Source organism: Heterocephalus glaber, unplaced genomic scaffold (genome assembly GCF_053883595.1).
Source record: "Heterocephalus glaber isolate CG9 unplaced genomic scaffold, H.glaber_assembly_v1.0 deba00001472, whole genome shotgun sequence".
In the NCBI taxonomy this organism is placed as follows: Eukaryota; Metazoa; Chordata; class Mammalia; order Rodentia; family Bathyergidae; genus Heterocephalus; species Heterocephalus glaber.
Window position 1 is genome coordinate 1,627,767 of NW_028258315.1, and position 69,965 is coordinate 1,697,731.

General features: G+C 53.2%; 1 protein-coding gene across 8 annotated transcripts; it reads left to right on the top strand.

The window, feature by feature from the left end:
• The first annotated feature begins 9,137 nt into the window (after positions 1-9,137).
• Dusp22 (dual specificity phosphatase 22) lies at positions 9,138-58,276 on the top strand. 8 transcript variants are annotated; one of them, XM_087181704.1, is made up of 9 exons: positions 9,154-9,280; positions 17,777-17,810; positions 21,422-21,598; positions 24,626-24,708; positions 43,735-43,784; positions 52,671-52,745; positions 54,905-55,076; positions 55,811-55,883; positions 57,751-58,276. In XM_087181704.1, the coding sequence occupies exons 1-9, from the start codon at positions 9,260-9,262 to the stop codon at positions 57,795-57,797; spliced, it is 732 nt and encodes a 243-aa protein (XP_087037830.1). In that variant the 5' UTR covers positions 9,154-9,259; the 3' UTR covers positions 57,798-58,276. The 8 variants fall into 8 exon arrangements, with proteins under 8 accessions (XP_087037831.1, XP_087037832.1, XP_004847858.1 ...); XM_087181703.1 differs by lacking the exon at positions 57,751-58,276 and having other exon boundaries at positions 9,141-9,280; positions 55,811-57,046; XM_004847802.3 differs by lacking the exon at positions 21,422-21,598 and having other exon boundaries at positions 9,146-9,280.
• The last annotated feature ends 11,689 nt before the right edge of the window (positions 58,277-69,965 follow it).

The window sequence follows — 69,965 nt, forward strand, 5'->3', positions numbered from 1 at the left end:
AAGCCCAAGATTGAGGGGTCGTTAGGGCTGACTTCTCATGAGGCCACTTCCTGGCTTGCAAGTGGCATCTTCTGCCTGTGTCTTACGGTCCTTCCTCCATGTGTTTGTTCTGATCTCTTCTTCTAATAAGAACACCCTCAGATTGGATTGGGGCCCAACTTAATGACCTTGTTTTACATAAATTACCCTTTTAAAGACTATCTTCCAAATTCCATCACACTCTGAGGCACTGGCTATTAGGGCTTCCGCCCAGGAATTTGAGGGAGACATGGTTCACCCTGTGACACTCCCCACCTACGGTTCCTGTGGGGGCCCCTCTGCCATGGCCTCCGCACCCACTGGGCTTCCAACTATTTTCTCATCCTTCCCCTCTGAAGCGTGGAGATCAGTAAAAGCTTCCCCTTCCCACCAGCCTCCAGAACCTTTGTCTCTGGGCTTCCGTCCACACTGGCACAGCATCCATGCGTGAAGCCCCCGCAGAGCCTCCACCTCCCTGGCTGGACTCTGCTTCTGGCCTGGAGGCTGCAGAGAGCCTTTCCTGTGATTCCCTCGGCCTCTCTCCTGTTCCTGCCCTCAACACTCGGCCAGACCACGGATTCCTTCCCCGCATTCCCTGTTGGGCTGTGAGTCGCTTGGAGATTAAAACCATGACTTTTTACTTTTGTATCTTTGGAGCCTTCCTGGGTTTCTGCTGCATGCAGGCATGCAGTGCTGTCTGTCTGATGTCATCACTGAGCAAGCTCCCCCGGCCCGCGCTCACCCACCACTCTGTCCAGGCTCATTCCTCTGGCTTTCTAGCAGATCACGCCTGGACTATGGAAATGGATTCCCAGCAGAACTCGCCACTCCCGCCTTTCTGCTGTCAGAGTTTATATCCACGTGTCCCCCAAGAGCTGCATCCGCTCGTAGGTGGGGCTTCTGGAAGCTGATTGGATTATGAGGGCTTGGAGCATGGCTGTTAGGAGCTGGGGCCTGACTGGAAGAGGCCAGTCCCTGGGTGTGTGGTCAGGAAGGGCTTATCTGGCTCCCAGCTCCTCCCTGTTCCTCTGCTTCGGACCCACCAGGACGTGAGCAGCTCTCCCCACTAGGCTCCTCTGCCCTGTTGTTTCTTCTTTGGAGCTGGCCAACCATGGACTGGAACATGAGCCAAAGTAAACCTCTTCTCCTTTAAGAGGGAGGTGTCAGATATCGTGTGTCACCAACTGGGAAAGTCACCGTGAAGCCTGCCTTCAGCACTGCCCCAGTTTACTGCTGACAGATTCGCCTTCCCTTCTGCCCCTCGTCACCACCCACGGTCCAGAGCCTCCTGTGCTCTCAAACCTCGGTCTACAGGAAGAGGCTGTTGCCCTCCTAGGCTCCAGTTGGAATTCTACCCTGCCTTCTGGGGCCGACGTTCAAAATCATGATGAGAGCACATAATGGTAAGAGTCACAAGGTTTTCACAGCTTCTCGGAGATGGTTTTGAGGGAAGATATTCAAATGGAACCTGACGTGCTTACTGACTTGTTCTGGGAAATATCCAAATGCATTTCCCTCTGTGGAGAAATATTGACAGTGACTTTCCTCAGCCCATGTTTCCCTTCTCGAACGCATCCACTGACTTGATTAGAAGCTGGTTCCTGCCATGTGTGAAAGCTGAAACTGCCTGGCCCTGCCCAGCAACAGGAGGCAACTGCTGCTTTCTGGCACTGGCAAATGGAGAAGAAAGTGCTCAAATGATAAATATTTTTCTCCAAGCTAACGTCTATTTCAACAAAACACGCCGCAGATTTAGAGAACTGGCTGTCCTGGATTTCTAGGGCAGTGGGGTTGCTGGGACCCTGGACACTTGGTTTTAAAATCAGGAAAATCCATGGGCTGGGGATTTAGCTCAGTGGTTTCACTGCCTGCTGCGCAAGCACAAGGACCTGAGTTCGATCCTCAGTACCAACCAACAAACAAACAAACAAATAAAATCAGGAAAATCCTGAGCCAACCAGCTCAAGTTGGTGATCCCAAATGACAGGAGCCTGACACCAAGTCACAGAACCAAATCATCCCCTCTGCATGGATGACTAAGCATCCTAAAAATGAGAAAAGTGACACATTGAAAAGAATAGAAGGAAACTGATGCAAACTAAAGCCATATGTGTCTTTAAGGAAAGAAGAAAAGAGAACACCGTATTTAATAGGTAATCAGAAGGCACTGTGTTGCTCCATACTAGTAGCCTCCCCCCCAGAGGAGATCCGTGACTTCTTTAGCCGTGGGTGCTCAGATATGTGACTCTAACCATCAGTGAATACATACACTGATGGTGAATTCCACAGCTGCTATTGTCAGGAAGGGAAAAAACATACTTTTATCCAAGAAGATGCTTCACACTACAGCTTGAGTAAAATACTAACCATGCCAACAGCTCCTCATCCTTTTTGCTTGGTGGTCATGACTGCAACAAAAACAGCAAGATTCTAAAAGCAAATGTTCACTCAAATTGTTTTAAAGCATTGCAGTGAGGAAAGATGTCTGCATATGAGACGGCCTTAAGTATCAATTGCCCCCCTACTGGCTGCCCTGCAGCCCTCAGCAGACCGGGTTGGAACCACACTTAGCAGTGATGCGGGTCTCTGTGGAAACAGAGACGCTACATCACCTCTGAGAGAAACTGTGCCTTCACTTGAGAAAAATCACCACAGTGGACCCGTTCACTGCATAGGAAGTAAAATAAGTGCTGTCCTGCCCAGTGTTTGGGGTGGGGAGGAGGAACTGAAGTCATTATCAAATCAGACCCCCATACTTCTGATGGACACCGTTCTGGTCTATTCAGTCACACAAACCGAAGGAAAATCACCACCGGTCTGTTTCTTAGCCCGGGCTCGGTCGATTTCCTCACAATTTACAGGATTTTGATGATGAATACCTCATGAAGACAACGATAACTCTGAACAAGTGTAAAACCCAGTGGTGCTCGCTAGTGACAGTGTTGAGTCCTGCGACATGGACTTTCCCTCTCGTGGTGTGCATCGTTTCACTTGGGACATTCCACTCTCTCAGGAAACCCCCTGCTCCCTCCGACCACCCCCACCCAGACACTTTCTCGGGTTTCTACCTCCAATTCAATTTTTGTTTCATATAAAGCAGTGAGCAGCAAAAGCACTGAGGCCAGTGCCAGGCCCTGGTCCAGGGCAGAGCCCCCTAAGGACAGGCAGCAGGCAGGTGTCCAGGAGAGCACCCCGGCAGCGCCGGGGCCAGGGCTTCCCTGCTGGGGCATCCTCAGCGCCCGACTCCTCTGGGCCCTGCAGACAGTTGAAGAAGCAGACGCGAGCCTCAGACACAGCGCCTGGCTGGGCAGGGGCAGCGAGTGCAGACAGAGGGGTCTTCCGGCCAGGGATGCTGCCAGGCCACCCCACTGTCCCCACGAGGCTTCAAGGAGCTGTGGCTTGGGCTGCAGCTCCTCATGCCCAGGTGAGTCCAGGGGAGCAAGCAGGCCCCAGTTGGATCCGATGCTTGTCCAGGCAGATGGAAGCGAAGACGACTCTTCTACTGAGGCTAAGAGGAGAGCACTGGCTTGGATTTTGCTAATCACAGGGAGCTACATAAGCAAACGTGAAAAATTGTTGGGTTGTGTTTTTGTCTTTTAGAACCATGAACAGTCTGAAGGACCTAGTTTGCTGTCAGGTAGCCTTGCCTGGGCAGTGAGGTGCAAGTACAAGGCTCCAGTGCAACCATTCCAGACAAGGAAAATAACCACAGGCAACAGTCACACACAGGTGCATACACCAGGCATGGCGTTTAGACTGCACCTCGAAGGACAGCATGCTATGAATGGGAAGAGGAAGAGGCCCAGAAAGCCTCGGGCTGCAGCCACAGCTGCCAAGATAAGAGCCCAGAAGCACACGAAAGCACCAAGTGCAAGTCTTTCCCACCTCCCTCCCTCTCCCTCTCCCTCGCTCTCCGCTGTCTGAGTGTGCACGGCACGTATTTCAGAAATGAAAGACAATAGAATTTTGGTCACTCCCAGATCCCAGAACCAGCCTACATGGAAGTCACCTTGCTCTAGAAACACGGAGCTTCAGAGCACCCCACCTGTAAAAGCCTGAAGTATTTGTGCACCCCACACGTTGACAAACCCAACAACCTTCCAGCTGTGTTTCTTTATTAATAAGCATCCGTCTGCTCCCCACACACTAGGAACTATGGCAGGTGCTACTGCTGATCACCAGTCTGTCCCTGCCTGCCTGCATACAGCTGCCCTTTAGGGAAGACTGTGCGTTGCTAAGGCACAAGTCTTGTGTTCTTGATATTGTCAGGTAAAAAAAGCCAAAAATCAAGACCAGACCAGGCCACAACAAGCCTTTATTGCAGGGATGATCTGCTGGGCTGTCTCTGAACAAAGGAGAGACAAAAGCAATATGGCGGGGGCCGGGAGAGTCTTTTATGGAGACTGGGGTGGGGTTTGTAGGGGCTGAGGCGGGGTTGAGTGAGGTAGTGACTAGGGAATGGAGGAGCCGGTGAAGTCACTAGGTGGTAGGAGGTGAGTGAGTATTAGGTTACTCTCTAGGCGGGAACAAGGGCATGCTGGGAAGAAGGGTTTGTTCTTTGGTGGGAGCAGCCATCTTGGCATGACGTCACACAGGGGAGGGAGCAAGGCACGATGGGAAGAGGGCAGCTACTCTACATAATAGCTGCTGAGGTGGTGGGAGACCTATCTGACGGGGGGGGGGGGGGGGGGGGGGAAGGTAACTCCCAAACCTGCTAAATATCTGAAATGCAAGTTCATGTTCTTGAAACAGAAGAATGAATTCTAGGGAACAACGGAGGTTAAGAGTAGAAAATTGTATTGAGAGAAAGATAGCTCCTGCCTAAAAGAGACCGAAAGGGGACTGGAAAGTGGGTTGTTCGCCCATCCTGCTTTCCATGGTGTTTTATACGGCAAAGCCATGAGGTGAGGCGGGTACAAAGTGGGACAAAACCATGACCAACCAATAAGATTACAAGTACAGTCACCCAGGCAATATTGATTAAATGGGGCTCCAATGGGAAGACAAGTCCCATAGAAAGAGTTTCCCATTTAGAATATCAATCCCTGCTATCTGTCTCTAGGGGAGGTAGTACCTGTTCTCTTTTCTATAATGCTAATCAGTGAATGCGCCTCAGTTGCTCTCCATGTTGGCTCCCCGCTGTGTTGGCTCCCGAGGGCTGGTGCCTTGAGGCCCCTGTCGGACTGCCTAGGGGATCTCTAATTAACTTACCAATCTGCAATATCACCACCTGGAGGCTGACCGCAGGGTCCCCTTCCGACTAGTGTTTGGAGCCAGAGCTTGCCTTGCTGCCCTTCGCTTGGCCCTTTCAGTGTGCCTTCTGACTTCGGTCCTGCCACCCTCGCCAGCCCCCCACAAGCCCCGCACGCTATTTCCTTTTATCTTTTTCTGGTGCTGGGGCATGGAGCCCAGGCCTTGAGTATGCTGCGCAAATGCTTTGCTCTGGAGCTGAGCTCCCAGCCTGGAGCCCTGCAGGCTGACAGACTGTGGACTCCCAGCGCAACAAGTGCCTGGCAGCGCTGCTTCCTTTCTGCTCCCCAGATCCCCAACCCCCTTGCTCCTCCCCGCTCACTCACCTGGACACCTGCTCCGCTCTTCTTCCCCGGCCACATTCTTCAGGCCCCTGTGCCTGAGCCCTGGACCCCCAAACGCTCTAAGTGACCGGAGGGAGCCAACTTCCCGAGAACTGAGGCTGGTGGCCTGGAAAGGCTGAGGACATGCACCACAGTGGCCAGGCTTGGGGTGTGCCCTGCGCAGTGGGGGACACAGCACTTCTTCTCTGGCCCAGAGGTGGGAAGTGTTCCTGCTTGGGTGTTTGCGTGTCAGACCCCCCTCTCCTCTCCGCAGCTACTAGTCTCCCTTTCTTTAACTTTCGGTCCATGCTTTCCCTAAGCTAGCTCCCTCCTTTAACTTGGTTTTCTGTTTTTGTTTCTAACGTAACCTCATTGCATACTGCTCATCAAATCGCTGGAGAGTGTGGACTGTTTCGAGGGAGAGCACTAGGAGAATCCTGACCGTAAGCAGCACACAGTCAGCAGTAGATTGCATTCCCGGGCCTGACACCAGCTTGGCTTCTTCCTTGTACCTCATGAGAGCATGAGAGTATTTCAATTCATTAAAAGTAGTAAAGAGTGAGGTGATCGTAGACGTATACACTAAGGTGATATATGTAAAATAGTAACATAAAACAATCCCTACTGAATTTTAAGCGTGCTGCTTTTTCTACATGGACCACCTCCCCAAAATGCCTGAAACTAAATGTTTGAAACGTATATGCCTTTACCATTCACCATCCATCCAGATCAAAATGTAAAGTTTTGTTTAATGATTCATCATATGCACAGAATGCCCCTAAAACATAATTATTTATTATGATCCTTGTCTCTTTCCTTCCCATAAGGTCATGGAGAAAATCACGCTTGTGTATTAAACGGCCAGTCATATTAGCTTCTGGTTTGATTTGTTCTTATTTGACGCCTAACCTAAGAATTCCTCAGAGAATGCACATGATCTCCTAGTGTGGATATAACTGATACTGAGATTGGGAAGTCATTCCTGAGTTGAGTTACCCGACCCATCTCTCCATCCCAGATGACGGTGGGAGGAGCTCCCTAAGGTGGGAGACAGGGAGACTTGCTGATGTTGAAGCACAGAGGTGCTGCTGGAGTGTAATGAGTGGCCCAGGGGTGCTTCTGAACAGTCCCAACAGGCAGGATGACCCCGAGAATGATCTGCTGGGGCCCGAGTATCAGCAGTGCTGAGGCTGAGCAACCTGGATTTCGGCATGTCCAAGAGGAAGACTGGGTGACCCTTTCTCACTGTCAGAGGTTTATCTCAGTTCTCTGAAATCACCACCAAGCCCCAGTGATTTGGCCAACTCTGAGGGTTGAGCATTGCTTGTGCACTTTTACACATTCCCCACCTTAAAGCTCAAGGACATTGCGCACTAGATACAGTGCTGATTGTCCGTAGCCACGTGGAAGTGTGGGCCTGGCGGGCCCCACCACATGCGCACCGGTGGCTGCTTATTGTGTACAGGTGAATGCTTCCTTACCTGGGGAAATGTGTGCCAATATGTGGCACATATATTTCCCTATTTGCCAATATGTGTGATGTTGGCAGTGCCGAGAGGGAAATCCATTAGGCTTGTGGCACTTTAAACATTTTATGAGTGAGACAAAACACAAATGAATACACAGGTTTTAGTTTGGATGTGAAACATTCTATTTGTTTAGGAATTTCCTCTCTTCTCTCCTTTTCACCATCAGGAAACAGAAAAAAAAGTCATAAAACTGCAAGACATGAAAAACTGATAATTATTTTGTTATGATGGAGAGGTAAGGTGGATGAAGAAAGAGAGAGAGAGAGGGAGAGGGAGAGAGAGAGAGACTCCTGTGAAGGGAAGCACTCCCTCACACACAAAGAATATATTTTAAAATATAATTCTTTTGCCAAAAGAAAATTTTAACACATTGAAATGAGCTTGGGCATTAGGACCTACTAGAGGCTCCTGAGTGCCGGTCACAGCACTGGCTCTGACAATTAGGAGACGGCCTGGCAGGTTCTGAGCAATGGTCAGGTGGATGGTACGAGCCAGAGAGAGTGCATAAGAGAAGAGATGCTCCCAGCGGAAGGCAGATGAAAGGGTGGGTGGGTTGGTCATTTATGGGCGGCACCAATTGAGGAACTGCTCCTGTTCTAGAAAGTTCCTGTGACTCCTGGAAACAGGAGCACAAGGGAGCCCGGAAGAATCAGAAGCAACATGCTCATTGCTGGATAGGACCTTCCACAATGCAAAGCTCCACGCTCTCATTTTAGGGTCTGAAAAAGCTGATTCGGAAAAGCTAGTCATTTTGCTCAAGCTCACTCCGAAACCAGGGCCAGGCTGGTCCCGGGGTTCCCCAGGCAGCCCGGGGACCATGCCATGCTGTCCCCAGGGAGGGTGGCAGTGCAACACTGGTGTGGGAGCAGAGGAAAGAGGGGCGCAGCGCAGGGCCAGAGGGGAGCCGGGGGAGGAGGGCAGAGGCTCGGTGCGCGTGGAGGGGCGCGCCTTATGTGTGGGGTTCGGGTCCCTTGTGATGCCCGGGATGGCACACAAGGGCAGAAGTCACAAGGGACAGAGTTTGCATGCTTCAGGACCTCTCTGCTGTCCCCTCCGCCCACCGGAGCTCCGGAGTTTATCTGGTAAAGGATGACTAAGGCCCTACTTTGCTAGGTGCTGCTGGGCTGTAGTAGTGCATAAGACACACAAGGTCGTTCTTTCTCAGGAGCTCGCTGTCTAGTACGTATGATAATTTCTGATCAGTTAAATGCTATGAAAAATAACAAGAGTAACACGATAACCTCAGAGGCCTCCCTTGACAGCAGGAGGTCAGCTGAGGCCTCTTGGAAGAGGCGACCTTAGGAATGAGACCTCAAGGACAAGCGGGCTCTTGGGAGAGCCCGGCCTGTAAGGTCCGGCTGAGGGTGCAGCCCGGCAGGGGGTCCCGGAAATGCAGCAGCAGAGGTGCGCCAGGCTGCCTCCGCTGGGGGCACGCCTGCATCCAAGCACGAAGCACCTACTGTGTGCAGGCCTTTTGCTAAGTACACAAACACGAAACTGAGAAACGCCGGGCTCGAGGAACTCTATGCCGAGGACCCCGGAAATTCAGGAAACCCGAGACACCCGAGCAAGCTTGCGACGGTTAGAAAGCGAGCCACCCACGACAGAACCACGGCAAGACATCGCCGCGCTCCTGGGCGGCCAGGGCCTTTCCGGGCGATCATTCACACGGCCGGGCGCTCTGGGGGGTCACTCGGCCCACGCCCCGCAAAGCCGCCGCGAGCTGTGAAGTCAGAGACCCGGACACCTGCTCCCCACGTAGGAGGGTCAGGGCTCCCCCAAGTGAGTCAGGAGCCGCTCTGGGCGCCACCCCGGCTGGGTGGGCGGGGCGGGGCAGGGCCACAGGAATCCCCGGCCCGGCCGAAGACGTCGGGCGCAGAAACCCCAGGCCAGGGCAGCTGGGACTAGCACCGAGCCCGGGGCCTGGGGTGGGGGCAGGCAGGGCCCGCGGGTAACCGGCTGCGCGTGCGCGAGGGCCTCGGGAGGCTCCGCCCTTCGCCCGGCCCCGCGGGGGCGCGCAGGAGCCCGGCTCCCGGCGCGGGGGCGCGCGGCCCGGCCCTTTCCCGGCGCTTCCCGGCGCGCCCCGGCGGGCGGGCGTGTGGCCGCGCTGTCGTGGCATGCCACTCGCCGCCGGCCACCATGGGGAACGGCATGAACAAGGTAACGCGCGGGGCCCGGCCCGGCCCGGCCCCGACCCCCGGCCCCCGGCCCGCGGCGCAGCTGCCCTCGGCGCAGTCCCGGGCCCCGCTGCGGCTTCCGGACGCCCCACACCCACGGCCCGGGAGCGCGCGCTCGCGTCTTCGCTCGGTCATTTCCCCTTTTCTCCCAGACTTTTTTTTCTGCGTGCACAGATGAGTGGCTCAGGTAGATGGAGAAGTTGACAGAAGCCCAGCCCTGGTTCTGAAGGGGCGAACAGATCCGGGGGTGGCTGATCCCGGCTTGAGCGGCTCCGGCAGCCTTGAGCAAGTCCGCGTCGCGCTCGCGTCCCCGCCCGCCGCCGCTGCTCCCCGGGCCCACTGTGGCGGGGCGGCCCTCCTGCTACCTGGCGTTTCCCACCGACCGCAGGGTTCAGGGTTTTGGATTTGGTGCTTGCTGCTGGTTGAAAGGGAATTCGTGGGAGGCTTTTAGGCAAGAGCCTCCCGACAGGTCTCGGAACGGTCCTGGGCCAGCGTGGCCTCTGCCTCCTGCCTCTCTTCTTCCCGTGTGCCGGTTCCTGCCTCCACCAGCACTGCTTCCAGACGGGGCGGGGACCACGCCATCTCCCCCTCTCTCCCCCATCTCTGTGTCTGTCTCAGTACGGGGTCAGCAGAGGTCCGGTTCCGTCAGCAGGAGCTGCTCCCGTGAAGTCCGGCTGGCCGAGATCAGAGTGGCAGGCCGGTCCTGCTGTCCGCTTGGCCCTTGGCGTCCATCCCCCCAGGTCTCTTGTCCTTGAGATCCAGTTCCTGAATGAGCTGCTGTGGTTCCAAGCCTGCTGTCACTCACTGGGTATTCTGGTCACCAGAATTTTGTTCTTTTTCTTTTGGTCAGTGATGAAGTTGGAAACAGTGTCCCTCTCCCGATGACGACTTGCTTTATGACACGTGACAGGGACGTCCCTCACAGGCGTGCAGCTCCCCTGCCTTCTGCTCACGGTGGCCACCCCTCAGCTCACCTCAGTTCTGTGGTCCGCTCTGGCTGGCAGCTTCCCTTCGGTCACAGTTTTCCCACTTTGGTTGTTAACTTTCCACCTCGTTTTACATTTAATTTTAGCATTTTTGTATTATAATTCAAAAATTAGATTTAGGAATGCAATTGATGGCCGAAGGAAGCAAAACTCACTTCATCCTTTTCGGCAAAAGCAGTAATATTCATATCTTGCTATTTAGCTTTGGGTAATACTAGTTTATTGTCACAGTTGTCTTGTCCCGTAAATACAAGGTGCAGAGACTCCAGGACCCGATGCACCCGAATCCTGTGCTTCCTGCGCCCTCCCTGGGAGGGACAGGAGGGGTCCAGGGCAGAGGGCCCCCTTGGGGTCCTCCACAGAACCGCCACTGTGGGCCCGCGTGTGCAGTAGAAATACAAAGTGGGCCATGTGTGTAATTTTACCATTTCTAGTGGCCACATTTAAAAAGTAGAAACAGGTGAAATTCATTTTAATAATATATTTTATTTATCTAGACATATTTAAAACATTGTCATTTCATTATGTAACTAATACGTACATTGGAATATTTACGAAAATAGTATCTCACTGGGGACTGGCCATATTTTAAGTGCTCAGTAGCCACTTTGTCAAAAGTTTACTGTATTTACTGCACAACACAGGTTCTGTGTGCACACGTGTGTGTATGTGGCAACTACAAAGTGGAGGGCTAGAGGCTCTGAAGGTTAAGACAGACGATTTCAAGAGAGTGGCAAAGGTAGATGCATCTAACGCAGCCTCGGGGGACCATGCACTGCAGGCAGAGTGAGTGCTGAACCTGAGATCAGAAGACCGACCTAGGAAGTCACTGAGTGCTAAGAGGTTGGGAGCCCACAGCTAAGAGCCTCAGCTTGAACTTCTCCACCTGCTACTGTGTAACTTGGGGTGGAATGGGATGGGGCTTCCTGTTTTCTCCAACTGTCAATAGACAAAGCCAAGATAATGACTGATTTATGGAATCCGTGGTGGGCGCTAACCCACTGTGTTTTTCTTTACAAATAAAAAGATGTGATGTCCTTAGAACTAAAAAGCAACTCAGGAACCCTGAACTTTCTGAGACAAGACGTCTTTCTCATCTCATATAAACTGGTCATCCTTGTCAAAAGATTTAGGAACTAAACAATGTAGAGGCCACTCTGACTGCTTTATGGGTAGCAGTTTTTCATTTTATATTTCACATCCCCAGACTGGATCTCCTCATTATCACCTTCCAGTCGGTCCCATGTGTTACAGAGCCGGTGAGGGAAAGCGGCTTCTGTGAGGGATGAGGAAATAGAAGTGGCAACGCTGGAATTTGGGCTCTGGTGTTTTCAGCCTCACGTCAGGGGCCCGCACGCTGTAAAATCCCCTCAGGCCTGTGCCCAACAGATGGACACCCGCATTGTGACAATCCAAACTCGCCAGACCGTGACAGGCATGCTCGTGCCAGCTGAGAACAGTGGTCCGCTGTCTGTCTCAGAAGACGCTGGGCCTGTGTGATCCGGAGCTGGACAGTCATCAGGGTGGGATGGGCCTGAGGGGGGTGCCCCGGTCCAGGATGGAAAGGGCTGGAAGGTCCGGCTGCTCTGCTCCCCTGCGGCGGGCGGCGGGTGACTTGGCCGCCTTCATAATTCACCCATCCATCCATTTACCCCTTCATCCCTCAAGTCGAACACCTCTATGGTCAAGGCCCAGTGCTAGATCATGTGGGGAATAAGGCCATGAAGACTCTGCCACCTGAGTTGGTCCCAGGCGCCCAACAGAGGGGCCCTAGGCAGGAGGTGAGCAGCAGCTGCAGCGAGAGCAGGCAGCCAGGCAGCGGGACAGCAGTCTGTCCCCTCAGCCCCTTCGAGTGTCCCCCTCTCTCCATGGTGCATCTTTATTTCACACTGGCAGAACAGGTGGTTAAGGTGACCCCGCAGAGCACACAGAGGTATTCTCAGGTGCTTCCCTTTATAAATGTGAGCTGGTTAAGTACATGGCCACATGACATTAAGAAAGTCTTGTGACTCTCAACCCTTCAGGAATCCACCGAAGTTTCCCCATCATCCCTGGCTCTGAAACCCACAAAGTCCTTTCTGACCTCGGAAGGATAAAGGTTCTACCCACACTGTGCACACAGGGCTCCAGGAATTTCTCCCTTACCTCCATCTGGGTGGGGTTCTCAGGTCCATGGCATCCCAAAGTACTAGGAGATGTGTAAAAAACGAATAATATGTCTTGCCTTCAGAGCAGGATTCTTGTGGGCTCACGTGAGTTTTTGTGGCATTCCTGGGTGGCAGTGTCGGTCACTGTTGGGCGTGGGTGTGGCGGGTGTCGAGCAGCAGGGGCAGCCACCACCAGGAGTCTCTCAGGTGTCCGCCAGGTGTTTCTGCAGAAGGACTCTGCCCTCCTGGCCTGTGCCCAGGCAGTCTTGTGAGAGAGAGCAAGGGCCTTTTTGGCCAGTGGAATGCCAGAGCCCCGTTGCTCTGTGGTTTATCCTGAGCCACTGGTCAGTCTCCGTAGGCCAGATGTGGGCAGGCGTGGGTGACACAAAAGGGAACAGGACCGAAGTGTCCTGCAGGGTCTGAATGTGGTTTGTCTGCACCAGAACTCTGACTGAGTCTTGGTCCTCAGTGAAATGGCGTTGAGAGATGGGGTGACATGTAGGGCGCATTTGGGACCTGGAGACAGCACCTCTGGAGTGGTTTCATGTTTTTCTTGCAGCTGTCATGAGAATTCCGTGCCTTTTCTCCCTCCACAGAAATGTGGTGAGGAAAATAAACCCGAGTAGTAGGGAGCCGGGGATTAGCTCAGTGGTTCCGTGCCTGCCTCACAACCGCAAGACCCTGAGTTCCATCCCTGCTACCAGGAAAAAAAGGGTGTGTGCTGGTCCAGAGAGGCCTCCCTTAAAAACGGGAGGAAGGGCGTGCCTGGCAGAGGAACGGGATGATTCAGAGGTCCGCCGAGACTAGGTCCGACCTGTGCCTGTTCCTTTGGAGCAGCGGAGCGCCCACAAGTTGCACCTACAGACTTTTCTTCCTGATCTGCTCTTGCTTCGGGCTGACACTCAGTCTGTGCGTGAACTGCTTCTCCGTCCACGAGCCCTCCCTCCTTGCCCGGTGTCCTCGCCTTTCTGTCCCTCACACGACTCACTGCACTTCATCCTCACCCATGTTTGGGATTACTAACGCTGTTGGGAAAGGGGGTGGCTCAGATTCTCTGAGGTCCAGATTGGAATTATGAGCTGACTGGCGTAGAGGCTCCTGGGCTTCTCATTCCTTCTGCCGGGAAGCCCCCATTCTTAATCTGACTCTGTAACCTGACGCAGAAGGGAACTGGGACCTGGCTGCAGACCGACTGCTTTGTTTTCCAGCCCTTGAAATTCAAGCACACCCTCTTGGTCTGGACAGTGAGGCCAATACCGACTGAGCCCCTCTGCGCCATCCACGCACGTGGCGTGGAAGTGTCTTCCGAGCATGTGAAGGGCCCGTCTTCCGTCATCTTCAGTCCTGCCTCCTCCAGCCAGACTTCTGGGCTCTGCCTGAGCACCACCCTGGGTCCCGGCTCTGCTCCGTGCTCACCCCAGGGCCCCTCTTCGAGGTCCCTGCTTCCCACCAGGCCCCCAGCTGGGCGGAGAGGGGCGGCGTTGGACCTCTGGCCGGGCGGCATCACCTTGCATCCCTCCCCTCCAGGTTTCTTCTCCCACTGTGCTGACTTTATTTGTTCTTCCATTCCCTGGAGAAACTGACTTGTGTACCCACCCAGCAGAGAAGCAACCACATTCAGAAAGCACACAGCCCACTCACCTTGTGGTGGGTCCCCCTCTTCGTGTCGAAAGTACTGGGGGAAATTCCACCAGCTTCCAAACACCAGGACTTGTGTTGGCCACCTGGTAAGCCATGCAGCGGCCTCACGGATGGCGCCTCCGAGGGCCTCCTGAGGGCATCGATTCCTCTACCTTGTGGGCAGCCGAGTGGTCCTGTAAATACTGCACATCTATGGACTTCTCTCTTACCGTTATTCCTGAACAATGCAGTGAGCAGTTATTTATACAGCAGCACATCCTGTCAGGTATTACAAGTAGCGAGGGCTGACTTACAGTTCGCAGCAGGGCACGCACAGGTTATAGGAAGTATGACGCCTTTTTATAGGAGGGAGCTGAGGGTCTGGACGGCATCTTTCGGGTGTCCCACAGCCAGCCCCTCAGAATGGATAAGTGATGGCTACACCGACAGGGCCAAGCAGGCGGCAGATGGGGCTCAGCCATAGCCAGACCACAAATGTGTTCTGTTTATCTAACACCGTATTTATTTTTCAAATCTTTTCCAAAAAATGGGCCATTTCCCATGAAACCTGGATCCTGGCCTGGGGGCCCCACCCGGCGTCTGTGTGTGCCGTGGAAGCTGCTGTCCCATGGTCACCGCCCTAGAAGGGCTGAGATTGGAGCAGGCTCTGGGGTGGGCAGAGGCCGAGGATGTCAGCGTGCTCGGCCCCGAGAGGCCGGGTGGGCAGTGTTCAAGGTGCGCTTTGTGCTGAAAGCTGCCTGCAGCCCTGGCAGGATTTAGGCCAAAGACTCCTGCAGCCAGCTCTCCTGTGAAGACCATGTAAGGGGTCCCTGGGAACCCCAAGTCCAGAGGAAGCAACCCCTGGGCAGCTGTGGGCAGGGCCGGCGGGCTGACCAGCGGTGCAGGTGCAGTGCTGATGCTGGAGGAGGGCCAGCGGGGGAGCTGCGGAGCACAGCCCAGCCAGAACCAGAGCTGGCTCTGAGGGAAGGTAGGAGAGCTTCCCGACCCAGGAACGGGCTTCGGAGAAAAGAAAGTAAGTGGCCATTATAGGTTTGTGATTTCTGACCACCTGAGGAATGAGGGCCCCAGAGTGTTCGGAACACAATCCTGGGAACTGACACCAGTAAGGGGTCAGAGAAAGTCAGTGTTGCCTGACTTGGCTGGACCTGGCAGAGGGGGACGTCCTTCTCCTGCCCTGGCCTGGGTCTCACTGTCCCCCGAGCCCGTACGCCAGGACTTGGTCACCAGCCTGCTGTACCGCTGGGAGGTGGTGGAGCCCGACAGAAGGAAGTTAGGTCTCCGACAAGCCCTGGACGGCAGCGGGGACCTTGCCCCTGTCTCTCTCCACACTTCAGGCCCCCGAGGCCACCATGGAGCAACGGGGACTGTGACCAAGGTCGGAAACCTCCAAGCCCTGAGCTGGGTGGATCTTGCCCTGTGCCACAGGCATCAGTCACAGCTGATGAACATTTAGCTGAATGTGTGGCCTTCCTTTTCTAAAGTAAGGAGTTGCCACTGAACATTTTGATCTGGAAAATGACTCCAGAAGAATATGACTTTATTTCAGTTAGCGTGATGGTCTCGAGGTGCACCCATTTCTTACAGTGACTCAAATTTATCCTTCTTTATGGCAGAGCAATACTACATCAGAATACTACTACACAAGCTTGGATATTGCATGGTTCCTCGTATATGAGAAAACCAAAGTGCAAATAAAGACCAAAATAAAAGATTGATGATGGGAAGCAGGGAGACAGATCTTTGCAAAGGCAAGGGACCATGAGATGAGGGGATGAACAAGGAATTAAGAGGTATCATGTGGAGCACTAGTTCCCCACGATGCACGTAATCATCATGGACTGAAAACATGGACTAAACAAATTTTAAAACTGGATGACGTATACGAAAGCATTTTAAAAAGAATGTGATTTTAGAAGATTTTCTGTGACAGAATACGTCTGGTGAGTGTTGCTGTCACCCACATCTGAGCCAGGAGAAGGCGGCACCATAGAGCAAGAGGAAGTGGCGGCGGGATGGGCAGATGGAGTGCTGCTGCGGAGTCCATCGGGAGGTTGAGGGCAAGACGGGGCAAGCTCCCAGGTGGACCTGGAGCTTGGGAAGTCGCAGCCCTAGGTCGTCAGCACGGCAGTGACCTGATGCATCTGTGCTTCACTGTGACTGATGGACTGGGTAGCTCTAGCCCTGGGGATCCAGGAGGGGTGGGCTGATTCGGGGACCAAGAGGGCAGGGCGGAGGAGGAGAGGCGGGTGTGCTGTGCAGGCCTGGGTGGCTCCGTGACCGACTTGGCAGGATGCTTTGTCCACACTGACTGCGGGGCCCAGAATGAGGCCTGGCAGAGAAGGGGACTCAGAGGATGCCGGCAGCTGTCAGCCAGAGGGAGCTGAGTGCTGAGTTTGTCCTGATGTAGCAGCCTAACAGATAGGAGCCCGGCTGCAAGGCCAGGCGGGAGAGCGCAGGCCTTGAGACCCGTGGGACTTCAGCAAGAACTTGCACTGTCCCTGAGTCTCAGACCAGGAAGGCTTCCGTCTGCCCTGCCCTGCTCCGGGAGGACCCCGAAGGCCCAGGAGGCTTCCGCAGGCCATCGAGTGTCCGGGCTCCCTGGCAGCGAGTGCAGCTGTTTGCCCCGGAGAGGCTGCAGTGCGTGTTCTCAGTGGCAGAGGTAACCCGGCCCCCTCTGAGGCACCTTCAGCCACGGTATGGTGCTGGGGACCCCAGACACTGCCCGCAGGCATGGAGTCAGCCCAAAGATCGCACTGCCCCACCCAGGCCACGTCTGGGCTCCGCCTGCCTTGCAGGGTGATACTGAGGCGGCTCCTCCTTCTCAGAGGCCCTGGTGCTGGGCTGTCCTTTGTCCCAGTTGCTGCCACAGACTTGGTGGCTCAGCCTGGGATGGTAGCAGGAGACCCCTGAAGCAGTTGACACACAAGGAGCCAGGCCACGGGTGGCTTTTGGCTTCCAGCAGGAGGGGACTGCATTAGGGACTGAGGAAGGCAGGAGCGAGGGCAGATGGTGCGGGCAGCCGGAGGCCAAGGCATCAGCATCTGCAAAGGCCACCGCCTGTGCACTTGGAATCACAGCAGGGCTGTGGCCGATGTAGTTTTAGCTTCCAGAGTAGCACCTGCTGTTAGACTCCCAGCGTCCCCTTGTCCCCTCCGAGGACTAGGGAGATCAGTGTCGGAGCGGGGTGCATTCTTAGTGCCTTGCATGTGGCTCAGCCGTTCACACACCACTCAGCTCTCCCTTAAATGGTCCTCGTGGGCTGGAGCCGGCGCAGCTGTGAAGAGAGGCTGTGTCTGGTGCCTGGAGCTCCCCTGTCTAGCACAGGGACAGGCTCAGCCCTGCCCACCACGGTGTCCCCAAGCAGGGTCGCAGCCTCAGACTCAGGCTTGGGATCACTGGTGTGAGCGAGCAGCTCGGGCCAGGGCACAGCGCAGCGAGCCCTCGGGTAGCAGAGCAGGGCACCTGAACCTGGAGAGAGGCGCAGCGGACGCCCCGTGACCCGACCCACTCTCAGTGAGCTGACAGGACCCCGGCCCTTTGAAGGGAATCCTAGTGGCCAGGACCTGAGGGGTGCTGGGTCCCCGTGCCTCTTCGGCCTGTGCTGGCCCTGCTTGTGGCTGTGCCATGTGCTCCGGAAGGGCCCCTCCCGGTGTGCAAGGCTGTCTGCTTGTGTCTGCCACACTCACGCCTGTGTCTCTCTCCTAGATCCTGCCAGGCCTGTACATCGGCAACTTCAAAGGTGAGTTCTTTCTTTCATTATGGTGGAAAAGTACAGCTAATGTGACATTTGCCATCCTAGCCATTCTTGTGTGCAAAGCTCACTAACATTTGGACACCCATTTGCGGTGTAGACATCGCCACACCTTCCAGAACTTTTGCCTCTTCCCAAGTTGAAACCTGTGCCAATCAAGAACCAACTCCTTTCTCTCCTTCCCCGGCCCTGTGACTATGACTCACGTGTTTGTCGTCTTCTGACTGACTTACTCACTAAGCCTAGTGTCCTAGTTCATCCCCAGTGCTGCACGTCTGATTAATATTCCATTCTGTGCATGGAGTGCATTTCGTTTTCTGTTCATCAGTCGATGAACACTTGGGTTGTTTTCACCAGAGGGGAGTTCCCTTCGGGAAAGAGCTGCTCTGGACATCTCACACGTGAGGACAGGCAGAGTGTAGACTCCGCCTGCACACTTCTGCCCTGAAGTAGCCACCCTTTGCAGCCCTGCCCAACCTGTCAGGCAGTGACTGAGTGGAATGAGATGTGCAGGTGCCAGCTTGACCTCGGGTCCTCCTTGTCATTCTTCACACTTGCTGGGATGTTTTTATCACAGGAGAGTGGGCAACAGGCACATTAACTGGCCTGCAACTTATTCCATCATCTGCCACTTACATTTTCTTATTATTGATATTAAACTTTCAGAAACCATTTTTTTAAATCACCACACCTGTCCCCGCTGTTGTTCAGTGTTATTGATCTGTGGTCAGCATGCTTTCCATTCATCCACAGAACAGTGGTGGTGGGTGGTAGGCTCGCGTGGCCCCTGTGCTGGGTATCGTTCTGGGTCTGTACAAGGAGACACTGGTTCGCGGTGTTCAATGGGATGGGCAGCTGTGGGACACTTACAGCAAGTCCAAACCTGTCCCAGCTTCGGAGAGCCACGCCCATCATGTGCCTAATTCTCCTCCTTCCCCCAGTTAGCCGGGACATGAGCAGAGTCCAAGCCACTCCTGTTTCCTGGCTGCTTGTTAAATTTGTGAGTTCACAAATTGGCAGTCTGGGCCATTTCTCTGCCTACACCAATCCTAGTGCGGCTGATTAGCCTCAGAGATAGTTGAGCCAGGCACCTGAAGCTGCTAATTGCTACTAGGACACGTTAAAAATAGTTCTAGAGTTCCTAAATCACTAAGCTTTCTAGTTCTGAAAAAGAAGTAAGTGCTTTGGAGTAGGTAGGCTACGAGTTGCTAGGATAGACTTAATAACTCTTAAGTATTTTTAGAGTTGTTAGTGAGCTGTTGTGGACTACTTTCATGAGGTGTGAGAACAGACTTTAGGATAAATTCTTAGAATTACTAGGTACGTTTACAAATTACATTTTAAGTAAATATCAACCAAATTCAGTATTTCTGCCAGCAGTGTTTGAGTTTTACCTTAACCCATAGAAAGCTTCTTTCTTTTAGAAGGACATGCTACACAGCATTAGGAAAAACAATGGGCCCTCATTACGACCTGCCTGACATGAGCAATTTGAGTTATGACCAGATTTTTAGTTTTAACTTACAAAGTCTTGAGTTATGACCCGAATGCTGGTAGCTTGCGCTTCCAGATGGTCTCAGATACAGATTTAACCCTTAAGGAGTTCTGGAAGGAACATGACAACACTCTTTCCTGTGTGAGGTTAATGAGAAATCCTGGGTTAGTGTCTCTCTAAGGGCACTGAGATCTGCCTGTGTGCAGGAGAGAGACTTTGAAGGTTGTGTAGGGGAGCCTGAGCCTTCACTGACCAACTTGATTACAGCCAGCCCTCTTGAATGAATTGAGTTCATAAGCCAAGGGTCCAATGCATTTGAAACTTTTCATACCAAATCCCATATTTGTCTTCCAAGGACTGGATGGCATGGGAATCCTTCCCAGCTCCCAGAGTCTTGCTTTGTGGTTTCACCTGTTGGGATGTTCATTCAGAGCAGCCCACACCCTCTCTGTGTTCAGACTCTGGGGCTTTGTCCTTGTTGTACATTTTTCCAATAGTTCTCTGAGATCCTGTTGCGTTCGATTGCTAATTCAATGTTTGTTAAGCACCTGGTGCAAGGCTTACGAGAAACAAAGGGTGATAGCGCTGAGCATGGTGCAGCACAGCAAGGGCTGAGTCCCTGATCTGTGCACAGGGTCCTGAGAGCACAGGGTCCTGAGAGCGTCCCAGGCACGGCAGATGCCTGTGGCCAGTGTCCTGTCTGAGACTCTTCAGAGTTCGGGGCAAGGGTGGAGCAGTCAGGGCCTGGGGGGTGCACAGGCCGTCAGCAGGCCTCTCCCCTGGAACCCTAGACATCCTCTGTCCCTGAGCCAGGCACGTGCTTGTAGACAAGCTGGGCATGCAGGTGGACACAGGGGTCCCCAACTGGACAGTGGCCATGTTCTCAGCCAGCTCAGTGCCTGCCCAGGCCTGGTGAAGCCAGAGCCACCCCCCATCTGTGAAACGGAGCTCAAGCTGGGCTGTTGGGGTCCTGCAAAGTGGGCCTCTTTCTCCTGGACCATGGGTCCAGCAGTCACCTGTGCTTTAGCGGGCATCCTGCTCCATCACTGCAAACAAAACAAGCCCTTCGTGTCAGCACGCAACCCGGCCAGACGTAAAAAGCAATGAATGGCTACCTCCCCTCCTTCCCTTCCTTTACTTTCCCCTCTTCCTTCCTGCCTTCCCTTTTTCCCTTCTTCCTGCCCTCTGTCCTTCTAGTGGGATTCCATTCCTGGCACTCTGCAACTTCCTTTTGTTTTCCAACTTGGCGATGAATCAGAAGTGGTTTCCCAACACCTGGAGTGTTCTCCAGTGCAAACAAACCCAGCTCCTGAGCCGGGTATGATGCTCTGCTGATCTCCGGGCTGCAGCGCCTGTACCCAGCAGCCAGCCTCACCCAGATGCAGGAGGGAAGGCGGGAGTGGGAACAACCGTGAGTTGCCCTTCCAGGCAGAGTGCGGGGTCCGCTGCTTCTTCACAGCTTGGCACAGGCAAACGTAGGGTTAGGTAGGGTCAGTGTGTCAGCGGACGGACGGGGCGCCCTCGCTGTTCAAAATCTTCACACAGTCCTAGAGGTGTGGGAACAGGCTCAGGCCCTGTGTGCATGCAGAGAGGTCTCGGAGCTGCGGTGCTGTGTCTGCCTGCGAGACGGGCACACTGACCACTGCAGGATGGACAGCTGCTCTCGCATCTGGGGCGTCCGCTAGCGGTTGGACCTGTGTGAGCTGGGTGATACCCGCTGGGTGTTGGGTGGAGGAAAGCTGACTTCAGGCGTCTTCCCAGGAAGTGTGGATTTGAAAACGTTCAGAGGTGACCCAAGTGGAGCCTATGCTGCAGCCTTGAGACTTGCTGATTGTGATGATAATCATAATGATCTAAGGGTCACCACGTACTTGTCCATTTTCTGTTGCTATCACAAAATGCCTGGGGCTGAGTATAAAGAAAGAAACTCATTTAGCTCAGGGCTCTGGGGACCCATTGCAGGACACTGGGATCCTGGCTGGGCCCCTAGTGGAGACAGGAGAAGGCCGAATACAGAGGGGGCCCAGCAGGCGAGGGCTGCTGTCCCATGGCCTGCTCTCCAGAGGATGGCCTCACTCACCACAGCCGGGATGGGTCCCCGCAGAGGGCAGGACGGCGTCCCCAGCAAGCTTCTGGACCTGCACCCTTGGGGGACAGACCACAGTGAGCTGCAGCCGCGGTGATGGACAGGACGGCCCTTCACCCACACGGTGCAGCACCCCGACCTGGCCCTTCTACTCTGCGCCTTGCAATTCATCGAGTGCCATCCGCGTTGTGCAAGGTATCGTAAGTGCTGACCACTTCCAGAGTCTCAGTTACTTCCGGTGTCTCAGTTACTTCCGGGTGGGTTCAGACTCGAAGTGGACACATCGGCCTGGGCTGGGCTGCAGCAATCCGACTCTTCCTGCCGGGCCCGGCTCTGACACGGTGCTGACCTCAGCAAATGGTGCCTCACTTTCCTGCCTGTAAAGCGTGTGTGGGGACGCACACTGACAGCCGTGGGGCTCACAGCTGCGTTCACAGGCGTCACCACAGTGCCCACACTTGCCCCAGAGCCGTGGGAGTGAAAGGCCGGGCACTGGTGTCCCCACTGTGAAGCACTGTGTGGCCAGGCTGTGGCCCAAGCACCCTGGAGGGCAGGGACGTGGGCGGGCGGGCCGCACTGCCCACAGCTCGCTGGCTTCCCTTTTCTCTGAGTCCAGAACCACTCTTTAAAAACCTTAATCTGTCATGAAATTATGTCCAGGGGATGATGGAAGTGTTCTGAAGTTAGACTGTGATGCTGGCTGTACAAGTCTGAGTGCACTACACTCCTCAGACGACACACGGTGCGTGCGAATTGCACCCCAGTAAAGGGCTTGTAAGATGAAAAGGTGGCGTAACCACATGGCACCCACGAGACTGGGCCTGGAATCCCCATGGGGGCCCAAATCTGGCACGCTCAAGTCCCTCGTAAAAAGTTGCAGTGTGGACTGTGCACCCTCTACACTGCAGTCCTCCATGCATTGTTTGCACAACCTAAGGCAGTGTGAATGCTGTGTCCATACTTGGTATACTGTGTTTTTGGGAAATAATGACAAAGAAAAAGGTTTGTGCGTGTCCAGTACACACACGTTATTTTTCGGGTACTTTTTTGATCCAAGATTGGTTGAAATCTTCATATGCATAACCCATGGATATGGAAGGGCCAACTGTATATTTAAACAAATATTGATTATTAAAATTTCTTTTGTGAGAAGCCCAAAGAATATTAAAGGGCCCAAAGTAATTAAAGGGCAAAATAAGAGGTAGATAAGAGGAGCAGAGAGATAGGTCTTTCCCAGATGGGAAAAGGACCAAGAGACGAAGGGAGGGAGGGGAAAGACGCAAAAGGAACGGAGGAGCTGTGTTAGGTAGGCGTGATAACTCCCTGCAATGAATGTAATCATTGTTGCATTATTATAATGTAATCATTATTAATTTATTAACGTTTGCTAATAAAAATAAAAACTAAAACAAAATGAAACGTCAGGGCTGCTCCCTCAGCCTTCTCGGCCTCCGGGCTCTGAGTCTCCAGCTCCCCTGGCGGCAGCTGGGAAAGTGCAGGGCTGCCTGTAGCTTCTGAGTGGCTCTGGCTCCTGCCTGTTTGGCCAGCTTCCCTTCCTGTAACAGAGACCTGAGACCGTCACCCTCAGGCGAGGGAAGGTGCGTTTGGCCTGTGTGTGGGCCTGAGGCAAAGCAGCACATCCAGGTGGGCGAGGTCGGTGCTCACCTCCAGGCAGCCAGGAAGCAGAGGAGACAGGACAGGGTCCCACCATCCCATCAGGGTCCACCCTGGTGGCCTGGAGCCCCCCCAGGCCCCTTTCTTAATGCTTCTACCTGGGCCCACAGTGCCAGGCTGGGGACAGAGCCTTCAACTTGTAGACTTTGGGTGGCGTTTCAGATCCAGACTAAGCGGCACCAACTTCAGCTCCTTTGGCTGACTGCAGCTCTCCAGGGGCGGGGCTGGAACTGCCACTTGGTGTAGACAGCGGTGTAGACAGCGCTGTGTGTGCTGGGATCCGAAGTGCGAGATGAGACGCCGGGAGCAGTGGGAGAGCCTGACAAGACAGATATACTAATGCTGCCTTAAAGACTTTCCATGGTGTTGATGAATATTCGGAGTAGTGTCTTTTAAATACTGCTCCATCCTCAAGGCTTGTAGAAATGTAAATTTCTTAGTTCAGGGTAGACTTGGAACTAAACTGAAGCTCGGGAATTGGCCTTTGAACACCCCTGCCTGAGTTTGATGCCATTAAACTCTTAGAGCTGCACACATGGAGAATGACAAAGCCACTGTAACTCCTCCACCTCTCAAGGCGTCTGCACGCTCCAGGCCCCACCGTGTGTGTGTTTGTCCTTGCATGTTTTTACACAGGGAGTTTATATTGTATTTATCAGTTGATCCTTGCTTTTATGCCTCTGCTTAGCATTGTACCCTCAGGAATCTCCCCTGTCACTCAGTATTCTCTGGGAACACGCCAATGAGGAACTTGTCACTTCATCTTGTTCACCCTGTGTTGTTTTGAAGAGCGTAATCCAGCCAGGACCAAGGGAGAGCTGACTTCCTTCCCCCTGCTCCATGGACCCCTGGATTGTAGACCAGCAGAGTCTCCACTCAGGATCACGTCATTCTGTCTTCCTTCCACAGGAGAGGGCAGTGGAAGGGAATAAATTGTGGAGTCTCTGTAATGAACTGACAGTCTGCTTGTAATTTCTGGAAAAGGTTCCATTTTCCCTGTTGCTCTGGAGCAAATGTAGGCATTATAAACCACAGTCCTGTCTCAACCTCTCACTGTCTCTGTCCCTGTTTTTGATATCACAGTAAAGAAGTACCTGGCAGGCTCTTCTATCTCTTATAGTAAGCAAGTCTTTTGTATTTATTTTTCAACTTAGATTACTAAGCATTGAGGTAACTATTTTTAAAAAATTTTAAATATCTTTATTGTTATGTGTCTCATGTAAAAAAGACTAGCGTAAGGATCTGTAGCTGACACACACTGACTATAAAATGGCCTCACACATGATTACCATGTTTATTAATCTAAGATCAGTTCAGATTTAGAACAACACTTCACATCAAAAGATGTACCAATGTGAAATAAATTTAGTCAAAATACAGAAAAGCAGCACTGAATTCCTGAAATCTAGATTGCTCTGGGTATGGTGATAAATCATGGAGTTTCTAGAGAGAATTCTGCAAGTCATGTTGTATTGTTTCCTGCCGAGACTTTGAGAAACATTGTCTCACAGAGAGTATTAAAATGTCCATCCCTGTCTTCGATGACAGATGCCAGAGATGTGGAACAATTGAGCAAGAACAAGGTGACACACATTCTGTCTGTCCATGATAGTGCCAGGCCCATGCTGGAGGTAAGAGAGAGCCATGGGTGTGTGTGTGTTCTTTGTCTCCTGCAGGAATGCATGTGAGCTTTGTGGGGCTGCCCTGTTTTGTCCACCGCAGTGTGCCCTGCCCTGTGATCGCTGGGGGTGTTCACTTTGAGCTCAGGCCACGTTTGTGTTTGTGACAAACCCGAAGCCTGGTGGAAGGGTGTGTTATTTCCCTGACTACTCTGCTATCCTGCTTACTTCGGCCTCCTTGGCCAACTGCCAAAGAACAATTCCTTCTGGCCTTAAAGGACACTGGAAACCTATTTTCAGGGCTGAGGGTGTGGCTCAGGGGTCTGGTACTTGCCTAGCCTGTGCAGGGCCCTGGGTTCGATCCCCAGCAATGAAGAAAAGCAAAGCTATTCTCATTCTTTCAAAATTATTTTTGGATTTAGTCCAAAAGAATTGAGGCTGCTCCTTTCCTGACTTTCTTTTCCATGTAAGGTCACATCTCTGCCCTTTGCACCCACGAGTCATAGATAAGGGAAGGGAACTGTCCCTGGGGAGCCTCCAGGGCAGCTCTGGGACAGAGGCCATTGGTACAGAAGCTGCTGGTGCGTTTTCTTTAGGTTTGCAGGGTAAACAGGGTGTGTCTGCTTGTACACTAATTCCAAAAACATCTTCAATTTTACCCTGATATTTGGTTGAGCCGTTGGCCAGGAGTAAAATCTATTTCTGTCCCTTAGCCTCGACACAGCCCCGGTCACCTGCTTTTAGAAAACAAAGCATGTGTGGTTGTGATGTGTGTGTTTTTCTATTTTAGGGTGGGGTGTTGGAAAGGGAGGGGTGCCTTGTTCTGAAAGCAATAATCCTAGTTCAAGCGGTTTGCCTTTAAATTTTTATTAGGCCAGAGTAGAAATATTTTTTTATTTTAAATTTACCTATTTTCTTTATTTTTAATTAGTACAAAACAAGCAAAAATAAATGAGAATATAGAATAATAAATAATTCCATTATTGTACAAGAAGTACGGGGGAGCTCACACTTCCTCCTGTTGTTTTAGCTCATAGTTTTTTGCTAAGGGCCTGGAATTTATGTTGTAGCATGATTTTAGAGGAAATAATGGGACATTTTTTTTTTAAAGCCCAACTGTTCCTTTAAAACAGTTACGCCATTTTTAAAATCTATTAATGATAGTCTGTATTTAAGATATAACCAAGCTGTAGGCAAGTTAAACTGCAAAACTGGTCATGATTGACTTCCTCTAAAATCACAAGATGAAGCCTGAGGTTTCCTTCATTTTAATAAATTACACAGAAGGCCCTTCTACCCTACCCACCAGGCCTGCCTCACTACTATACTTCATCTAGTGGGGCACATTGTCATGCATTAAACGCGGGCCTAAGTGTCTTCACATCCCGACTTGTCTGGAATTGGAGCACAGAGTGTTAGAAATGAGGACAGTACTGGTCCTCTGTGTCCCTCCTACACTGGGAAACCATGGTAATGTAAGGAACAGGTGAGATTGTGACCCAGGCACAGAGCCCCGTGTTTACTTCAAACCTCAGAGCTGGGGACAAACTGTGCCCCCTACATGAATGTTTTTTTGTTTTTGGTCCCTACACAAGGCAAAATTCTGCCTTGAAAAGGAGAGAGTTGTGAAGGGGGAGAGAGAAAGAGAAAAGGGGGAGGGGACAGAAAGTGCAGAAGAGAGGGAACAAAGAAAGGGAGGGAGGAGGAAGGGACACAGGACAAGGGGGACAGGACAGGGAAGGACGGGGCAGGAGAGGACAGGGCAGGGCAGGACAGGGCAGGGAAGGAAGCTGCCCCTTTCTGGTGACCTTTGTTTGGAGACATCCTGCTCCAGTTTTGGGTGGTTTTATTACCTCTGCTGAGTAATAAGCACTTCCACGAGACTCATGTTTGTTAAGAGTTGTATTATAATTTTATAGCATAACATAGTTTAATATGGATCCTCTTATTTTATTCCTCTTTAACTTCACAGGTAATTTATGGATAGAGTCTTAATAAGTTTTTTTAAACAATAGCTTCTTTGACTACATGTATGGGAAAAACAGAGGCACCAGAAGGTACAGTATTTGAATTGATGAATCCTTGGTAATTACATAACTGTAGTCCCAGAAGTGTCAGGGCTTTGTATAGTAGTTTTCTAGTTGAAATTTCAAATTCATTTCCGGAAACCATGAGCTCATCCAGCTTGAGATAAGTCCGGGAAATTGTCTGTTCAGAGCCAGTAGGGAATTACTGCATGAACTTGATTATTCGGTGGCTCCATGCCATGCTGCCCTTTGTCCTTGAGGGGAGTAGGGCAGACATGGCGGTGCAAGGTGAGGTTGTGCTCGGGTTAGCGGGGTGAGCTGATGCCCTGGCTGGCGAGGGGCTCTCACTGCGGGTGGAGGAGGAAAGAGCAGGACCCCTTTGTCTTTTGAGCTCTTAACCAGGCAGGTTTCCTGAGCGGCCCCTGAGTGCCCTGGGAAGCTCTGGTTTGGACAGGTGGACACTGTCCAGAATTGAGGAGTTTCAGTCCTGCTCCATGCAGGCAGCAGTGCTGGGAGCCCCAGTGCCAGGAAGCCGGTCCTGGGCACTGCATTGTGGATCCTTCCTTGGGCCATGGTGCGCTTAACGCGCTGGGGCGCTTAGCATCAATTGCCAGGGGCTTTCTTTGCATCGGCTTTTATTGGGAAGGAGCCTAAGTAAGTGAATGTAGTCATGTTGGATGTGGTTTCTAGAATCGAGGGCAGAGATCGGGGCGTTGAGGATCCTCAGAGGATAGGCTGTTGAGCAATGGGCATGGGATGTGATGCTCTGGGAAAAAATTAATTTAGGGAACAGCATACCAGAGGCTCCTCTGAAAATCTTAGTCATGTTGAGGGAAGAAAGGCCCAAAAGTCTGGCAGTGCAAACATAGATCCTTGTCTCGTGTGCCGCACACCACCTGCTGCCATGCTGTGGAGCCGTGTGCCCTGGGTCCGCACGGGCCTCTGGCGTGGGAATTCAGGGCAGTGCTCATGGCTCTGTTGGGCTGAGGCTCCAGCATGGAGGAGACCATACCCCACCTTGTCTGTTGCCCACTGAGGCTGCCCTCTTCCGGACACCACCTTCCCGTGTTCCTTTAATTGTTTTGTTGTGAGAACCTGCTTCAGATAGACGAGAAGACTGTATTGCTCTTGGACCTCTGTGGATGTCATGATCTGTAATCTATCACAATTCCTGATCAAAGACACTGCCGAAAGTAAACTACCAGGAAAGGCCTGTTGAAGATGACTTTAGTCATCAGGCATCTATTGGATTTGCCTAGGAAGGAAATATGGAACTTGTGATTTGTTTGATTTTAGTTGGATCAGATAGGACTCCCCATTATTTGGGTAATTTGTGATGGGGTGGGGGTTCCCAAAGTAGAATTCACCACATCATCTGCTCTTCCTGGGAGCCTAACTGAGGGAAAACAGTGGAGTCACTCTCCTCAGCCTCTCGGAGTGGCTGGGTCCTGCTCATCGAGGTCCAGGTGAGCCGGGGTCTCTGATGTTTCTCTGATGGTGTGACAAGATTTGCATCCTCTGGGCCAGCAGGTGAGACAGTCAGCCCGCAGAGAAGAGCTAGATCTTCCAGAATGAAGACTCCTTAAAACATGGCAAAAACACAAGGACCCTCAAATTTACAGGGTCAACCCTAAACTCGTGTCTGATTCTAAAGAGCTCTGACAATTTCTATGCCTGCTGCCATTTTTTTTCAGCACTGGGAATCAAACCTAGGGCCTCAGATATGCTACAAAAGTGCTCCACCATGGAGTTACGTTCCAGCCCAGCCTGTTGTCTGGTGTCTGATCTAGAAAGCCCAACAGAATAGGGTCCTAGCAATCACCTTGACTCCATCAGTGTCTGGACAAAAACCCTGATGTTGGGAGACTTTCGAAGTGACTTTCCAGGACCCGTGGCTGAGCTGCACAGCATCACTGGGAGCTGCGGCTTTCCTGCCAACCCAGAGATTTTCCCAGCATGCCTCCCTGCCTCTCTTGTGCTAGTGTGGCTAGCGTTTCTGCCTGCAGCGCTGTAGGTGCCAGCTTTGACAAGGGGTGGACCTTTGGTGCTCTTACTAGCTGTGTATGAGTTCCTGTTTTCCAGTACCATCACCAGCACAAGGCTTTATTCTTCTATACTTTAATTCTGTTCTTTAATTTTGTTCATTTGTTGTGATGTCCTGTTCCGTGTAACCCCTTGAGCTCCTACTTTGTGCCAGGCCCAGGGATGGGTGCTGAAGACAACAGAAGTGAATTTATCCCACTCCGCCCTGTTGGAGCCCTTGGTATGCAAGTAAAAAATGTGCTCTGGCTGTTTCATAAAAATATCCATGATCTGCTGGAGATTTAGCTCAGTGGTTCCACTGCCTGCCTTGCAAGCACAAGGACCCAAGTTCAATCCCCGGTACCAAAAAAAAAAAAAAATCCATGATCATTACGGTTCAGTGAGAGAGAAGCTGTAGCTCCCAGCAGATGACACTTCAAAGAAGAACAGGGTGGAGTGGAAGTGAGGTCCGTCTTCCGTCTTCCACCTGTGAGTCTCAAGGCATCTACAGTGAGCACACACCTGGCGGGGCCTTCGGTAATGACTAGGGATTGAGGACATCTGGTGTGAGACCTTTGGCCAGAAGACAGCAGGTAGAGAGCCAGGATGCGACTCCCTGTGCGGCCTGGTGTCTGCACTGCGATCCTATAGATCTTCCAAGAATTCTGAGCCCAGCAAGGCAGTGATGTCCTGGCTGCTCAGTGGGGTGGCCAGTCCAGGTGGCACCCCTGCCAACAAGTGCCAGAGCCAGGGCCAGAGCCCAGGGGCCTCTCACTACACAGGACGGGCCTTCCTGCCAGCTCTAGCCTTGGGAGCATATTTTGGCATCAGAACTTTGGAGCACACAGTATTAGCGCATTGGGGAAAAGACATTGCCACATATTCTGATTGGAGATACAGAGTGAGCTCAGGCTGATCGTTGTCATCTTCAGGAGTAAAAACAAAGACTCCTGTTGTCTGCTCCCAGACTAAGAACTCAGCCGGAGAAATGCTTACATTCTCTGAAAAGTGTCACCTAATCTTGGCGGCCGGGAGCAGGTGTCTTCAATGCCTTCTGTTTGCTCTAGGTCTAAGGGGGCTCGAAACCCTCTGTCAGAGCTGGTGATTTTTCAAATCAGAAACCCGATTCTGTTTGTAGATGCTGAGGAAGTAATATTGGCCAATGAAAGGTCTCTCCCTTCCCCTGAAAAAAGAAACAGAACTCTGTCTTTCTAATGTAAAAATTTCAGAGTCTGTTTCATTTTTCATTCTGTGTATTTAACCAGAGCACCTGCAGGAAACAAAACTATTTTTCACTATTAACAGAAACACTTTAAAAAGTGTTCTCATGACTTTGCAGCTGTTGACACAAAGAATTTTAATTTTGAAATGATGTATATCGTAGGATTCAGTAAAGAAAAAAAGCAATTTACATACAAATATGCAAACCACGATATTAGTATCAGGTAGATTTTATGAGCTTGAGTATTTTCTATTTTAAGTGTAGTTTTTATATTTGGAACCATTTAAGTGTTTATGTGTGTTTTAAAGAATAGGATGTTTTTAATGGGCAAATATTTATTGCTGATGATTCTATTTTATATTTTCTTTAACATTAAAGATGTATCCATGCCTAGAGTTTAATTTTATGAGTTTTGTGGGTAGTTGGCCACTTTGCCTGGTTCTGAGTCTTCCTGTTATTTCTGTGTTTGCACTGATGTCTGTATCTACCTTTTGTTTATGAAGAAACTCACCACAATGAGACTGTCAGTATAGGCAGACAGGCCTGTCCTTTTGCCCAGGGTCTGTGCCAGGGCTGAGTGGCCCCAAGACTGCAAAACCTCTGGAGGGATCGTGGTCCCCTGCCGGGTGACCTCCCCATTTCTCTTGGTCAAAAGTTTCCCGGGCTTCCCAATTGTAAAGCACACGGAGATGTGAAATGGTGCTTAACGTGTAACAAAGCACAACTCTACTCCCTCTTCTCTTCCACTCTCTTTCTGCGTTTTATATTAACATGCATTCATTAACGCATTAGTGGGACACAGAGTGATAGTTCAGCATGAGCATACATCGCACACTGGTCAAGTCCAGCCTCTGTCCCCTCCCCACCCCAATCCAGTAATCACAGTTCTGCAGTCAGTCAACTTTTCGAACTTCCACTTACGAGAGAACAAGTGGTACTTGTCTCTGTGTCTGCTGTCCTTCAGAGCTCGCCCCGGCTCTCCTTCCTCTAAAGGGACTCTGTGGCACCCACCAGTCTCGTACTCTTCCTTTTTAAATGATGTCTGCGTGCTGTGCTGCCGGTGGGCCGGGCCTGTGGCACCTCTGCCTGCTTCTGCACTCTGCCAAGCACCCACCTCACCTTCCACGTTCCAAGGCTTTCCCTGCATCAGGTTCCCAAGCTGAGCTGCAAGCCTGTGGCAGGCAGATGCCATGCTGGGTTCCTTTGGTCCCTGTAGCTGGCAGCTTGGTTCCAGTGCACCAGGCCTCTCTGGGATGGCCGCCAGTGGGCAAGAGCTAGGTGCATTTTCGGCTCCAGACCAAAGTGAGAAACAGGCTTTCAGTCACAGCTGCTCGTCAGAGTTGTGAAGGCTGAGCTGTGTCAGGAGTGATTTGCTCACCACGAGCAGGTACGAGGCCAGAAGAGCCAGCTGATGTGCTGCAGCCTCTCTCGGCATGCTGGCCTAGGTGGATGTCGGGCTTATGGAGCCACTGTGACCACTAGTTCAGAGACATCAGTGACCACCTTGTAGGGCCCAGAATCCCCTGGGCAGCTTCTGTGACTCAGATTGCTCTCTACGGAGGCGCACCAGGAGCTTGGTCCCACAAGGAAAACCGTGCATCTACAGCAAATTCAGCAAGTGGTCTTGAAAAGAGGACTCCGTGCTCAAGGCCCTGTGCCTGAGGTGGGTGCAGGGACACAGGCAGAGACGTCTCTGACTTCACAGAGCTTACGAGACACAAGAAGCTGAGCAAGCATTCGGGGCACAGAGACCCTGGCTTGTGAAGGGAGCCCTTGCCTGTGTCCTCTGACAGCCACTCGGTGACCTCGAGACTCATGGCCTGCTGCACCTTCTGCCCGGTGCCTGTACCGGTCCTCGGCTCCTAGGATCCAGCACCCCTTCCGACCCCAGAGGGGAGCCTCAGCTGTGTTCCTCTTGGCAGAAGAGGAGAAAGCCCCACAGCCCGGTTTCATACGAACAGAGGAGCGCGGATGTTCAGGTGTACAGATGCTAGGTATCCAGAGGTTCACAGCAGCTCTATTGAGAATGGCAAAGAATTGGAGCCAACCCTCCTAATCAGCAGAAGGGTAGTGTCAGTCGTGGTTCATCACAGTTCAGAAAGGAGAGAATGCTCTGTTGAAAAGGGCAATTCATTAAGAAAAGGACACAAGCTGTGGCACAGGGCCGCAGTGGGTCTCATTTATATAAAGTCTAGGATCAGTGATGAGCTTCTGTAAGTACCACGTCAGGGCTTGAATGCAGACAAGGGTGTGGAAGGGTCACACCGATGCCTAAGACGGTCACTGAGGAGAGGAGCGGGGTAGCAGGAGAGGTGGGAAGGATGCTTTCACATCGCTCTCTGTGTTTTTCACTCCCTGTACTTGTGACACTGAGACTGAAGAGGGAGAGAAGGAAGGAGGGTCGGTGGGCGACCATAGTGACAGGTGGATTGCATGTGAGTGTTGGGGTGGACCCGAAGGGTTCTGCGTTTGGTATCCCTCTGTCCCAGGAATTCACATGTAATGCTTGGTGTGAGACTGTGCGTCCCAGCAGTCCATGGCCATTAGTTATGAAACAAGTACGTTGTCTACTTCATGGGTCATCTGAGTCTTCAGAGACACCTCTGGACCGGGATGCACTGTTCAGCATCTGTACCCTCTCCTGCCTGGTTGATTGGATGGGGGGTGAGTCTCTGTCCTTTTCTTTGGAGTCACAGAGTCCCTAGTGAGGCAGCAGGAAGCTGGGCGGGGCTCCCCTGTGGACTGGACCTTGTTTCTTCCAGCACGGTGACCGTGGTTATCTCACTGGCCCCACAGAAGCAGCATGCCATCAAGTTGCTGGTGGAGTCCAGGCCCTTTGCAGACAAGCCACCGTTTGACCTGGAATGGTTTTCAGCCTGCTCACTGTCTCCAGAAAACCTCAGTGGTTTTCACCTCTCTAGGAAAATCTCTTTGCTGTCACCCAAGAGGTGGTGGTGCCCACTCTACCAAAGGCTTGAGCAGCTTTCATGTGTCGCGGCAAATTTGTTTGAAGCCAACCCTAGACTTAAATAGATATGACTCAAATAGAAATGATTATGGTAGGTATCGAAAACTGTCTAGTAATCGCTCTTTCTCAATCAAGTTCTGAGTTCCTTGTGTGTGGGCAGCTGAGTGCATGAAAGAGCAACTCCCTCCAGCTGCTGGCACTTCTGCCGACAATTTGCTGGCATGGGGGGCTCCACCAGAATTCCAGCGTGAATGAGCCTTCTAGTACTGAAAGGATTCAAGGAGGAAATGACAGTTTACAGTCCCAAGAGGAAGAACTCTACCATCCTCTTCCGTGGCCTGACTTCCTGAAGGGCCCTCGCACTCACCCATGCGCCTCCTCTCCGTGCGCTTGCTCTCTGACCCGCCTGTCCCAGGACTGGAGCCTCCCGCAGCTCGCTCCCCCTGGATCGCTCCTTTGGGTCCCAGTTCCCTGAAAACGCCCTGTCGAGCCCTCTTCTTGACCCTCTTTTCCTGACTCCTCACACGATCGAGTACTAAGCACTTGTGTGCCACGCACTGTGTTCTTGGAGTGCATTGGTCTGGGTTGCAGACCTCCCAGGCCTCAGTGGGGAGCACACCTGGTGAGACCTAGCAGGATCTCGGAGCCGAGGTCTCCTGAGTCCACCCGAGCGTAGCCGCACTCACGAAGCTGCAGTGAGATTGCACACAGGTGCCAAAGCATGTGGCATGGATGATAAGGCTCTATGGGTTCCGTCCCACAGGCGGTAAAGGGAAAGGACCAGTATGGTTTGACTCTGGAGACCGGGCGGGGGTCCAGGCAGTGAGGGGCCCAGGAGCCCTGGAGCCGGAAAACAGACTCCAAGGATGGCGACCTGTGGATGGGGTGGAGCTGGTCTACAGCGGGGCCAGAGTGGTTCCAGCCTCCATGCCCCACTTCTCCAGCTTCGGCTAACCTGAGAATCTTCCTCCAGTTCAGCAAGTATTTGTTACGAATCTACCCGGTGTCACAGACTGCGGATAAACACTAAGAGAAATAAGAAGCGGTCAGGCATTAAGGAGAGATGAATGCATGATCCTTTCAACAGCACACACAGAGTTCTCCAAGATGCCCAGAAGGAACTGGCAGCCAGCAGGGTTTCACCAAAGAAGCGACCATCTGAATGATCCTAAGTGACGGTAGAGGTGTGGGAGGTGGTGATGGTGAGGCCGTGCCATGCTGCGTAGAGAGCTCAGTGTGTCCCACGGCCCAGGGGACGAAGGCCGGGCGAGTCCTGGCACAGGGGCAGGGCTCAGCAGAGCGGGAGACAGGTGCCCAGGCTGGGTGTCAGGCCCAGAGCGGATCCGCAGGGGTCTCGTTCGTTAAGCTGAGGAGTCTGGGCTTTGTCTTGTAGGAAGCAGACTCCCCAAGACTTGTGCACAGTCAGGTGACACATTCAGATTGCTTTTCCAGGGTGAAAATGGAGTAGAGCGGGGGAGATGGGAGTCCCAGGAACCCGTGAGAAACGCTTGTCCCAGTCCTGGTTAGAGATGGGAAGGTTTAATCCGGGACACTGGAGAATGAGGTGATTTTTTTTCTAGAAAAAGAAGAATCAGATTGGACCTGAAAATCTTCTGCAAAGGGACACAGCACAGTTGAAATAAATGCATGAGGGGAGATTCTGTAGTAAATCTGAACCAAAAAGAAAGAGCATTAAAAGTTTTATTCAACACAACAGAATTAAAGCGCAAAACAAATAATTGGGGTGAAGAGGAAAACTACGTTTTAAAAAGGAAAAAATCAAGAGGCTACAATAGTGGTGAACTTACAGGCACCTCATAAAGCAGCTTCCAGATAGTGAGCGCCGCCTAGCAGATGGGATGACCAGGACCTGGCCGTGAGCGCATGCGCGGTGGGAGGTGCTGACGTCTGAAGCCGCAGCGTGGGCGCTGCCCCGACACAGTTGGGCCCGATGGGCCTCAGCGCCCAGGGCGAGAGCTCCTGCCCTGCAGAGTGCACGGCGAGGCGGTCTCGGAGAGGTCGGGGCTGGGTGAGGACGGGAGCACCCTCAGTCACGTCCGCAGCCAGGCCCCGGGGGATGACGGAACCCACACAAGAGCGTTCTAAGCTAGCGTGACCAGGAGCCGATGGTGTCACCCGACCCGCCTTGCTTTGTATGTGTTCGTGTCCGGCGGGCTCTCACGAGTCACCGCTGTCCACTGTGCGGCAGGCTTCTGTCGTTCTGCTAAGCCCTGGTGTGCAGCGGCTCAGTCCCCCCCCCGGGGGTGTTCTACAGGGGCCGCAGGACCCGGCCCAGGTGTACGGTCTGTGTTGGGTTTCAGCTCACTCTGACTCTGTGCTTCCTTGGTCTTTGACCCTAACTCTAGAACTGTATGCCTTTAGTTGCTTTAGGTGCTGAAAGGGGGCCATTAAATGGCACTAAAAGCAAATGTGACACATTTTAATGGGGAATGCGAATTTAAAAGAGGAGAGTGCGTTTGTCTCATGGGAACAACTCAAGGAGGGCTCTACAGAGGGAAGTGTGTCTCTAGCTCCAGGTTGGGGTCCTGACAAGATGCTCCTGAGGCGGGCAGATTCCTCTCTCCCTACTACACCCTTCGAGCCTCTACCCCCTCCCCAGGCCAGGGGCGCCGGGAGTGACCCCTGAACTGCTCTAACGGGAAGGGCATCTGCGACCAGGAGTCTCAGGCTGAGCCATGCCTGAGGCTGCAGCCTACCAGGAACCACGGCTTTGTGGCAGTGGAGCTGGACCCAACCAGGGACCTACAGGCTAACAAGTCCTCTCCTGAGGGCCCTCCAGGGCTTCAGGCAGAAGCTTGACTGGGGAGGTAGAGGTGCTTAGTTGGTTAGAGCCAAGACAGTTAAAAATCTCCCTGAGCACCACTGTTGTTTTTAGCTGTAAGCAAAACAATGATTTCGATGTAGCCACGTCGGTTTAAGCAAATCTTCTGTTTCAGGTGCTCTGAATAATTCATCAGCGGGCAGCCAACGCAGGTGGGTCCGCGTCTGCCCACACCTGCAAGGGAAGTGACCCAACCTCATTTAAACGCTGAGAGTGAGGCAGGGGCCCTTTGCAGGTTTCATCACCTCAGTGTGGGCCAAGGGAACAGACAAAGTCCGGCGGCCTCTTCAGCGGCCAGACCCAGACGTGCTGGTGACCTCAGGGACTCAGCGTCTGGCCTGGGCTGGGTGGAGCTGTTACTGCCCCGGCTCAGGCCTCCCACACTAGGGCAGATGCCAGGTTTCAGCCTTGGTCACAGCAGGAGCAGGGTCGGCCCTTCTGCCCTGTGCCCTGAGGGTGAGCACAGCCTGTGTGCGAGGTGTCCCAGCGGCTGCTGTCCGTGTGGGCCGGAGGCACTCTGCACTTCCACATGTGACTTTCTTTTCTTTCCCTTTCTTTATTTTCTATTTTATTTTTGCTCGCGCCTGCTGTACCATGGAGCAATATCCCCAGCTAGGGCCAGATGGTCCGAGAGGCCCTCAGCTCCCTGGGCAGCAAACACAGCCACCGCCAGAGCGGGGGGGACTTGTGGAAGTGGCTGCTGGCCTTCCCTTTGGCATCGCACTTTGCGGTTTAGAGGTTGGGGAGCATCTCAAAGGAGCAGAGCTGACCCCAGAACCAGTGGAGACGCCTCCTCTGAGACCCCTCCCGAGGAGCAGCTCAGAGGTCACTGCCAGCTGCGCTGGCCGGAGAGGGCAGAGGCAGAGGCAGGCACTTTTGGGACAGGAGTACCCAGAGTCGGCCTGTCGTGAGCCACGTTGTCAGTGACCCCCACAGTTCGTACATGGAGATCGGTCCCAAGTCACTAAAGGGCTGTCCAGTAAACCCCACGGATGCCCGAGAGCAAACCGCCTTACCCCTCACCCCAGTCTCATGCCGGCAAAGTAGGAGTAACATTTCCCACTGACTTGCCCTGTACTTGGTTCTACTGCTCCTTTAAAACTGAGGTTTCCCGCCTTTTCCGATGAAAACCACTCCCGCTGCTTCTGCTTCGGCCAGATGGTATTGACTGGCCGTGCTGAGGTCCTGCTGACCCTGACAGGACCCCCCAGCCTCCTGGGTGTTCACGGCTCTCCTCCCCTGGGCCTCCCAGCGTGGGCTCTGACCCAGGTAGCCTGGGCTTCTGAGGCTGCAGTGGGCCATCACACGCCGGCTCTGGAGCGCCGCCTGCCACACCTGCCGTGTGGAAGAATCCAGGCGGTGTCACCGGGCAAAAGGCACTGACTCACACCAGGGAGCTTCTCCTGGGTGGGAAGAAATGGGAGAAACATCCTCTGCTGTCCCCTCCTTGCTCCGCATCCCAGCCAGCCCTGCCCCCAGCTCCGGCCTCCCCGTGCTCAGCCACTGCTTGTCCGGACGGAGCCTGCACACTGCTTTCAAGGCCCAGCCAGCCCTGGATGGCAGTGCCTAAGTCCAGGTCAGGGTTTGCCTCATCCCCGAAGCAAACAGGTCCGAGAGAGAGAACGCGGTGCTTGGCCGAGGGAGGGAAGGTCTCCTGACCTAGCCCAGTCGGCTCGGTGTCTGGCTCAGGCGGGAGAGTCGGAGAAGCCCTTGGTTCAGGCATCTCCCAAAGAGGCACAAATATGCTCCCAGCAGCACCAGGTGGCCGCATCCCTGCGAAGGTGCGGCTGGCCAGGCAGGTGTGTGCACCAGGATGCCCCTGGAGCTCAGGCAGCCGCAGCTGGGCCTCGAGTGAGCAGCTGCTCTGTGTGGTGCTGTGCTTAGTTCCTGCCGCTGAGGAAGAACCTGCCATCAGCATCTGGCGAGCGCCCATGTGTATCGAGGCACATTGGATGGGACAGGCAGCCTCGTGTTTAAATTCTAGCAGCCCACCTGGCCCACACACGCCGTGCCTTCCCTGGCGACCTTGTGCTGATGACCTATGAGGAGGGAGGCACTGGAGACTGACAGGTGGTGGCGTGGGGGTGTCGTTCATGGAACTCAGGGTGCTATGCCGGGATGGCCATGTGCAGCGATGCTGGCCTGCGTGCTGGACCTGGGGTGTCCAGAACAGGACGGGTGGGGCTGAGCAGGGCAAGGCAGGCTGTGCCGGCTGGCCGGAGGCTGGTGGTGACGCTGGGGAGGCACTGGGAGGACCCTGGGCTGGGGTGGCAGGGGATGCGGGACTGTGGGGACTTAGAAGCAGCGGGTTCCCTGGAGCGGGGTGCGTGGGGGTGGAGCCAGTATGGAGCAGAGAGAGGAAGGGCCCTGTGGACCGGGGAAGGGACTGGGAGATGAGGCGTCCTATTTTCAGGTGGGAATATTTTTTAGCCAGGCACGATCGCAGGGGTGATGTGTTCCCCAGTGAAATCTCATTCATTCCAGTCATTCCTGGAGCGGTGGTTTGGCATTAACCTGTGTCAAGCAACGCTGCAGAAAACCTCGGTGTGTGTGTCTGTAAACCCGGCCCGGCTGTCCCGAGCCATGGCTGTGAGCATCAGCCAGTCCTCAGGCCAAGCAGGGAACGCAGCCTCGGCTCTCTGGGGGCTCTGCCCTCGCCCTTCCCGGCACCCGCCAGTGCGGCTGAGGAACTCCGATGTACCTACCAGGCCGCTGCGGCCCTCGCTTAAATATCCTGAACAAAAATAAGCATGTGCGTCCTCATCTGTTGGCCTGACGAGTCAAATACGTGTCGATTTTTGACTCACCTGAAAGAAGCCAGCAGGTGTGGGAGGTTTCTCATTTGCATCCTGCCTCACAAACCAAAGGCAGAGCTCAATCTTGTCTCTCCACTCTGAGTCCTCCACCCCCACCCACCCAGCGAGGACCACAGAGTTCTTGGAAGTTGTTATTTGCAGCAATGCTGCCTAAATTTAGCGAGAAGAATCGGTGGCAGATGGGTACCTCAAGGAAATGCCTCTCTGGCGTAGAATCTAGATTTAAAGCACGATTCTGTGGCATAACCAGGGCACCGCAGTTCTCTTTGGTGGGGATTTTCTACTGTAATTTCTTTATTGTTTCTGCTTGTGATGCCAACAATAAGAGACCTGGCCAAGAATCTCCTCCCAGACCTCATCTGTCTTTACTTTTTATCCTGACTTGCATGCGTAGTTCATAGGCCTACAAGAAGTTTTTCTAGGTGTAATCTTCCTAGGGATGCAGGACTGACTTCTGCCTTCTCTCTTTACTATGGCGTATTGTCTACAAATGTCGTGGGCTGCGTGGGCCTTGCGGTGGCTTTGGCTTCCACGCAGGCCAGAGGGAAGCGCTGTCTCTGTCCTCTCTGGAGTAGAGGCCCTTTCCCTTGGGGGACTGAGATGGTCCCCATGTGCATCTAAACCAGTGTCGAGACAGCAGCCACTGGCCCTGGACCCCGGACCTGCCAGTGTCCAGACTGACAGCATCAGGGTCCTGTAAACACGCAGCCGTGGTTGGACTCAGAGATGGGAAGGAGAATAGCAGTTTGCGGGAGCTGATTGGATGAGGAAGACCCAGATTTAAAGTTTGGTTTTAGTTTTGTTTTTCTTTTGGGAGTCAGTGTTTTGGGATTGTGATGTAATGGGCTCTTGACAGGGCCACAGCTTGTTCCTGTCAATTACTTCAGGAGTATTTAGGGTCGATGGGAATGAAGAGCTGTGTGTGCATGTGTGTGTGTGTGCACATGCGCGTGTATTGTAAGGCCAGCTCTGTGTCCCCATGTCTCCTAAACTGGTGACAAAAGCCACCATCTCATGAGGAGGCCCCTTGCGGTCACCCGCACTGTCTCTGGTACTGCTGGGCCGAGATGAGAACCCTAGGGCTCAAGTTGTGCTGTCTGTGCTGTGCTGGGCTACAGAGCATTGGAAGGCGTCCAGCCTTCGCCCTGCGCCCTGTGCTCCTTGCCCCGAGCTCTTCCCGGGCTCTGTGCACCACGACGGCACTCCGCTTCCAGGAGGACAGCCTGCATGGGGTGCGGCGCTTGGCTGTCCCTGCCCGCCGCGGCTCCCTTAGCGCGATGTCCTCCACCTCCGTCAGTCAGGTGCTGTGGGGCGAGACATGGGACACGCTGCCGCTGCGTAGCCGCTCCTGGGTAGTGTTCTAGGCAGGGAGCGTGGCCCCTGTTTACAGTGTCTGAGAAAGAAAACAACAGCGAGTTTTAGAAATCACACTTGAAACAAGCGAGAGTTTGATCTCTTTTCTAGTCTTGCAATCAGAATCACAGCCCGCTCTCCAAGTTTGTGTTCGCGTATCGTGTTAGGTGCAATCTTTAGTTTCAGGCCCAAAGAAAGGCTAAAACCTTACTTTTGGTGGTTACTCGTTGAAACAGAAAACTGAGAGGCATTAGAAGGTTAGAGAAGATGGGCTGCGACAGTCTCTCTGGAATATGTTCTGAGCCCTTCTGAGCCCTGCTGTGTCCTTCAGAACCTGAGACTAAGCCGTGACAGAAAGCTGCCACTGGCAGGCCCTGCTTCCCTCTGGGTCCCTGGGTTTCCCCACGCAGTTCCCTACTAACTGGAGGCATGAGTGCTCAGTGGCTGTATGGCTGCCTCAGCAGAAGCAGAGGCTGTCCCTTAACCCTGGCCCTCTTGCTCACTGTGCTGCAGTACTGCTCCAGACATGTCAGGCCTCTGCAGATGCCGTGCAGTCCCAGAGACGAGCCGGGTCATCTTCATCTTCTTACAGCACGGGAGGAGCCTTTCTGTTAACCGAGCTTGGTTCTGTATTTCAGTGCAGTAGGAAACCAACTCTGCAGATCAAAAAGCAGTAATTGACATTTGACAGCTGCATAAGTTTAATGTCACTTGGCTTCCACCAGTCTACTTTCTTAGTTATTTGGTGAGAATTGTATCTCATGGGAGAAGATAAGCTGCTTCATTTTTGTTTTTTCAAAATATTAGAGGCGATGGGAAGATATGAATGCCTTGCAGCCAGTGCTACCCCACAGAAACACTGCTGCGGTTTGTATTATGATGAACTTTTCAGATTGCTCTAGAATTTTGTGTTTTTGACCTCTAAGTTTGCTGTACTTTGTGTCATGTAGTTAGACACATCCTACTGCTTATCTCTGCCTCTGTCTCCAAATCTCACGCCAGAGAGTAGTCCTTGGTATAGCTCTTTTGAGAGGACACATCCACTCCTATCTCAGTGAAAATTCTGTACACTTGCACACTTAGCACTAGGATAATTTTAAGTCAGCCCAGCTGTCTGGAGGCCATGGGGTCTGCATGCTGCTTTCTGAATTAGTAACTAACTGTCACAAATGTGCCCGTGTGCAGGCATCTGAAGCCTTTTTAAAGTAGCTCCCGTTCTGCCGTCGAGGGCCTCAAAGAGACCTGTGCTTTGTTAATGACTAAGCCAAAATAAATAGATGTTCTTGGGCACCAAGCAGCTGACGCTTTTTGGCAGTTTTGACTCCTTCCATGGCTAGATTTGCATGCCTGCTGGAGGTGGCGGCGGCGCGGCCTGAGCCCGGCCCTTGGAGTGGACAGAAGGGAGGCTGGCGTGGCCCGAATGTGTGTGGACATCGTGTCCCTTGCACAGTGCGGCCCAAACCTCAGCTGTGCTGCTCCCAGCACAGGATCGGGGTGGACGCTTGGCAGCGCTGTCTTCCCCTGCTTCTTCCCCTCCGGTGGTCTTTCTGCGAACTCGCTTCACACCGGGCTGGATGTGGATCCCACTAGCAGGCCGTCCACCAACGTCTGGGCCAGGCGGGCTTTCTTGTCCTCTCTCCCGGGATGCACTCAGGGGTCCTGCTTGCTTGATGTTGCTGTGACTTCGGGTGGCCGCAGCAGAGAGGTAGACACTTGCAAATCCTCCTGGCCCCTTGGAAGCGTGGTCAGAGGGGAGCTGCGAGGAAGTGTGTGGGAGGAAGGAATTTCACAAGCTTCTGGACCGGATCCAATGCCAACTCTCACTTAAAACAAAAAGCCAGTGAGTCATTTCAGTGGCAGCTGTAGGAAGCGCTCAGTGTGTGTATGTGGACCAACGGTGTGTGGCTCAGTGCACGAGAGGAGTGGAATGACTGTCTTCTTTCTCCACAGTCGCATTTCCTTTTCAGTTGCCGTGCCCGTAAGTCATGGCATACTGCTTCCCTGGGTTTGGAGGGACTTTAGAATTCCGGACCACTGTTCAACATGCCCAGCGAAGGACAGGAAAAATGAGGAGAGACAAAAGGAGGCAGGTGGGGCGACAAGCGGAAGGTGAAGGAGGGAGAATCTGCTGCTTCCTTTTCCTCTTCTGCCAGGGGACCCTGGAGTTCAGCCTTCAGCGCGGCAGATGCCCACCCTCGTGTGAAATGTGCCTATTGGGATAAATAGAGGTCGAGCTCATTGTATTTAAGACTGATGAGATGATTAGTAATGGTCTGATGTTTTTCACATCGTGATTAAATTATTTGACTTTCTTCAAAGCTGGGAAAACCACATAGCAACCTTGCAGGGAAGATGTTCTGTCTTATTTTGCTTTGCTTTCTGACCTCCCCTAAGTGCGTGGAATGGCAGGGAGGTGATGTCACTCACATCTTCAGCTGGGGACAGCAGATCCCACTGTGGGCAGATTTGAGCAGGAAGGGGTTTATTAGGAGCTGGTTGAAAGCTGATGGTTTTCCCGGCCTCGATGGAGACACCGGCTCTGAGCTGAGGCCCCTGGAACCATCCCAATCCCATCACACGGCAGCCGGGAGCTCTGCGGTAGCAAAGCACATGCCGCCCCTGACAGCCAGGCAGGCTGGGAGTGGAGGTCCCATTCTTGGGGACAAAGTGGATTCATGTGGGAGGGGCTGTCAAAATGTGGATTTAGACATTCCTTCCAAGACTATGTATTAGCAAATATGACGCAGAAACCCCTCCTGATAGGAGTTAACAGCACAAGGGTGACAAGGTTTTCACATAACTCTGGAAGACAGATTGCTTTATGACTGTATCTCTTGAGAGACCTGTGGTTGTGTTTATCATTATTCTACGTGTCTGCTCTTCACATAGCCTATTGTGTGGGTTATTTTTCTAGTTTCTCATGTTTCTCCCCTATTGTCCATGACACTGTGACAAGATTTTATGAGATTAGGTAATTGCAAGTGGTAGAATTTAAAATGGTTCATTTAATTCCTTATAAAACTGTATTGACTTGCAAATGTTACTGGAATTTTTATATTTTAAATTTTCCTTAACATTGGAGATCTTTTGATCTTTAATATCAATTCCTCTGATAGAGAAGCATATCAGACTTTAAATACTTAATATTTTCTTTTAGATTTTTATAGAAGACTAAGTGATGTTCATTTTTTTTCAAATTAGGCCATTGTTTTTGAAGACATGTTAGTTTGATATATAAACTTGTACTGTTCTGAAAAGCAAAAGATATAAAGCAAATTATTTGCAGAGTATGAAGCTCCTACTGGTGAAATTGTAGCCATTGTGATACAAAACATTAACCTAAAAAGGTATAACATAACATCACAAATTCTGGTCATTTTTAAGGTTTTCACAATGCTTCCTTTTTGAATAATCAGGGTTCCAAGTGAAATATAGAGAAAATTGCAATATACAAAAAAGCATCTGAGGTGATGGTTTGAAACTTGTTGACTCTTGCTCAAAATTACTCAACTTTTTCACTTTTGTGATGTACTTTTGGATTCTGTCTGAACCTCCCAGCTGTTTATAGCACAAAGCATAAATGTTTGTATGCTCAGTCACAGAAAAGAACCAGGACTTTAATTAAAGAGTATTTCTCTAGTTTCTTGGCAACAAAAGATGAATGAAAAACTTCTCCTTTTTATTACTTTTTAGGGTTTTGCCCAGAGTAAATAGTTCCTTTAAATACATTTCTTCACGAAGGATCATCTGTTTTTGTTCATATATATGTTTTCTTTATCATTCTACAGGGAGTTAAATACCTGTGCATTCCAGCAGCGGATTCACCATCTCAAAACCTGTAAGTTGTTTTTTGGGCTTATTTAGAGATACTTAAAATGAACACAGTGTTGAAGCCGATCAGTAGAGGATTGTGTGAGCCCAGGGCCCCTGAGAGCCCTGCCCAGGGAGGACACCTGCTCACAGAGGGCAGGGCTGGCAGGTGGGAGCGCTGCAGGGGGCCTGGCCATTTTCCTTTCCTTCCCCTATGCAGTGTGACAGACGGGATATCCACCCGAAGGGTCTACAAAGGACACCGGAAACCAGACCTTTAGCAAGCTCGTTGCTGCTATGGAAGCAAATCCCTAGAGTGCCAGGTTTGCTCCTCCTGCCGTGGGAGCCCACAGTGCCATCTCGGTGTGCGCCTCCTGTGCCCAGCAGCCGCGGATGGTGTGTGGCTGCCGAGTACCACAGTGCTCACCTCGCACCCTGTCTGTGTGTGGCAGTGAGAGCTTCCTAGTTTGAGAGAGCTCAGCCCTGGCCTCTACACAGCTGAGTAGATATCTGGCGCCTCTTTGTACCTGTAGAGGGAAAATCGGTCGCAACCCTCTCTCGGCAATCTTACCCAGAGAGGTGGGACTGGGCTTGGGCACGGCGGGGCGTGACACTGGCTGTCCAAGAGTGACTCACATACACTGTGGCATGGAGCAAATTACACCCTTCCTGAGCCACGGATCTGACCCTTGCAGACTAAAAGGTGGGGAGCGGAAGTAAAGTGCTTATCCCCCTGTGCATCCAGCCGAGCCCAGACTGATTCCCGGACCATCGTGCGCTGCATGTCGGGGGTCAAAAGCACAGCTCCCCTGGAATCGCAGTGAAGTTGTACACTCCACTGTGCTATGAGCTTGGAGTCCTCTGGCTTGTCAGGAGCTCCTCCATCAGGCCTCAGAGGTAGTACATACCAATCACACATATCAGGAGCACAAGCCTTGCTTACGGCTCCTGTCCCGAGTGTGCAGCCTCTCCACAAGTCACTGGACACTGGAGCATCAGCCAACCCTGAGGTTTTACTACCGGAAAAGCCAAGCTGTCATAACTGCACAGTCATTTTGTGGGACCTACCTGTGGAAACAAAAATGGGCCAGAGTCAGATGGATGAGTGTGGAGAAAGACAAGGTGGCAGGCCTGGGACCCAAGGTGGGTAGAGCAGGAAAGGACATGGGTAGGGGAAGTTGAGGCAGGTATGTCCTACTTGGCTGTGTGTTTCCACACTGACTCTTGGAATTGATCCGCAAGGTGGACCTTTAGGATGGAGGGTGGAGGAGGAAGGGCTTTACCAGGAAAGCAAAGGGGTTGCAGGGCTGGAAGGAGGAGAGCAGCATTAGAGAACTTCCCTGGTTACTGATCGTGTCAAGAAACAGAAGTGGTTGGAAGGGCATGGTTTGTACGGAAGGAAGTGAGCCACTGCTTTTCTCTGAAGACCAGAGCGATCTTCTGCCCATGTTTTGATTGCTATTTTTAGAATAGTTGCTTTGTTCTTATTTCCAACAAGATTGTACTTCGCCACTACCCACTTGGCAGTCTGCTTCTGTAGAAGAATCGTGCTGCAGTCCATTCTGCACCTCACCCTCGAGCTGCCAGACGTGTGCTGCGCTGGGAGCCGAGTGCTGTCTGTGATGTCCATGACAGTTATCTAAGTGTTGAGCCATCCTGTGTTATAGACAAGTGAGCAATAGACTGAGGTGTCAGGAAATCACTAACCAAAAACCAGTTCCAGGTACCTCGGGCAAGTTATTTTAACCCATCCCATTCATTTATCTGAAAAATGCCTGCGTGCAGGATTTGGGGAGGCTAGGTCCACATGTATGTGAACATATTCTCCACGGACACTGGGGGCTTTAGAAAATGAGAGTCTATTTCTACTCAGAGGGATCCGTACGTCATGAGAGTTACAGAACAGGAAGCACGCTTCATGAACTGGAAGATGTGCTCGCAGGAGCCACAGTGTGTGAGGGCTGCTCTTCTGAGTCGCAGGCTCCTGTGGGTCAGTTGAAATCTTCTGGCAAAACCAGCCCAAAGCTGTCACCGGGCTGACAGACTCCCCATGAAGTTGGATTAGCGCTCTCCTGTTCCAGATTGGCGGAGAGGGCCTGTGAACCGCTGTGTCCGCTTCACCCTTCCCTTGCATCTGCTGGGAGCGCAGGTCTGTGAGGCTCAGGTAGCAAAGGCAGCAGCAGATCTGCAGCTGAAGTGTGGAGAACGTGCTGTTCCCAGTGGAACCCCACCGCAGTGAAACCCCATGTCAGCTGGAAGAGGAGGCCAAGACCGAGACTCCTCACTCGGAGAGGGGCCGCCCTGCCCAGATCACTGTGTGAGTCTTGCGGGAGACTTCCATTGTTCCTGCACTGGTGACAAGGTTTATGCACAGGCTTTCAGCTCACAGATGGCCATGACCCTAAATGTTTCTGGCTGGCCAGAAGTGACATGGAGATCACGGAGCGGAGTGTGGAACTCTGAGTGTACTCTGGATCGGTAAGAGGCAGGCCAGCAAGTACCTTTTCAGTTTCCCCACTGCAAGTGAAAGCACAGCATGCTCCTTAGTGGCGAATGCTTTAGTACATTTTCTGTTGCTATAACAGAGTATCTGAGGCTCCTTACTCACATAGAAGAAAGGTTTATTTGGGGTCACAGTTCTGGAGGCTGAAGTCCAAGACTGGGTTACTACCTCTGGGGAGGGCGTCGTGCTGCTTCCTCACACAGCGGAATGTGGAGAGGCAAGGGAGCTGTGCTGAAGACGGAAGGGCCACACTCCACAGATAGCCAGCCAGGTCCCGGGGAGAGGCCTGCATCCCCCCGTGAGGACACCATGCCCCTGGCCAAGCGCTGCCTCCCGATGCCACTGTCTTGAGGAATTAAGGTTCCAATACATGCGTTTCGGAGGACACATTCAAACTGTAACGATACAATCAAATGATTAACCTAAAGGGGCAGGCAGAACGCCTGTCTGTCTATGGCCGAATGCATTTAAGGTTTCCTGTATTTATTGCTCACCAAATATTACTGCTTGCAAGAACTTTCACTGAGAGTATCATCAACCAGTGCGGATGGTCAGGAAACAAATATTAATACTCTGCCCGACAAAAGCCAGACAAGTCATGCTGGTCATTGTAAAACATGCTCTGGGTAGCCCAGTCAATTAAAAATAGCCCTAAGTCCAGCCACATTGAATTCCTGGTGCCGAAGAATTCCTCTATTCAGTGGCAAAATAAATTCTGGAAAACGATATTGCTCACTGTTTTAAATTTAGATACTGATTTTTAAAATGAGTTCCAACTTTGGATATAATTTAACATTTTAGATCCTAAACCTTTCCCTGCAAATCCAACAGGAATTCTGGCCAGTCATGCTCAGTAGGAAGCTCATAACCTTTGAAATCGACTGTGTCCCTTCCCAGTCAGCAGCTACAGACACCCCAGAAAGGTCAGCTTTCTGTCTTGGCCTTAACCCTCAAGAATCTCCCCTCTCATCTTCCAGGAACTTAAACTGCAGACAGCAGGTCTGAGATAACATAAAATTTTAGCTCAGTTCCCCCAACCACTAGCCTTGCCAAGCTGTGAAATTTAAAAGTTCAAGTTCTCCGTGTCTGAGGAGCCCGGGACCCACATGGTGTGCTTTCCCTGTTCTGCTGCAGTTAGAAGAACCCTCCGATGTGTAACCTGCTGGTGTCCCCACATAGCCCATGTCGAGGGGTGGTGAGTTAGGCTTTTTAGAAATACTGCTTGCTTTTGCTTTCTCTGGGTTTTCCTAAGCAAGGCACTTTAATCTCACATCTCTCGTCTACACAATGCCTGTCTCATCGGGTGTTTGTAATATTAAATGAGATAAGTGAAAGTATTTTATGGGCACTAAGCATTTCCAAAACTAAGGTTATATTTTATGTCTTCTCCAGTAGGAAGTGTTAGTTTCTTTTGAAAGTGAACGGTTGGATATGCATTACTTGCATTTGCCCGCTCTCACTTCAGCATGTACTAAACTGGTATTTTGTAGTCAGACATCACTGTGTAAAGAACAACCTCTTGTTCTCTTCTCTGACAGTCCAGGGAGCTTGGGCTTTGCCAGGCTGGGAGCCCACGGCTTTGCATCATAGCACTTTATGACATTCAGCGGTTTGAGAGCCAAGCAGGTCTCTAACTTTTTTGAGGTTTTTGTGGAAAGGAGAAGCATTAGCAATACAGAAAGCTTATATTTAAAACACAGAAACTTCCATGCTTATTTGTCCTCCCAACTCTTTGGCTTGTATTCTTTAGTCTAAATGATGCCATTTATGCTTCCAACTGCCCACCCTCCCTTTTTTTCTATTTACCTTTTCCTTGGCTTTCCTTATGAAGGAGCAGTTGTGTAGGATCAGAGCTGGGTCGGATTGGGAGCACTGTGGCCCTGCTTCCAGAAGCTGCTGGCAGCGCTGCAGCCCTCGCAGGCTCTGCTGTCCCGGGAAACCAGTGTTTCCTACAGCTTTGCCTGTTGAGCTCCAGCCACTTTTAGTCTCAGACTGGGTTCTTTTCCTTTTCCTCTTTTCTTTTCCTTCTTTTTTTTTTTTGGTACCAGGGATCGAACTCAGGACCTTGCTCTTGCGAGGCAAGCAGCGGCACCAGTGAGCCAAATCCCCAGCCCCCATTTTCTTTTTGGAAATGATGCTGTAGTAGATGATAGAGAGGTATTTTAGTTATTTTTGTGTTTGTTTTGTTAAGCTTGCTTTAAAGTAATTTTATTTGACAAAATGAGAACTGGTGTATGCATGGTTTTTAGGGGGTGGTGTTGAAATTCAGCCCAGGCCCCCTACTACGCAGTGCGTCCTGCCTTGGAGCCACGCCCCCAGCTGCCGGTGTTTAAACCTGAGAGTGAACGGTGCATAAAGCCTGGACTCACAAGCACAGGAGTTGCTTCTGTGTCCGATGCCCCTCCTGTGTCTGCAGGGTGGAGAATCTTCTCCACCTGCTCCTGGTGGAGGTGCAGTAGGGCTGTGCCTGCAGAGTTCCAGAGAGAAGGTAACCGGGCGGCAGGGGCATCTGGACCAACTCCACCATGGAGGCAGCGGCTGGGATCTGAGGCCTCCGAAGCCTGGACTCAAATAGAACACCTAACCCATTTGTTTTTTAAAACATTTCTTTCTAAGAAAAAAATTAAGGGTGCTTGTCTTTCCTGAGTTTTTTCTCCTTTTGTTTTCATTTATCCACCTCATCCACACACACACACACACACACGCACGTGCATGCGTGCATGCGAGTATTCCGCTGGGGCAGGCAGTGTCCTGCATCCTCCTTGGTAGCGCTGGCTCTGAGCTGGGGGTGTCTCCCTTTCAAGGTGGCCAGGTCCCTGGGCTCCCTGTCCCCAGCAGAGGCCCTCTGAGCTGAACAGGACTGTCTCAGCTCCCACAGAGGCTCACAGCCTCCGAATATCACAGTCTTGAAGCAGGAAGCAGTTGCTCAGCTTGAGAATGGGCACCGTGCGCTGTGGTTGACCAGATCTCTCCACCATCCTTTCTTGGCCCCTCAGAAGTCAGGACCCCAGCACATTGCTGGCCCTGAGCCTCTGCTGTGGAGAAAGGAGGACTGTGGTCAGTGGAGAGGAGGAGGGGACAGGGGCACCGCTGAGCCACTTGCAGGGCCCACAAGAAGACGCCTCTGGGGGATGCTGCCTGCCACCTGGGGGTGTAACGCCTGGGAGCCATGGTGAGCCCAATGCTCCTGCGGGCCGTGTGTCCTGTGGCCAAGCTTCGCTCTGCAGACCGAACTCACACAGTGTTTGGCGTGGAAGCCAAGGTTAGTTGCCAGCCCCACCGAGAGCAAGAACAGGGAACTGGTGTCCATTGAAACAGCTTGTGGTGGGCCAGGGCTTCGGGTTTGTGCTTCTGCTTCAAACTGGAGTTGAGCAATAGGAGAGCCTGGCCTTGGGTATTTCCCACTGTGGAGGAGGCGTTCAAGGCCGAGGGCTCAGCTTATGTCATTGGCTTCCCTGGAAATAACCCCCACACACTCCCCCTGCAGCATGCCGCTCTACCCCAGAGCAGTGAGGAGCTGGCCGGCCCTGGATTTTCTTGGAAAAGTCATTTCTAGGAATGCCTTCCTGGCCTGGCCTGGTGCCTGCTGGTGTGCATGAGTCAGGTGTCACCACAGAGCCCCGTGGCCCTCTGGCCGGCATCACTGCATGACGGCGAGGGGCCCTGTCTTGGCTCCGGCCCTGAGGCTCCGTGGCTCTTGCCCGGACACACCACTGGACGGAGCCGTGTCCAGCAGATTGTCCTGACTTAACTTTTGTGACAGCAGCCCTTGGAGGGAGGAGCCAGCAGGGCCAGGGTGGGGACTCCGCTGCCCGAGCCGAGCCCCAGGGCCTCTGCACAGACCCACGCTGGGCCTGGGAGAGGGGTGACTGTCGCCTGACACCTTGTTCTGAGCTACGGCAAGGCGGACTCTTGAAGCTGGGTTCAACCCTGCGGTGCAGGCTCCACTGTGTGTGGTTGTGGTGCACAGGTGTGGAAAGCAGACATGAGAACTGGCTCATACTCCACAGTGCCAGTGGGAGGCCGCAGCCGTGGAAGGCCTCCATGGGCCCAGAGAGCCAGCGGAGCCCTGAGACCGAGCAGGCCCACCGGGAGGTCCGCATCCCTGTGTGGTCTGCAGCCCGGTCGGGGCACTCTGGGACCTGCTCATCCCCTGGGCGGTGGGCTTTCATTTCCAGGTCTGGTTTTGCCTTTCTGGCTGCCACGCTTCCACACCTGTACTTGCTGACCCAAACTCACTGACCAGAAAGAGACTCACAGAGCAGGCTTCGGCCGGGGGAGGCCCCTGGGGGCCCGGGGGTCACCGGCCATCCCCTGTGGCCCGCTGGTGCAGGGCACCCTGGAGTCTGCTCAGCCTGTCCGACGCTCCTCCTCCTGCCCGCCTGTCGTGTAGAATGAGTGACTGGGCTGCACTACTCAGCAGGAGCAGGGAGCAGCCGGGCACCTGGTCTGCACCACGAGCGAGCGGCTTGGGTGGTGAGCTGCTGAGTGAGGGGCTGATATCACGTGGTGCACATTTGGCTATAATAGGAAGCCAGGCTGGCAGCATCCTCACCCATAGAGACTTCTGGTGTGGCGAGGCCTGGGAGCAGGCCCTGGCATCCAGAGCCCGGCCTCTCCCGTCCAGCCCTTCTGCTGGGGTTGGCACTGTGGCCACGGCAGCTGCTGCTCCCCTGAGCACGGTGTTTGTGGATCCCTGGCAAGATCTGCAGAGGCAGATCTCCCCCCATGGGAGGGGAAGACGTCCCCAGAAGCCCCACCACCTCACTCCGCCTCCCCCAGTCCTCGTGGGAGAGACAGTTTATTCCTGAGACCCTGACCTTTTGCTGCTGTGACCGAGTCTCACTGCAGTTCCAGTGCTACCAGCACAGGTGGCTGGGCTTGCTGCAGGGCTGGCAGTGCCTGCCGGACCTGCTGCTCACCACCCTCAGATGGGATGGCCTCCACCCACACCATCTCCCCAGTACCCACCTCCACTCTCCGAGTGCTCGGCTCCCCTGTCTGGCTGCCACAGGCTGCTCAAGCCTCAGCCCTGACACTTAAGATTTCCAGATGATGCAGCAAGAATGCTGTCTTGCCTGCTGTGTACCAAGCTGGTGTGCAAGCGCATGCTGCAGTTCTCCAAGCCACTGTCTCAGTTTACACCTGGGAGCTCTGGTCCCTGAGCTGGAATCTGATCTTGCAGTGCCGTGCCACTTAGCAACTGCAGGTAGGAACCTGGAGTCTCCGGGCTGTTCTGTTTGGACTTCCCACCTTGGACACTGCAGGTTTTGACAGAGCAGGAGTGTTAGGCTGCACATGCATTCGTGCACATTTAAATTTTCCTCCACCTCCTGTCTGTACCAATCTACTGAGTCCTGTGGTGAGGCTGTTGAGTTTCTGCTGCAGTCGACAGCTGGCGACTTTGCTGGACCACACATGAGCTTCCCCTTCTTGTTCATCTCACTTGCTGCCTCTCTGCAGTCGGGAATGGCGTCTTAGTCACCATAGACTGTCCTGCAGCTCTTACAGACCCTGGCAAGTGGTCAGGCTCAACCCGTGTTGGAAGGGAAGTTGCCTTTAGCTCACGGACAGCATTTGCCCTGTGCTGCCTCAGAAGCCAGGGAAGGTAGAACATGCAGGAAGAGCAGGTGCTTTGTGTGCCCCCGGGTGCCTGCACTTACCCCACAGTCAGCCCAGAGGGCTGGTGTGTGGCACGGGGCACACGTGCTGGCCAGGACTCGGCACAGTGGGGCTCAGGCTCTGCCCGGCTGCCTCTAGGTGACCTGGCATCTGACCTCGTCCCCTAAAAAGCTACCCTGCGAGGAGCACGTGTGCCTGTGAGCAAGGCCTCCAGGCGGGTGTCCCAGACAGTCAGGGGCTGACTGAGTGACGAGAGAGAGGGTGGTGTGAGGGGGCGGAGGGGAGGATGAGCACTCCCGTTGTCATTTAGGCCTTCAGAGTTGCCCGGCCCGGTCCGTCAGCGCATGTCCCTCGCCCACCAAGGGCAGCATCCCTGCTTTCTGAGTCGCCTGTCCCAGCCCCCACCGAGTGGCTTTGGAGCTGGAATTCCCACTCCCCACTGCTTTCCAGTGATGTGCAGACAAGACCCCCATGTCCAGGGGGCTACGAGGGCCGCTGTCAGGCCTCTCAGGGTGTCCAAGGGAGCCACCTTGTCAGACTCTGGGAGCCCACTGGGCTGACTCCCCTGAACATGGTGAGCTGAGGAGGAGCCGCCACCCCCAGTCAGGGGCAACCTGAGCTCCAGGGGTGCCACAGAGCAGTTCTAGAACCTTCCAGACAGTCGGGCAGTGTCCCTGACCTCAGCCTGCAGCCCTGGGCCTGGGCAGAGTGACTGGGCTTTGAAGGCCTCGGGCCCTCAGGCGGATGCTGATAACAGAGACCCTCCCTCTGTCTCGTGTTTGTGCCTAGGACAAGACACTTCAAAGAGAGTATTGAGTTCATCCACGAGTGCCGGCTGCGGGGCGAAGGCTGTCTTGTGCACTGGTACGTGTGTCTGTGCCGGTCCCCGGGATTCGCACGAGCGTTTCCTGTGTGTGATTGACTCTGCCGTCTCCTGACAGTTCCCTCTAAACGCTCAGTCTCTCATATTCCATTTCTTTCCTGACGGGTGTTGGTCATCACTTACTTTCATGGAAAGAGACCCCAGCTAGCTTTGCTTTTGGTTTTGGTTTTGTGGTTTGTTATTTCACTCTGTGTTAGGATTTCTACTGGGATAGTCGAGGCTACTGGACACTTCCTATCTGTGGGTTTTGAACCCATGGATTCTACCAGCCATGGATCACATATATTTCGAAAAAAACACTTGCGTCTGCACTGAACATGTGCAGACTTTTTTCCTTGCCACGATTCCCCAAGCAGTGTGGTGTGACAGCTCCACACAGCACTGACATTGTGTAGGTATTATAAGCAACCTAGAGATGTTTTGCATGTGGGAAAATTGCATAGGATCTATGGGATACCACACCGTTCCACCTAAGGGAGGGACTTGAGCGTGCACGGATTTTGTTATCTGCAGTGGGTCCTGAAACCAGTGTCCCATGGATATTGAGGACAGTTGCGCGCGCGCACACACACACACACACACACACACACACTGAGGAGAAAGCGGCTCAAGCACACTGAATATAAAGCTCTTGGCAAATAGCTACCTGGCACATGAACAGTTTCCAGCACACACTGGCCCTCCTTTGACACTGCCAGTTATCACTCAGTAACTCAGCCAATTTGTCCGGGGATCCAGGAGCCAGCATTCTGGTGTCAGGCTCTGCTAAAGTGTCCTTGGGACTCATGCCCTCGCTGTCTTGCATGAGGTGTGACCATAATCAACAGAAAGCATAGCAATCTTGGCCTCCTGAAGCCGCCCTTGCAGCACAAGCTGTCTGAAAGCCTAAAGCGCCGATTCCTAGGAGTGCCACTGCTAAGGTTGGTGGCAGCCCTGCCGGGGCAGCCAGAACCCACGCATGCTGACTGGCCAGAGAAGCCACTTAGGAAGGGCACAGTGTGTTCTGAGGGCCAGTACCCCAAGGCAGAGGGCGGCATGAGGCATTTCACCGGCTGTGAGAGAGCTGAGAAGATTTACACAGCTCTGGATGGGTGTGATTTTTTCATTTCACTTTTTTAAAAAATAAGAAGTACAATAAATACAAACACTTTTTAACATACGGTTATATTTGGCACTAAAGCACCATAGGGGCATAAAAGGATTTTCTGAAACTCCAATCTGGGGGCTTCTCCAGGCTCCTGGTAATTCAGATCTCTAGGGTTGGAGCCCAAGGGGCTGTATTTTTGTAAGTCTCTTGGAGTTTCTGATACAAAGCCCTAGTAAAGAGCCCCTCCCTGGCAGTAGGGTTATTGTTATTATTTATATTGGAATAGGCATAGGCCTAATGTTCTAGCAATTTATGTCTCATCTGGATGTCAGGCTTTCCTAAGAATGAGACATTTGCTAAACTTTCCCGTCTTCAGCCATTGCCAGAACACTGAGTCGGACGAAGCACAGCCCCTCTATGACTGTTTCAGTTTGCAAACACGTTTAAAATCGGTCTGGAACTCAGCCTGCTGGTGACACCTAACCGTCATCGCCCACACACGACCGGGCTCTGAGCATCGGTGTTGCTGCTCTGCAACTCTGCAGCTCTGTGGAAAGGACGCAGAAGTATGATTTGGCGAGGCCTCCTGGATTTTGTGGGCTTTTAAAATCATAGATTTACCCTCAGATGCAGCGGCTAAGAAAACCGGACCTCTAAAAGATGGAGAACATTCTAAATTAATGCAGGTTATAAGTGGATTTGTTGCATAGATCTTGAAAGCCTCAGGTCCCCTTGGTTAGTTTTGTCCAAGGAAAAGGGAAATGTCTAAGGGAGGCTCAGGAGCAGTAGAGAATCATAAAGCAGGAGTGTCTGGAGCCCTGTCCCGTGGAAGATGAGGCTGAGCCACCGAAGGGGTGCCTGCGACTCTGGTGTCCTGGGCGCAGGGAGGCTGGCTGCCTGCAGCAGCTGCTGAAAGCACACTCACCTGAGTCCGTGAGCAGGCCCAGGCAGGAGGGCTCTGTCGTGAGCCCCGCAGATCCCCCGCTGCAGTGGGCTGAGGCCCAGACCCACAGCCCAGACCAGTCTACCCTTGTCCATGTGCCCTGCCTGCAGCCTGGCCGGGGTCTCCAGGAGTGTGACGCTGGTGATCGCGTACATCATGACTGTGACCGACTTCGGTTGGGAGGACGCCCTGCACACGGTGCGTGCTGGCAGATCCTGTGCCAACCCCAACCTGGGCTTCCAGAGGCAGCTGCAGGAGTTTGAGAAGCACGAGGTCCAACAGGTGAGCCATCCTGGGGCCACTCTGCAGGCTCGGGCAGCTGCTCCAGTACCCTCTGCGTGAACTGAAGGGCCCAGGGGACACAGGGTGCTCTACAGCCTGCAGACGTCCCCAGTTCCTAGGCCTCAGCTGTGCCCCAGGACCCTCCCTCTGTTACTTTCCTCATGCCTGCACTCACGGCAGCTCATCTCTCCTATGGGTGAAGTGCCATTTCCTCATCATGGCTTACTTTTTTAAAATTTTGCTTTTAACTCATTTTAATCTTTAAGCTTTTAAGGGAATCATCAATGAGGTAATGGTGGCATGATGTTCTCCAACACTAGTCCTGCAAACACAAAGCTGAGATTTCTCTTTGGAGGAGAACAGTCTCTTCCTCTTCCCCAGAGTCCAGCATCACAAACTCCTCTCTCCATGTCTTCCTCAGAGGTCCTTCTGTCTAACCTCAGCTGCCACACGCAGAGGAACAGCAGGAGGACACTTTTTTCTCCTGTTTGTCATGGAACCCTTAGCTGCAGACAGTGACTGCCCCGGGTCTGCCAGGCAGACGCCTCGGTCTGACTGTCATACCCCCGGGCTGGGAGGGGCAGCCCTTCTGCTTGGCACTGGGATGTCACCCACCCTGCTGTGTAGGCCCCGGCCCTCTGAGGTTCTTCTCACATGTGGCGACTTCTGTACCAGTCAGTAGCTGAATGCAGGTGTTTATTTGTGCCATTTGGATCTGTTCCCAATTTCTCCAGTACCGGCAGTGGCTGAAGGAAGAATATGGAGAGAACCCTTTGCAGGATGCCGAAGAAGCCAAAAGCATTCTGGGTAAATATAAAGAGCAAGGGCGAGTGGACCCGCAGCCTGGCTCTAGGCGGTGGAGCAGCTTCTCGGCCCTGCCTCCTCTGGCCTACAACTACAGCACGGAGACCTAAGGCAGAGGGATCTGCTCCCTTCCTCCCCGCCACTTGTCTTCCATGGCCTGCACCATCTGCATGATGGTTTGCTGGTCTGCTGCCTGGTGCCCCTGGACTGAGGGAGGCAGCCTGGGCGAGGTGGACTGCTCAGGGCTCCTCCCGGACCCTGCCCAGCCCTGCCCCGAGCCCCTCTGCTCTGCCTACCTGCGCCCTGACCTCGCCTCCCGTGAGCTCACTGCCCTGGGATGCTACCAAGCTACCGGGCTGCCACACACTGCCGGGTGTGTGTGCACATGTGTGTGAGCCACAGTGGGTGCGTGTGGATGCACAGTGTGAGTCTGTGTGTGTGCAGCCCGGGTGAGGCTGTGTGCCTTTGTGTGTGTATCACGAGAGCGTGTGTGTGATGCTGGATGTTCATATGGCCGGAAGTCATCAAATTGGAGCTGCCCGGCTTGGTTTGGCCACTCCTTCCTCCTCTGACTCCACATGGAAGGCACTTGTACATGGCCTCTGAGAAGCTGCCGGCAGGAGCCTCCTGTGCATGTGAGCAAGGGGAACCGGGGATGAGCCGCCGACGGCGCCAGGCTCTCCCAGAACCTTCGGAGGTGCAGTGGGGAAGGCGAGGTCCAGCTCCTTCTCTCGGAGGCTGTTCCAGGGGTCCCAGAAGTGTGTGTGTTGGGCAGGGAAAGCCCCTGGAGGGAGCCCTGGCTCAGGCTGGGCGTGGGCACCGCAGGTCCTGGGTTCCCTGCTGCCTGTCAGCCTGATGCGCCCTGAGGTCTGCGTGGTGTTCAGGCTGCACTTGAGGTTCTTCGGCCAAAGGTTTCCTGCGTCAGAGGCCCTTCCTCTCCCCTCCTCCCGCTTGCTTCATGCACTCCACCCTCTCACTGTTCTCCCTTTCCAAGGGCCCCTTCTTAAGGTTTGCATGCACCTGCAGGAATTGGGAAGAAAGAGCATTTATTAGGCACCGTAGCCATTGCATTTAAAAATGCCTAAACACTTATTAAGCTCCTTGATGTATGCTGTGGATTTGGTCTTCGATCTCAGCTACCTCATTAAATGTCTTCTGAAAAGGTGTTTTTGGTTATTCTGGTCCACTGCCTCAGACTTGAAAATGTTTGGTCATGATTGCTTCTGAAAGCAAAGGGCAAGGTGTCAGTGGCCTCAAGCTGCTTCACATTCCGGAAGCGGGCTCCTGCAGTATTTTTGGTGGGTGCACTCCCACGGAGCCAGAGCGCATCTGCACGGCAGTGTGGGCCCCAGAGTCCTTGATCTGCCGTGGGAGTTTCTCAAGCACACAGAGCTCTCCTCCTCCCTAAGAAGGTGTCACAGCCCAGTTTCTCCAAATTCCGCCATAAGAAAAGGCTCTGAATGAGCAGGGCGGCTTTCCCATTCGTGGGGAAGGTGTGTCAAAGGTGAGCTCTGGGGACAGGGAAACCAGGTGGCCTCCTGTGCACACGTATGGCCCCAGGGCACGAGGCCGGGAATGTGGCCACGGACACACGCACCGTTAGCTGAAAGAACTGCCCATACATTTCACCTTTCCTTAAACCAAAAAGAGATGTAGATGTACCAACAGAGGGCTACTGGTATAACTCAGTCAAGTATTTGCCTGGCATGCAGCAGGCCCTGGGTTTAATCCCCAGTAGAGCAAAAAAGAGGAAAAGAAAAACATTAGAGTAAGCGCTTAACTGTGGGCATCGTCTGCGCATGACCTGATGTACTCCTGCAGGTTTGGAAATGTTTTAATACCAGTTGCCAGTAATGTTCTTTTTCCGCAGCCACCCCGGGAATTCTGAAGTACTGGCCCTTTCTCAGAAGACTGTAACATACCTGAAGTTTGTGAAACATTGCAAAGTTTAGGCTGGTGCTGCCAAATGAAAAGCCACCTAGAGTTTATTTTTAAGTACCCAGCAGTGATTTGTAAACTGTTTGTTTTTCATCTTACGTGGAGTCCATATGTAATCATGGTGTAATCCGTTGTGAGCTGTGGGGATTCTTTAGCAAGAGAAAACACTTTTACCTTAATTCTAGCTGTGCTGTTTCTTGAACCTGACCTTGATGCCTGCCAGAGCCTTGCTGCCGTGTGTGGGCACTGTTTAGTGATCTTGACTGCTGCCCATGAGCAGTGCCCAAGGAGGAAGCCAGCACCTGGGGACAGTGTGTGTGAACTCGGCCCTCGTGCTCCCAAATCCCCGGGCTGGGAAAGACTCGGGGTGTTTCCCCGCGGCTGAGGGTCTCCACGGTGGAGCTCACCAAGAGCTACGCAGTTTTGTGAATAAAGGGCCACGTAACCCGTGAAGCTCAGCATTGCGTGCAGTGTGTTCTTCCTTAGCTGGGGTGTGAGGGCCTCGGGCGTTTCTGGGGCTGACACAGAGCAGGACGCAACCTGCTGTTGGTCTCGGTCGGCATTTTCCTCCCTAAGGTAGGGCAGAGCACCCTAGGAAGGGCAAATTAATGTCTCCATGACCAAAAACCCTGGTTCTTGACCCTGAGAGTGCACCCCGAGATACTCAGGTGCCCAGGTTCCATCCCCTGACACCAGAAGGGGAGAAGAGAAAGCGTGGTCCCCCGTGCAGCGTGAGTGATGGACCCTGGAGTCGCGCTCTGCCTGGGCAGAGTAGAAGCGGGGTGCCTGGCACCCCTGGAATTACTGCATGGACATGGAACTCAGCCCCGGGCCGCCATGACATGTGCTGCGTTTACTGGGTCCAGTTATTCTACTTTTATGTTCAGCGTCCAACTGGGAGGAGCACGCCGAGCAGTGTAGATCCATTTCCTGGATTTCCCTTGTCCCCCTCTGGGCAGGAGGAAGGAGACTTAACTTTTTACCCCGAGGTGAGTTTGCCTTAAAGGAGAAGCAAGTGAATGTGTGCTGGAGTGGGGGGCTTCGACAAAGAGCAGCTTTCCGCGTGCACACGTGTGCGTGTGTGTGTGTGTGCGCGTGCGCGTGCGCGTGTGTGTGGCATGTGGGACAGAGGTGAGCTCTTGAGGACCGGGGAAAGCAAAGCCACCTTCCCGGCGGCATGGACCAAGGGGAAGGGCGGCTGGCGGGGACTCTGCTGGTAGCAGTTCCGAGGGGCGTGAGGGCCCACACCCAGCGCAGTCTCCGGAAAACCTGGCAGCGGGCGTGAGGGGGTCCCACCACAGGCCAGTCCCATGGGGCCACCCGCACAGCTGACTCCTTCCGTCCTCTTGCTGCCACCCTGCATCTGACACAACACGGGCATCTGACACAACACGGGCATCTGACACGACACGGGCATCTGACAGCCGTGTGGCTCTGCAGTCACAGGTTGGCCTCCTGGACTCTATGGACCCGTGGGAAAGGTCTTCATTCACTCGGGACTTCCCGGGACAGTGAGGGCACCTCACACTGATCACGCCGGCTCTGCCGTCGGGTCTTCCCATCCCAAATCGTGGGCAGGGGGCTGGGGAGAGCCTGGAGAACCTCGATAGAGCCAGGCCCCCGGGCAGTGTTGGGACAGCCGTGAAAGCAGGCCCTTGCTGCTGGGCTCGCCCACCCGGCTCTGGGCAGATGGAGATGGAGTGGGACCGTGGGTCCTGGGAGGGCGGCACCAGCCCTGCTGTGTGTTGGAAGTCAGAGGCTTCTTTGCCCTCCGTGACCAGACCAGGTGCTCGAGAATCACACTCGAGGTGGAACATAGGACCTGGAGTCCTGACTCAGATCTGCTCTAGCCGGGACCTCAGAGTCCCAGTCTGCAGAGAGACTGCACTGACTCGCCTGCCCTTGCTACTCACTTGACACATCTGTCTTCCTCACAGCAGCGCCCATTCTCAGGGGAGACAGTGCTGGTGGGCTGGAGGAGGGCCTCAGGGGTCACGGAGCAGCAAGGTGAGGACCTTTGGGGGCGCTCAGGGTTCCAGGGCATGCAGTGCAGGGAGCCGGCGCATTGAGGGAGGGTGCCGGGGAAAGTGAGCCAGAGTCTGAGACCCAGATGAGGCTGGCGGCCAGAAGGGCTGAAAAGTTGGGTTTTTGTTTTTTTTTTCAGATTTTGAAACATTTGCCTTTGCATAATGAGATGTCTTGGGGTTAGGACACCCGGAAACACGACATCCATTTATGTTATATATGCACACTGCGTCCACACAAGTTGAAGGTGATTTTATACAGTGTTGTTATTGTGCCTGTGTTTTGATTGCTGCCTGTCACATGAGATCGGGTGCAAAATTTTGCGTTGTGGAAAAGGCGCTCAGAAAGTTTTGGATTTGGAAACATTTTGAATTTCGGATCTGCAGCAACCAGTTATTGCTTGTCAGAGTCCTGGTGTCCACGAAGGAGTCTCCTTCCTCCAGCAGCCCTGGAGCTAACCAAGCTCAGATGATGCTCACCGCCTGGGTCCCGGAGCTCAGCATCCCAAGCTGGGAGCCTACAGGTGGCACAGTGGCGTGGACACCCTTCTGTGGGTGCGGGAGGTGCTGCGGGGGAGCTGCTGTGACCTCGTGCCGGCCAGAGGGTCCCTCAGTGCCCATGAGAAGGTGGTGTCCCAGGCAGATGGCCACCGAGAGGCGGCACCACCCGTCCAGAGCTCCCGAGCCTGAGAGGGAGGCTAGGGCAGGCAGCAAGGATCCGAGCTGCCCAGGTGGGGTGCTCGTGACTGCCTGCTCTCAGGCACTGGGCCCTGCTTGTGGCGTGCAGGCCTCTGTCTTGTTAGGGTCATACGTGAGGAAAACCCTAGAGAAGGGACTGGCTGGGTCCCAAACCTGGGCCCTCCGAGGAGCTCAGCCCTGGGTGTCCATGGGCCTCGCTCTTGTGCCGTCCGGAGCACACTCCCAGGACAGACTCATGAAGATGGACAGAGAACTCATGGCCAACCTCCTGGCTTGTTGGGAAGGAGCGAGTGCTGGCTCTCCAAAGGCCTGTTTGGCCCTGGCCTGCCTCGTCAGCAGCTTTTGGGAGACGAGTTTAGCCCTCAGGGTCTCAAAGTGAACTCAGACAGTCAGGATGGGGTCTGGAGCCCTGGCAGGAGCCCACCCATGAGCCGTGGCTCCAGCCTACCCGGCCCTCCTCAGTGCCAGGGCTTCCTCGGTGCCAGGGCTTCCTGTGCCGTGTGTGTGTGTGTGTGTGTGTGTGTGTAGGAGAGAGTCGGTGCACTTTGTATCAGGAAACTCCCACACCGCAGAGTACTCTACCCTCCCAGTGCCCTGGCTAGGACTGTGCAGCTACCCGCATGCTTTGCCCCAGCGGCAGGTGCTGGGTGGCGCCATGGAAACCTCAGCCCGTGTCCCGCAGCCACAGCTGGGCGCCCAGTGCCACTCTGCACACCAGCCTCTATCACAGAAATAGGGAAGATGCCGGGAGCCACACCCCTGCCATCCCACACCGATGGCTCCTCCCATCCTGCCGAGTTATTAATAAGTTTATCAAGAATGTGCTCTCAACACGCCTGTATTTATAAATGTACTTAGCGGGAAATCACCACAACTGCACAAGATGGTTCCTCTTCCCTTTTCTTTTTTATTGCCCAGAGAAAGGGAGAAATAGAAAAAAAGCAAAAGAGACAGGAAAGGAAAGACAAAGCAAAAGGAAGACAGGAAAGAAAGGAAGAGGACGGAAGAGGGAGGGAGCGAGGAAGCGCTGCCCGACTCGTCACTCAGGAGCCTCTCTGCCTTCCGATGCAGGGCCTGTCCTTGTCCTCAGATGTGCAGACCCTGAGGGCATGGACGGGCTGGCAAGTGGCCGGCGTCACCCTGTGGAGACGGCTGGACGCTGAGACACGAGGCCCACGATGGCAAATTAGCGACGTAGCACTTCAGCATCATTTCTGCCAAAACCCCAGTTCTTGCCCTGTTCTGCAGCTCAGGCTCAGCCAGCTGTAATTAACATCTGTCAGGGCTACAGGTCTGAGCCCGCTCTCTTTCCATCAGGGGAAAGAATTGCCAGCGTGAGCATGAACATCTGCAGGCCAGGTTATTTTGGCTCCAGACCTCTATGCAAACTGGTGACCATGAGACTCGGTGGTTCACAGTTAACCTTCCTGAAGCTTCTGGCTCAGCTATTAGGTCCAGTTGTTGAAAGAGCTATTTTGGCAGGTGCCTGAAAGTGTGGGCCGTCCAGTGTTCTAATAGCATGAGGCGCTAGGGTTGACGAGGAGCTGTCTGGGGAGGAGCATGCTCAGGCATGCCCTGTGGAGTGAGATGGCAGGACCAGCAGAGGGACAGTTTCTTCAAGGAACAATGCCCGTGGGGACGTGTTTGAGAACAGTGCAGGCTCTACCCTTTCTCCACTTCCAGCTCGCCCCAGGGGCCCAGGCTCCCTGTCCCTTGCTGCCTGGCTGTTCCTGGTGCTTATTAGTGACCGGTGGCCCGTGGGAGGGAACATGCCCGAGACAAAAGGGCAGCCCTCTCCCCAGAGACCCCGCCATCACACCTGCCCCAGGAGCGGCCAAGTCAGCACAAACAGGACCTGCGTTTGGCCAGCAAGCAGGTTTGCTGTTTGCTTGTCATCCCTGGGTTTCCTCAAGGCCCCAGTTGGGGCGTCCTTGGAAAGTGAAAATCAGAAGACCCCTGCATGTGCATCAGAGAGATGTCACCTTCTGCTTTGCAAAGGAAGTGCCCTGCACAGCCCATCTCCTCAGAACCAGTCTCCAGAGCTGTCCTGAGCCTGAGTCGGGTGCTGGTTCTCCTTGCTTTGGGCCTGAGCCACACTGATGTGGGGCTGAGGCAGTCAGGAAGGGGTGGGGGGACAAAGGAATGCTGCCCAGCTGTTTGCAGTGGCTGCTTGCAGGTTCAGGGGTGTCCGGGGGAGGCTGCGGGATGGGCTGAAATCCTCTCAGCCCTCCACAGTCCCCATCCCTGCACGGGTCTGGTGTCTGGTGTGCAGGCCCCTCCCTGTCACGCCCACCTGCCAAAAGCAGGAGGTATGGGTCCTGTGGTGCTGGTTGGGAATGGAAGTGGCTCCTTAACAGACAGGTGTCCCAAGTCCCAGGAGAGTGACCAGGTGCAGCTGGGTGCACGTGCCAGGCAGGCCTGTGTCTGGCTGAGTTTGGTCCCAGTTCTCTGGAATACCCTGGGGAAGTCCTGGAGGAGGCAACCTACTCGTGGGGAACTTCTACTCCAGCCTGCCTTAAGAGAAACTTCCTAGAAAGGATGAGGGGCCAGACGGCGCCCTGCCTGGTGGCACTATGACACGGCCACAGCCAGCCTTCGTGGCTGGCATTTTATGTGTCTGGGAAGGCCCCCTCTTATCCCAGAGACCTCCCACTAGGTACCAGGGCAGTCTTCTAATGGCCACCAGTCATGGAGCCACAGGAGCAAGCACTGACATCTTGTCCACAGATTATCCAATGACCAAGTCAGGACTGGAAGGCAAGCAGTGTAGCTCCTCAGCTGGATGAGCCTAACATTCCTGCAGGCCTTTTGAAATGCCAGCGCAGATGCTGGGAGAATAAATGGCCAGTCCAGTGCTGTGCAGGGCGCCCCCTGCAGGAACAAGGGATGGCCTGTTTGCAGGGTGGGGATGCGATGCGGTGCCTGGCTCCGTCAGCACAAGGCTCTGTCCCTGGAGCTCCGTGATTGTCGAGATGGGGCGGTCTGGATGCCCAGCAAGGCATTGAGAAGTTGGGAGCATGCGGTGCTGTCCAGCAAGCCGTCCTGACCGTCCAGTGGAGCTGCCTTCCACACCTGGTGCCGGGAACGTGAAGGAAGTGCCACTCGTGGAGGACAGAGGCAGGGAAGCAGCAGTAGGTGCTGCAGCAACCTGAGCCTGGCCCAGACTCCTCCTGAGCCCGAGGCCAAGAGGAGCCGCAGTGGGGGCCGCCAGGGGTCTATGCGTGGAGGTGCATGGAAGTGCCTTGTCTGCCCTGTCTCCTCTTGTCCTGAACCCTGGGTGTCTTGGCCTCCAGGTGGACAGCAGGGAGCTGACTGTGCCTTACTTGCAGGCATCCCTGATGCTCAGCCGGGATGGGAGAAGTACCCAGGCCTGAGCAGCAGCCATAGCTGATGCTAAAAGCAGGCCTGAGAGGGGCTCCCTGTGTGCCCCAGAGCCTGCTGTTTGGAGCCTCGCCCGACTCACTGCTCCCGTCATCAGGGTGTGTTCTAGAAGTGTGGAGTTCGCAGCATGAGGACGTGAACCACTCCACCTGGTGAGCCTCAGAGCCCATGGCCCATGGTAGCAGTGTGGCGGTACTGAGCAGACCGCCATAAGGAAGAGACCTCTGGGTCCACACGGAGAGGAAAGTGGCACTGTGATGCTCCGTGAGCAGCCCTGAGCAGCAGACAGTGAGGAGCTCCAGGGTGCCAGGTGTGGACCTGCCGGTGAGGCCCACACCCAGGGACCGCACTATCTGTAGATCTCGCCCATCCCGCCGGCCGTGTCTTGAGAAGGTGGCTGTGACCAGCAGGCCAGAGACAGGGAAGCAGAGGGACAGGTCCAGGCGCTGCCTGGGAGTTTCAGGGCCACTGGGACCCTGGCAGAAACAGGAAGGGAGGGGCCGCTCTGCCTGGATGCCTCCGGGCCTTTCCACAGAAGTCTCCAGCTGAGGTGACACTCAGACCCCCAGGGCAGCTCCCACAGGCACAGCCCTGCCAAGGGGCCAAGGGGTGGGCACATCCGCACGAGCCCGGGATGGCAGGAGCCCCAGAGGAATGGGGTGGAGGTGAGGACAGCCTGAGGACGCTGGAGCTCAGGGACCTTGCTGTCACCAGCCTGGCAGCCAGAGAGCACAGGGAGGCAGCAGAGCGGTCACCACAGTGTGTGGCACCGCAGGACCCTGAAGTCTTCACCCAGCTCTGGGCCACATCTGCATTCAGACGCTGATCAGCTGAGGGCACTGGAGCTACAGGCCTCTCCCTGCTCCCCCCTTCCTCCCCTCCCCCTCCTCCAAGTTAGAGGTGCAGAAGGCTGACTGGGGAGGGAGTCTCAGCTCCTCCTCCTCTTCCTCCTCCTCCTCCTCTCCCACAGATCGGATTGGATCAGGAAAGGTACCGGCGCAGCCTCAGCCGCCCCAGTGGAATGCAGGATCCCAGGGTCAGAGAGAAGGGAGCTCCCGGGTAGCCAGCATCTATGCAAACAATGTGAAATTCGTAGCTAGAAGTCGGTCTGTTTTGTTTTACCACCAGAAACCAGCAACCTTAGCCTATTTTTGGTGATAAAAGTACTCTCTTCTCCCCCAAAACAAAAACAACAAAAAAGTGTTGTTGGTCTAAGACTAAACCATTGCTGCCATGACACACATCTATGTAAGCTGCAAATCAACACATTGTTGCTGCACATCCTTTCAGGAACCTTGTGTTCCAGAGTTAATGTGCAAAACTGCCCGTAGAAAATCAGGACCGAACGTCAGGAGGGTGCAGATTCAGCTGTGGTGGTAGAATTTTAATCTTTCAGTAAACTCTGAAAGATTTGCGTCTGAGGTTTGTGGGGCAGTTTAATCTCTGACACTGTGATTCCATTCGTGCACTTAGAGAGTAGGAGGGAAACAGCCAGCGAGTGTGCAGGCAGATATCTCCGTCCCAGCAGCCCAGGTGGGCCCTCAGAATATTTACTTGTCTTCATTTTTTTTTTGACAGAAAAAATATTTGCCACTAGAAGTGATCCCCAAAGCATGTACGTGCTGTAGTGGGATTTGTTGTGAAATGGGACATTTATAAATCTTTCCTAATCTCATCATTTTTCTATTTGTCTATTTTTGCTTAATGTAAAAGAAGCTATGAAAAGAAAATAAAACAAACGTATTCTCTGATCAGTGAGAGAGGGCAGATCAAAAAACCTGACAATCCAGGTGTGGCGGCAGCTGTTCAGGAGCACAGGCAGGAGGACTGCAAGGTCAGGGCCAGCCAGGGCAGCTCAGTGCAACCTTGTCACAAAATAAAAAGGGGCCTGAGATGCAGGTGTGTGAAGCCCTGGATTTAATTCCCAGCACACACACACACACACACACACACAAGAATACAAAAAACAAAAACCACTTACCCAAGGAGAAGTTCAGCCTTGATAAAATCACCGACAGACTTCAAACTTGTAGTAGTTTAGGCCAAAACCAGAAATTACAATTATTCATTAATGGGACAGAGCAATATTTTCCCCATTTTTCAAGTTTTCCCCTTCACACAGTTTTGTCATTAACAAGTGTTATAGCATGATTTCCTCCTTTTTATTGTCACATTTATATTTTTTTCCCGAACGTTTTTTCTTTTGCAGTGCTAGAGGTTGAATCCAGGGCCTCACGAAGATTAAGCAAGTGCTGTGCCACTGAACTACACCTGCTAGCCCTTAATATTTATTTTATGTTTGTTCTTATGTTTGTTCTTTTTTATTAGCATGATCATAAATACAAAATTCAATAAAAGAACCTTTTTACTGCCTGCATTTCCTCCTGTCCCTTACTATTTTTTCATTCCATGAGCATTAACGACTATCACATAGCGAGGTGTCAAATACACCATCGTGCCTCTGTGTTCACAAACCCTCATGAGACAAAATCACTGCGGTGTGCTTCGCTCCTGTCTTTCTCTGCCAGCCTGCCTTTCCTCTCAGGACACACTGGAGGCCTAGAAACCCCTCCCATTTGTGACTCCATGGGCCCCACCTCCATGTCCTGTTTTGATTTCATCAGAGCTCCAAACACCTGTGACTCAGCCGGCAGGTCCATGTCATTGTTTCTGTGGAGACAGGAGGGAAGAGATGGTGCAGATTCCATTGACACCTAGCCGAGGGTCACCATGACCATCTGGGCAGCTTTGGTTGAGGCCACTGCCTTGCTCCCTGGGCTGTGCCCGCCCATCCCCTCATCCACTCAGAGACCCCGTGCAGGCCAGCCGCTCCCCTCAGGAGGCCGAGGGCCGACCCCTCCTCCTCTTTGCTGAAGAATTCTCCTTGTGTGTCCTCACATCACCTTCCCACTGGTACATTTCGGTTGGATTCACAGTAACTGTGTGGATAAACTCAGGCACTCTTTTGCTTGGTGATGTGAGCTAATTTGAGTGCTTGTGAATTTTGACAATGCCGCCCGTGAGATGCCCTCCTGTGCCTGGCATGCCCTCCTGTGCCTCCTCCTGGGCACGAGTCTCTCCCTAGCGCAAGGCTCCGGCTTCCCTGCCCAGACCCCTCTGCTCTCCTGGGTGCGGGAGCTGCACCTGTCTGCTCCTCAGGGGAGCCTGGTGCATGGAAGGCCTCTGCCAATCCTTGCCAGGGTCTCTCCTTCCCCTGCCTGTTGTCAGGGTTCCTTGTGCACTGGCTTCAGGCAGGCAGGGCTGCACTGCATAGGCAGCAAGGACAGCTGCAGGTCACTCGCTGTGAGTCTTGGGCGTAAGTCTGTGTTTCTGGTCTCATGAGCTCTCCTGGTGTCTGCAGAAGTGTGCATGCTCAGAGTCCGTACTATTCAGCATCCTGTGACTGTGACAAAACACCTGAGATCATCAACAAAGGGACTGAATGTTTACTTTGGCTCATGGTTTCAGAAGTTTCAGTCCATGGCCGCTCGGCCCCATTGCCTTCGGCCCTGTGGACAGACAGAGCATCACGACAGGGAGCTTCTGGTGGAGAAAGTTGCTCACCTCACAGCAGCCACAAAACAAGGAGAGAAGAAGAAGAAGAGTGGACCCTGACGTCCCCTTCAGGACACCCAGCCCCGCCATGCCCACACCCAGAGGTCCTCCCACCTCCCATAGCACCACAGGTTGGGCCAAACCTTCAACACACAGGCCTCTGCGGACACTGTCGGTCCCCTCTGTGGCCCAGCCCTGGTGCGTATCTGTCGCCCAGGTGCGCACTGAGCATGAGGTCTGGAGGAGCCGTGGCACCTCAGCTGATTGTCAGAAACCCACAAGGCCTTTGCCCTTGGGGCTGGTTGTAATTCAAGTTGGTCAATGAAGGCTCAGGCTCCCCTACATAGCCTTCAAAGTCTCTCTGCTGTGCACAGGTAGATCTCAGTGTCCTTAGAGAAACATCGGCCTAGGATTTCTCAGTTAGCCCCACACAGGAGAGGATGCTGTAATGTTCCTTCCACATCTCTGTAAGGGTTAAATCTGTATCTGAGGCCATCTAGAATCAGTGGTCACTGGAGGATGGACAGGGAGAGAAGTGGGGAGAAGGAGAAGCTGGACAGTGGATACAACATGCAGCTGGATCAGAGGAGGAATCCCAGGGTGTTCTTGCACCTTGAGGGGCCGCAGCTTACAACACCTATTGCATGGTTCATGAGGAACTAGGAGAGACAAGGTGGAAGGTTCCTGAAAGAAAGAAATGCTAAATGCTTGAGGAGTTGGAAATGCTAGTTACTTTATTTACTCAATGACACACTGCATATTTGTATCAAAATATCATGCTGTACCCCATAAATACAAACAATTATTTTTTAAAGTTTGGGGAATTAAATCTTAGCTTTTTAAATTGTCTTTTTATCAAGTTCTTCCATGAGCATCATAACTTTGCTTTATTTTGCCTTCTTGATCTAAGAAATATCAGGCTGATGTCTTCCTTTCCTTCTTCAGAATTTGCATCAGTCAGAATGACCGGCAGGCCCACCACGCAGCAGGAGCGTGCTGGACGGCCCGTGGGTCCCTGTCCCGAACGAGGGGCAGGGCAGCTCCCTGGGCTCTGTCAGTGCCTGGCTTCCAGGTCCCCAGCAAGAGCCACCCTTGGCCTCCCTGTCTCTTCCGGCTTAGGTTTTATAACGATTGCCTGTTCTTACTGTGCTGACCGTGTCCCTGTGACCTTCACCCAACTGCATACACGTACTTTCGGACGGCTTGGTCTGCTTCCTGGGCTGTGTTGTTCACTACTTCTCTCCCCATTCACGCCCTTTCCCAGAAGAGCTGGATGCTGCTGGCTGGCTGTGGAACTGGCGCTGAACACGGTTCTCTGCACTGGCTGACAGCATTACAGCAAGTTTTCCTTTAGAGACACGACTTCAATTCTGGGCCGCTGTGGTGAGTTCAAGGCTGAGCCAAGGTTGCCTGACTGGTGCCACCATCCCCAAGCGCACACGGATGCTGGTGCGCACACTGCACGCAAGTGCACCTCTGTCTGGGTCTGCAGCACTCCCCCCGGGATTCCTACAAAAAGCCCCGCCTGTCTAGGTGGGCTGTCTAACAACTTCTTCCTGAGAATACAAAAATGTGTCTTTCCCTCAAAATAAAAGAAGTCCCCCTCAGTTCTATAATAGTTTTAAAGTATTTTCCATTTATAGAAGGCTTTCACGTACGTTAATTCTTTTTCTCAACCAGCCTATGAGATAAATCGTACCAGTGTTATACCTACCAGGTAAGCAACACCCACAGTTATACCCAGGAGGTAACGAGCACCCGCAGCCAGAGCTCAGTCGCAGAAGCAGACCCTGGGCCCGACCTGGTCCAGGTCCTTCGCTCCACCACGCTGGCCTGGTGGTCACGAGCTGTTCATGTGCACAAAGCAAAGGCCCCACCAGGATAGGATGCAGAAGCATTGCAAAGGCCAGGTCACCATTATCAAATGCTGAAGCTGGTGCCAAATAGATTAACGTGGAAGTTTATAAACAGAAACGAATCGTGGAGGAGCTCACAGTTAATTGATCCAGAAGACAGTGCTGCCACCATGTAATAGCTTCAGCAGGAAATGCTCTCTGAGAGGATTTGCCTTCAGGCCGGAAGACTTTGGCATCATCTGTGGGGTGCTGGACTTGGACTGCTGTGTGTGGAATCGCTCCGGGGACTTCTGTACAGCCGGTCAATGGCCCCGCAAGTGGAAGGGCCAGAAGGAGGACAAGGCTGTCCTTGGGAGGGGCATTTCTGGAAGTGCCAAGTACAGAACCAAGAGACAAAGGAGCTCAAATGCAACAAGTGGCACAGCAGAAGCTACCTGGAGAGTGGCAGGAGTTGGTGGCGCACACCGAGTCAGCGGCGCACACCGAGTCAGCGCCCCCCCACCCCGGTTTCTGTGAGTTTGCTCTTGGGCTTAGAAAGCAGAGATGTGTGACGTGGACAGCAGCTTGACATGGCGGAGATGAGCTCCCCCTCTCCCTCCGCTCATCACTGATGTGCAAGGACTTTCTTTGTT

Bases quoted from the DNA above. Each gene is read 5' to 3' on its own strand.
- Dusp22 (XM_087181703.1), top strand. From the start codon at position 9,260: ATGGGGAACGGCATGAACAAG. The intron at 21,599-24,625 runs GTATCGTAAGTG...CTTCGATGACAG, and splicing joins TGCCATCCGCGTTGTGCAAG to ATGCCAGAGATGTGGAACAA. The intron at 24,709-43,734 runs GTAAGAGAGAGC...ATCATTCTACAG, and splicing joins GTGCCAGGCCCATGCTGGAG to GGAGTTAAATACCTGTGCAT.